This window comes from Haemaphysalis longicornis, unplaced genomic scaffold (assembly GCF_048455015.1).
Source record: "Haemaphysalis longicornis isolate Haplotype H1 unplaced genomic scaffold, Haemaphysalis longicornis Haplotype H1 scaffold_2, whole genome shotgun sequence".
Taxonomy (NCBI): Eukaryota; Metazoa; Arthropoda; class Arachnida; order Ixodida; family Ixodidae; genus Haemaphysalis; species Haemaphysalis longicornis.
Window position 1 is genome coordinate 135,413,613 of NW_027526295.1, and position 57,148 is coordinate 135,470,760.

General features: G+C 47.7%; 2 protein-coding genes and 1 long non-coding RNA gene across 3 annotated transcripts; 1 reads left to right on the forward strand and 2 right to left on the reverse strand.

Annotated features, from left to right (window-relative positions):
* Positions 1 to 599: 599 nt before the first annotated feature.
* LOC144168303 (uncharacterized) lies at positions 600 to 17,481 on the reverse strand. Its single transcript, XM_077697314.1, has 2 exons — positions 17,371 to 17,481; positions 600 to 1,269 (listed from the first exon to the last, which is right to left on the reverse strand). The coding sequence occupies exons 1-2, from the start codon at positions 17,479 to 17,481 to the stop codon at positions 844 to 846; spliced, it is 537 nt and encodes a 178-aa protein (XP_077553440.1). The 3' UTR covers positions 600 to 843.
* Positions 17,482 to 32,171: 14,690 nt separating this feature from the next.
* LOC144167405 (uncharacterized) lies at positions 32,172 to 33,569 on the reverse strand. Its single transcript, XM_077696677.1, has one exon. The coding sequence runs from the start codon at positions 33,339 to 33,341 to the stop codon at positions 32,580 to 32,582; it is 762 nt and encodes a 253-aa protein (XP_077552803.1). The 5' UTR covers positions 33,342 to 33,569; the 3' UTR covers positions 32,172 to 32,579.
* A 16,585-nt stretch (positions 33,570 to 50,154) lies between these two features.
* Positions 50,155 to 55,407, forward strand: LOC144169250 (uncharacterized). The gene is made up of 3 exons (XR_013322401.1): positions 50,155 to 50,298; positions 53,059 to 53,178; positions 55,329 to 55,407. It is a non-coding gene; the product is annotated as an uncharacterized LOC144169250 (long non-coding RNA).
* Positions 55,408 to 57,148: the final 1,741 nt, after the last annotated feature.

The window sequence follows — 57,148 nt, forward strand, 5'->3', positions numbered from 1 at the left end:
TACAGAATACGAAATGATTGTTTGCCGTTTTACAAAGAAGATATTAGGAAATGATGAAAACAAAAAGCGTAACGCACTTGTTCCAAACTGTTCAACCGCGTCGGCACGCTCTTACACATTCAAGCTGCTCTGGTTAGAAAAAGATGTTTCCCAAGTCATTATTTCGGTGGTGTATTTAGAGATCATTGTTTCGGTAGTGTATTGGGTGGTGTATTCGGTGGTGTAAATAGAGCTGTAAAATCAGCAGTCCCTCCCTTTCATCTCTCCTTTGGCGCTTCCCTGCGCCAAAGAAAAATTCGGCACGTCTCCAAATATAACCACATTTCACTGCACGTTATGTCGTACGTCCTACGCTACCCTCATCAAATGGACATTGCTAGAAAGTTTATCATTCGCTTAGAAGCGTCAACTAGCGGACTGACCACAAGCTGTGCGCAAAATGTTTTTCGGAGTGTATTTGTTAAGACATACGTGCATAATCTGCAAATTATACCCCACTAGTACACAAATACTACATTTACTTCCGTACGGCCATCGGTGTCGAAGGTTTGCGAGAGCTGCGTATTTTAATGTTTTTGCTTCAGGATCCCTGGTGGAAACCGATACAAAATGATATTTTCTTAAAAACGAGTTCTCTTGGGCGAATACTGTTTAAACACGTTTTATGCAGCAATACCACTCGGGCTACTATAAAGGCATGCGTAAACGCACTGTGAGCTCAGTATTTTCGTACAACATTGCCCTGTCCTGTTCCCTACTCATGGGCACGCACAACTGAAGCGATTAAATTGCATAGCTGCTATCCTGTGATTGTTACGCAGGATCAATTACACGCGAAAAACATCACGTTGCCAGCTGTTCCAGGGAAGACGACATACGCCTTGCCAGATGATCCCACGTACTGCGGGCCACCTGTTTAACTTTGGCTACAAAGGCGTCCCACTGTTCCTGAATCTGGTCCGCGAAGCTTTCCTCCTCGTGGCTTCGTGGCGCCGCGTACGTTGCCCTTGTGAGCTGCTGCATCAGGTTCCGGCGCGCCTTCTCGCTCATACTGTGAAGCACCAGGCAAATCCGGTCCACAGTAGCGTCTGTGCCGTTCACCAGCATAAACTCAGCGCTATCGGCCTGCAGGGCGAGGTTCTTTGTTTCGTCGGTGGCCCGCTGGCGCGCTTGCGGCAGTGTCTGCATCTTGGGCAGCTCGAGGTGTTGTGGCAGAAGCTGACGACGGTCAGCGATGGGTGCTCCAGGAAGCGCATCGCTCGGGATAGCCTAACGAGAGGGGGCAGATTAAAACGAGAATATATACAGAGCGTAAGATACCTTGTAGTCCCATACAGGCTACAGGAGCGGGAGAACACTACTAAAAGCAAACGGGGACAAGTTGGGAACTCTTGCAACAAAAGTATAAAACTTCGAATCTTTTACATAGAGCGGTCAAAAACATGCTACGCGGTTGAAAACTGAAAGCACAACCTTCATATATGTGGCGATTATGATATTTCTATGAATCCTTTTTGCCAAGCGTTCTCAAACCCACGCTGTTCTACAACGTGCCCTGCACACACGCTTCGGGAGCGCGTTCCCTACCAAGATGGCTCGCTGTATACTGCGAGGGAAGTGTTCTCGCCTGAAACAATTCACCCAGACCACTAGCGCCATCAGTGGGGAAGAGTCGTGGAGGTCTGAGGAGAGGACATGGTATACCCGCTTCATAGGGGGAGTGTGAGCAGATAGAGTTGTCTCATAAGTTCCGGTGTGGGTCGCGTACACGTAGCTGTAGAGGGTCGAACACATGAACGGAAAAGCAGGAGTCGCCGCACGCGTCTCCTCTTTAAGACCCGGTTTGGCTGAACGACTACCTGCCGCGTCGGCCACTCACGCGCCCATTCAACCTGCTAGATATTTTAACGCGTATCGTCGAAAACCGGATTGCTAGGACAGACATGCGTCGCCCACTTAATCGAGCCTGCCTGTGCGGCGCACCGCGGCGCGTTAGTCTGGTGGTCAGTCGAACCATCTCAATCCCTGCAGTGCAGTTCAGTGCGCCGCTTCAATGTTACGGTTGCGACGTACGACTATTTGTATGCAGTACCTTGTATTTTCCTTGGAATACACGCAGCCCCTAATGTGAACATTCTAATGTTCTGCTCCGTGTTCTCCGGAAACTATGCACGCGCTGCCGAAAGCGCTTGCATAAACTGTTTGTGAGCGCTGATGGCTGCACAAGATGAAGTGCGGATGACAAATGACAAAATTGCGACGCGGGCGGGCAACAATCGGAACGACAGTTAGTCATTGCCACTACTAAAGCGATTAACCAATACACTGAGTAACTGAATAAACCACTCAGACGCTTAGAGCCAAAGCATGGTTGCAAATTGTTATAGTTACGTAGGGGAAAGACAGTGTTGCTAGCTCGTTATTCTCAACAAATGCGTGATTACAGGACCAACAATGACTATAACCCATTTTTACTGATTCAATGAAAAATGTCCAACCCATTTTTTAAGGTATTGTGCAGAAGGATATGCATTAGGCGTATCCAAACGGACATGGTCAACCTTTGCTGAGACAATCCTCTCCTACCTCGCAGGTATCCACAGAAGTGGAGGGATATGAGTTATAGTACTAATTAAATTTTTGCTCAAAACTCAAACAAAACGTGTACCGCAGTGCCAGAAGTACAACTACAACCATGTAGTATTATAGCCACTTTTTGCTGCCAAATATATGCGCTATTCAGTAGGACAGACACCCACCTCGTGATTTCCACGATAACGGCATGCATAGAGGCCAGTTGGTGAACCCTGTGAAGCAATTTTGCTCTCGTGCTTGATCCACTAAATTTTACGGGGTTTTAAAGCGCACAAAGATCGAAATTGGTTTATTTTCTCGACAGAGGTATATATGAAATATATCAAGCCGTCGCTGGGCCAGTGGTTTCTTGCCATATGAAGTAACAAGGTCGCAGTTCTTTATTGTGCAGAGCCTCAAATAACCTTAATAAAACTAAGAAATGCATAGCGTCATCCTTGTATGAATAGCTGTTCAAGATAACGCACGTATGTTAAGAACAATGAATGGCTTCGTAGAGGTACTAACCTTTCTATGAGGCATTGAGTTTGTGCCACTCGCCAGGAAGAGCAGTAGAAGGAGCAGAAAAAATTCCATATCTACAGGCACAGTTCAGCTGGTTATGAACGGTTTCGAAGAATACTTTGGCTGAAATAGAGAAAGTGAGTGGTCGTAGACAACACGGGTTAAACGCTCCGTTCATAAAAATACACTGCAACGCCTTTTTTTGAAATACTAAATTCTTGCAGAACGTCTTCATCCAACACATCTAGTACTTAGATTAGGGGGTCGCAAAATATTTCAGCCAAAAATACCTGCTCTATGACCATCAGGCAAATTAAAAGCTTTCCCAAAAGTATTTTCTCTCGCTGGAATTACAGCTGGAATTACGCCAGTACACCGGTGTAGCGGCTAGTGGCTGAGTTTGCTTTAGCTGTGTCAATGAACGCTTTCGGTAGCCACTTTCAAAGGAAATCGATTGATTGATTGTAGGGTCTAAGCGCCGACACAACGCAGGCGATGAGGCGCGCAGTAGGGGAGGGTTCCGCAGTAATTTTAAACTCCTGAAGATTTAAAACGTGCGCCGACATCTCGTACACACGGGCGTTTTTGCTTTTCGCTTCCATCATAAAAGCGGCCGCCGCGGCCGGGTATCGAACCCGCGACCTCGTGGTTGGCAGCACAACGCCTTGGCCACTGAGCCACCGCTGCGGGTTTTCAAATCAATTCCACAAAATCAAAGGAGGAATGGAAGGCGTATTTGCTCGACGAGCCCATCATGCAGTTCTGCACTGTGCTTGCGATAACTATAGTGTTTGCATTGCTTCAGGTCGCAGCGGAAACAGTGAAAGTGTTTATCCCGAAGCATTGCAGAGTCCATTTAAGGCAAGAAAAGAGCGTCAACAAGAAATAATAAGCTCTGGAGCGCTCAACAAAACTCAACAAAACAGTGGTCATTCAACGAAATATATGATAAAATTCAATTTTGATTCCAATTTAACTTATTTTTTACAGACAATGTTTACAGTTACAGTGCATTCAAAATTCTTAGGTATCTCTCGTCGGGAGAATTTGTTTCTGCGAGCGACACTTCTCGTGGTTTTTGCCGTATTTAATGAGCTAACGGGGATTGTACGATAAGACCGTCTGATAGAAGAGTGTTTTAACATTTTCCACTCCCCAGAACTGCAAAAGAGCCCGTTTTGGCAATACAATTATCTTGCGAGAACCCATTTGAACTGCACATTAACTCATTTGAGCTGTTCCGCGCAGGTAAATAAAACAGTTCGTGATTCAATGTTCAGCGTTGTGCAAAACGTTTCCAAGGGAATCGGTTACAATACCGATGACGTTCTATACACAAGGTAATACCTTACAAACTCGCCCTGGAATTGCATGCAGATGTGGGAATACTACCGGACGAGCTCAAGTTCCTGTTGCTTAACCCATTGCATTAGTTTGTACCACGCCTTAGCCTAATATCTACGTCAAGTGCAGTGAACTGCGGATAAAGGCATGTTTTTAAATCGTATGAAATAAAAGCACGGTCTAAAAAGGTTTTACAAAAATACGCGTTTTTGCAAAGATGAATCACTTGCACACATTTCCATATTCTAATTACTATTTGCCTACCGTTGCGCGCGACCTTGCCAGCCGTAGCTTAAAACGCTTAGTTTCCAGCTAATCTCCAATGTTTTTTCAACTGCGTTATAAATGTTTTCAAATAAAATCACATTACCGGTGAAATTGAATCGGTATGCGGGATAAAATATTTCGTTCTAATTCTTCCTATGTCGTGTAAACACTTGGGTTTAGTTTTTGGAGCCAAAACAATCTCTCGGCCCGCCGCCTCCTCTGACCATGAAGATGACAAGGCAGTAGTGCGAAACGAGATATCGTGCATTTAATGGTGCATAGAATGTATGATAAGAAAACTTACCTCTGTTGCGCGCGTCGACCAGATAGACCAGATTTGGCAGTAACGCCGGCTTCAACTGGTTTGTAGGAACAAGCTGCCGGCGAGCGGCGTCAAATTTGTGGTCCCCAGTCAGGCAGGTCAACGTGACCGGGCGGGAAAGGGCAAGGGTCGGAGCAGCAAGCACGACCCGACCGCGGTCGCTGTCCAAGCGCAGTTCCTGCGGCGCCCGCAGCTCTCAGCCGGGTAGTTCCGCCCCATTGACTTCCGGCCGGCCGTGTCGAGCGCTCCATCCGGTAAAAAGCTTGTGTTGTCCATCACGCATCAATTATGCAAAGGATCGTGTGGAATTTTTCGCGCTTCCGGCAGTGGTAAGCAGTGACATTACGGAAGCACCGCCGTTCCGCAACTCTAACCTACTCTAACGTATCCTATTGCGCAGCTGCCGGTTCACCGGTCCCTTGTTTGTCAATAAACGGCACCTTGGTGTGAGAGGCGCTGCAGCGCCGCCACAGCCGCATAGGAAAAGTAGCATCATTAGTTACAGCAAGTTCCCATGCACATGGTTCTTTTTTTATTCGTGCTGTAAATCGATGAAAATGGTTCTGAATAACTGATTGTTAGTTTTAACGCGCCGACACTGCTCAGGCAGTGAGCGGTGGAAGGTTCCGGTTTTATTTTGACTATCTGGGGATCTTCAATGTGCGCCAAAGTCTCGAACACACGGGCATTTTTTTGTTTTTCGCCTCCACCAGAAAACGGCTGCCGCGGCCGGGAATCGAATCCCCCGTCCTTGGTATCTGCAGCACAAATAAAATTCGTTGTTTCTCAGGCTTTTACTTTTTGCTATCTATATAAACATTATCCGGCCGTCCTGTGCGTTTGGATCGTGTACTACTAAAAACTCGTAGCCTTTGCGCAGTGGTGGCTTGCCCTCCAAAATTAAGGTTGTTGACAAATAAAAGGCACATGCATCGTCATGTTGCCTAAGTGGGAGGAACGGCCCCTGTAGTGTGAAGATAATTGTAAACCTTATGAACGTTACTTTGCAACCTTCCAGCTGAAATTGGTGCTCATCTCTAGCAGAAAGCTTCAACACAACTAAGCTGTTCTGCTGCACGGCCAACTCCAAGATTTGGCAGAGTTAAGAAATAAAGGGTCAAATTCATTTTCTCGTTTGAAACATGCGAGACTGGAGCCCCTCAGCGTCCACTTATGAAGCCCCAACTGCACCAAGTGTGCTTCTATTCATAACAATTAATGATGGCGGGTGGGATATTGATGTTTTGTTACTTTTTGTAAGGTCTGAAGGGCAGCAGAAAGTTTATTTTGTGTTGCAGATGGCGCAGGAAATTCCAACCGCAGCGCAAGAATACATCCTGCCGTGCTACAGACCCCAACCGAAGCACTGCTGACGCACATACTCTAAGGTATAAATAAGAAAGGGCAAGTCAACTACCTTACTGATAAACATTGAAGAAATTCTTGCCACGGACAGAAACCCAGATGCCGATACGGGATAAACTTTTTGCGAATTAGAGGTAGCGCTTCAAGGCTTACGGGTTAAAATGCAGCCTTTGGAGGGTCTTCGTACGAGCATAGCAGTACGCCAACAGGTTTCGCAATATGTCCTGCGACGCTGGAATGTACTCCGGAAAATTTATCGCTTGTACGCCGATCCTTTCAGCATGAACGGAAACTAGGTTGTAAATATTCCCGAAAGAATTGTAATTACCGATCACCTTAGGTGGTCGGTAATTAAATCGTTTAATTTCCTCCCACCACGGACGACAGAAGTGTAATTGGCTACTGGGTACGCGTTGTACAGCGGAGCATTGTACAGAGCAGGTGTGAGCTTATGCGACGGATTTGTATTTTGCGACGGGAAATAGTGTAAAGGAGTCCTGAAATACCTTCCGCCGATGCATGGATGTACATGTAACAAAATAAAACAATGTATTGGCAACCTCCTCCCGCCAGAATTTTGTTAAAGCGATGAGTATTAGCTGAGAAATCGGAAATCAAAAACCGCGAATTATCGTTGGCCGCGTTTCCTCCTCCTTTCAACATACTCTCCGCTGTTGATGGTGTGCGAGCCTTCCCTCAAATGATGCTGCGCTCGTCAGCGGTGACGTACTTCCGCTATTGCGCTGCTCGTACTGCCGTCTGCTACGGGCAAGCTTTGTTGACACCATGAGTCCCGCACTCCGCTCAAGGCTGGAAAAGTGAACGAAACATCTGGCCGCATGTGTGCGGCGGCCTGGCCTTGCCCTTTCGCGGTGTACGTTGCTGCAGTTGCAATCGGCGGCGAACTCGCAGCCGCACGGGGAGGATCGTGCGCTCGTTCCCTTTGATGCACCGCGCACTGTTTATCCAAAAAGCGCCGTATCAGATGTGGCCCCACTGGTGCCGGGTCCTATTTTGCGGCGGTGGTAATTCCTGCCGGCGGCATGTAAAAAAGACATTTTAAACCGATACAGGACCCGTGCACAAAACGCTTCAATCATGTGACCTGTTCAGCTTGGGTCGACGCGTGGTGGAGAGCAGCAACGTTGGCAAAATATGCTCCGCCGCGGCTCTGAGCTTTCTAGCGCTGGAGCGAGCGCCATTTCTTTGACAATCTCAAACATCGGTTGCCTTGGCAACAAGGCACAAACCACTCTAGAAGTCAGTTACGGTTCCGTGATCCCGGTTCAGCTCGGGGCCCCACCTCGCGACATGTGGGCACTGCAGGCGTACCACTCACTCCCATTGGAAAGTGCGAGATGCGTTTGGCATTACAGGAGGCGATGGTGTGTGTGTTGTGGACGCCTTTGTTCCGCGATGAAATGCGACGTTGTGCTTCTGCGGGTGGATAGTGCTTCCCATTCTCTGGATTATCTTTCTCGAGCGACGTACGACTCAACCTCGCATGGGGTATGTGCAGTGTCCGTGGCTACAAGCCATCTCGGCTTGTGCGCGAGAGTTAAGTGACTTGCTGTTCGTCCCCGCAAACCGCGCGCGAGGTGAATGCGTAATTTACGACGGGTAGGAGGAGGAAACCCATCGTCTGTCAATCGCGGCTCAGGCTTGCAACGCATGTTGTGACGTTGTGTTTGTTCGAAACGCATCTCTGGGTTGTTTTGAAGTTGAATAAAATGTGTGTCAAACCCGGGCATTCGGTTCAGGCCGTTCTCTGCGATTGCACGAAAGAAGTGCCACGGGGCTTCAACGCTTTCTTTATGGAACGTACTGAGGTAAGAGACTATCCATGTCGTGTTATGGCCGTGTTGCATTCAATACAAACGGTTAAGCGTTTCTTTAGACTTGTTTCGTTTGTCGTAAAATGTCCAAGCACTCCAGCACTCTGCTGGCAGATCAGCCGGCGAGCCCCCGCTGAGCAGACTACTCATCTGGTTGCCGGAAGTGCGTGAAAAAGCCGCCCAATAGCAGGATGTCTAGCTCATGACGAACATCTGGGAATCGATGATGTAGACATGTGAAGATGGCGGCGTCCAAAAACACGAAGGGAAGGGTGAGAAAAAAGCGACAAACTTTGCAACAAAAGTGCGAGCTTTCCGCTGCGCGTAAAAGAGTAATTCCTGGCACAGACGACGTTGACGACCCAATTTAACGATTGCGCTAGTTCATTTATTGTGCACAAAACGCCTTTCAGGGCCCTTTTAAGGGAAAGCCTTCAAGGGAAATATTGCTAAAGCCTTTCTTGCTACAAAATCTTGAAATGCTCGTGCCCTGTTATATACGTAAAAACAAGCGGCAGTACCCACTGATAGGTAGTGGGATACTGTACTGAGGACCTCAATAGGTATAACCCCTGTTCTTTTACTTGTTACTTGTCACGATTAGCTAGTTTACCGTGGAGGTGCACACAATTAGGAACTACCGCCGGCTGTCAATACATTGGGTGTGTGGTGATTGGAAACGACTGAATGTAGTTTATTATTGAACTATGCTGAAACAAATCGTACGGATATAGTGTGCTCAAACCGCTGCTTACTCACACCGGTAATGTGAAAGGGCCACGCTCCAACACAAAATGTGGGCTTGTTCAGGAGACCTATTTCATCCGATTGATTTCCCACACCGGCGGACGAAGGCGTTGAGCCCCTCGGACGGCAACTTCAGAAGGAACTTGTTACACGAGCGGTTGGAGTAGTCGCAACCTTTTGGCCGGAGCATACCGCACCCTGATGTTTTGGGTTAATAAATGTTATTTCTTTCTACTACTCATGAAAAGTGTAATCTTCGTACGTGTGATGGATAACAATTACTCACTGTTTCATGATAACTGGCATGGTTTCCTATGGGAGTCATGTTGATCTACTAATTCCTAAGAGATGTCACACGCTACTCAAAGCAGCGAAAATTCATCTTAATTTCACTTTCTGGGGGGTGTTTTTAGGAAATCCCCTTCGGCTCTTTTCATCTTTGTCAGGACAAGGTAGTGACGTTAATTCCCCGAGATTTGCACGGGTAGCATTTGTAAAGAAAAACAAATTGGATATATCAACGGGCTCAATAGTAATAAAAATGTGCGAAAACACGTAATTTTTCATAAAATTCTGGTTCTACCCATCAAGTAAGCGCTATGATACATCTAGTAAAAGAGTTTTTGGACATCTGTATAACTTAGCTGTTTCAACAAAACCTATTCGATATCTTAGTGGGCGTGGAGCAAAAAAATATCGTGGAAACGTTTTTCAACCCCTTTTATTTTCTCAGGGGGGTAACGTTCAGAACATTTAGCCGTATTAGGCTCCTATATCGTACCGGAAATATACTCCCAAAGTGTGAAGTCCATTTGCTGGAGAAGCGGCTTGTCTATGCGTTCACATCGCCCGAAGGCCTTTGCGGCACGTCGGGGTTGCAATAAAAGAAAAAGTAATAATTTCGTCATGTCTTCGGCGTCGCTGGGCGGAATATTTAAACTCGGTTTGGGGAACTTCTATGAGTAGCGGTTGCCCGCGAAAACCACTTGGGTATATACTTAAGAGAGATCCTTGCTCAGAAGCATAAACAAAAATCCCAATTTGCTCCAAAATGCGATTCCCACCATTTTGTTGGCTTGTGCAACACAGAAAAACCACAATTTGGTGAGTTTACCGGCTGAATAAGTCAGCAAAAAGTACTTCGATGTCTGAACAAATACGCAGAATGTTCCCTAATGTGGGGAAGCGCAATTTGCCACGCTGCCTAAGTTATGGGTATAATTTTCCTAAATCCCAACAAAGTGAGAACCTGCGCCACGATAGAAACGTGCTTTCAAAATTTCAAGTTTTCAGTTGTGGCAGTTTTGTCTGGGCGTTAAAATCCACCAGTCAGCCAGTCAGTGCATCACACACACAAACACATATATATATATGAAAAAAAGGGGGACACACGTCGAAAGAGGAATGGTTTTTAACGTTTCGGCCGGAGGACCGGCCTTCGTCGGAATCATTCTGACTGAGAATTGGAGTCTGTGTATCTATGTATATATATATATACGATCTCCTGAACAGAATACTGATCTGGTGCGATGAGCACTACGCTACCGGCGGGGCTATTTTCCTCTCCTCTTTCTGGGGCATAATAATAAGGTATTTTTGTTTCCTGCACTTCGGGGTGCTAGCCAGCCCTCTCGGACTACTCGGGGTGAAGGGTACCTTCTTTTTAACCCCCGAGACGTTACTGGAGTGTCGTCGACATTTCGAGAGGGGACGAGAAGCGTTGAACCCTTTTAAGCTCCCTATGGCACCAAGACTGCCATGACAGAGGCCCTCGCTATGCATATCGCGAATCAGAATAGGAAATGAAGGGCTCGTTGAAAATAAGACAGAAATAAGGGTTGGCAGTCAAGAAAACCACAGAAATCAACTGGGAGACTGTTGTAGCTCATTGAAACAGATAAAGAATGTGGAAAAAAAGAAATAGGAGAAAAATTGGGATCCGTACCCACGACCTCAAGAACACCGGTCTGGTGCAATGACCGCTATGCTACCGGTGGGCTATTTTCCCCTCGACTTTCTGGGGAGGGCAAAATCGCCCCGCCCGAAGCGTAGTGGTCGTCGAACCATACCGGTATTCTGGAGGTCGTGGGTTCGGATCCCACGCGGCGGGCATTTTTTTCTCCACTTTGTTTCTTTCTTTCCAAATTCTTTATCTGTTTCAATGACCTACTAAAGCCTCCCTTTTGCTTTCCGAGGTTTTATTGACTGTCAACCCTTATTTCGGTCTTATTTTCAACGAGCCCCTCATTTCCTATTCTGATTCGCAACATATATATATATATATATATAAATATATATATATATATATATATATATATATATATATATATATATATATATATATATATATATGAAGAAAGGGAGTCCTCTCCCTGAAACGTCAGTAAACTTTTATTTTTGTTTTCAATGTCTTTCTCCTGTGTCTCTGTCTCTACTAACGTTATTTTTTCGCGCTCTGTGTGAGTTTTTGATTCCAGACTATATATATATATATATATATATATATATATATATATATATATATATATATATATATATACTTTGGATGATGTGGCGGCCTCAGACCTCTGCCAACGTTTCGACAAGGGGACTGGTCTTTTTCAAGGCGTTGCAATAGACAAATCTCCTTGTCGAAACGTTGGCAGAGGTCTGAGGCCGCTACCTTTCTCAAAGTATTTTTTCTATGTGGTGACCACGTTCAAAGACCCCTCGTTCCCTATATATATATATATATATATATATATATATATATATATATATATATATATATATATATATATATATATATATATATATTGTAATGAAGATATCATGGCCACTTCCTTAAATGGGTGTGTGCCGTGCACGTCTCGCGTCAGACGATGTATGTACTTGGATATGGGACAATCCACCACAAGTGGGTATGTGCTTGAATCTGGGCTAGACAGCCCCATCGAGAGCGCTGTGCGCGAGACTGGTGCCCCGACCCGAGAGCTCGCTTGGACGCGTTTGGACTCCGCGATAATCAGGCCTTGCTTTGCCTTCCTGCCAATAAACCCCACTATATTTTGGTGGAGGTCGTACACCTTATAAGGTCCCCAACCTGGAATTACGCAGCAAGCGAGTGCTTACACCAGCAGCTGGACGAATCGACGAGGAAATGGCGTCGCCGCAGCCCGCGCCCATCATGTGCTCCGGTGTTCTGCCCCAACGCGAACCTCCCCACTTCAGCGGCAAGGACGATACCGACGCAGAGGACTGGTTGTCCTCCTACGAGAGGGTGAGCGTTCATAATAAATGGGATGACGCCATGAAGCTCAACAACGTCGACTTGTATCTGGACGAATTAGCCCGAATGTGGTTCCGTAACCATACAACCGTTGCGCGAACTTGGTCGGAGTTCAAGGCCCGATTCTTGGCGGCGTTCGCTCGACCCGCTGTCCGCAAGCTTCACGCTGAGCAACGCCTACGCACGCGAGCCCAGCAAGAAAATGAGACATACACAAGCTATATAGAAGACGTCGTGGACCTGTGCAGGCGAGTGAATCCTGAGATGCCCGAGTGCGATAAAATCAAGCACATTTTAAAGGGCATTGAGGACTATGCCTTCCAGATGCTGCTGGGAAAGAACCCGCAGACTGTGAGCGAGGTTACAAATTTGTGCCTCAGCTACGACGAACTGCGAAAGCAGCGCGTTTTCACACGCCAGCGTCCGTCGCCGAATGATGGCTTATCTCGAGGGTCGCTATCGTCTTTAACCTGGCCTCCCGACCTTTCGTGCCTTTTGCCCCACATTGAGCAGTTCGTACGCGAAGAAGTTACGCGGCAGCTGTCCCTGCTCCCCTGTGCTTCTGAGCCTGCGTGTCCTTTGCCTGCGAATGTGCGCCGCCTAGTCCGAGAGCAGGTTGCTGAGACGCTCCCTTCAATCGGCCAACCGACGCCTGTGCCCGCGCCTGTGACTTCCGCCGCAGCAGCCCCGTTTGCTTCGCCTTCCACGGTGTCCTTCGCGCCATCTGTAGCGGCATCGCTCGAACCCCAGGTGGCAGTGCCCCTTGCGCCACCGGTGGCCTCACCTCTTGCCTCTCCTGGGACGATACCGTTAAGTTATGCTGCAATCGTCCGACAGCTGCAACCAGGCGTTTTCCAGCCTTACTACCGCACGACAGATCTGCGGACGATGGCGTATAACCGACTGCCACCTCAAACACAAAACCCCTGGCGCACTCCCGACAACCGCCCCATTTGCTACGCATGTTGCACTCCAGGACACGTGGCCCGTATGTGCCGCCGGCGGCCATCGTTTTCTAACGACGTCCCACATCGAGCGCCCAACTATGGACCCCAGCAGTACTTCGCTCGAGTTGACACCGGCGCGACACCGAGTTCATACCCTGCGGACCAACCGCCCTTTTCACGCCGCCGCTCCTCGTCCCCGCGTACCCGTTCCCTTTCCCCCATGCGCCCTCGCCAGAATCCACCCGCCGAGGGAAACTGACGGCTGCAGTTCCCGAGGCAAGAACTGCAACGACGTCTAAATGCCGAAGTCCTCGTTCCTCACCCGCCAATGTTATTGAACTGACTGTTGAAGGTGTAGCCGCATTAGCGCTTGTCGATACTGGTGCCGCTGTGTCCGTCTTAAGTGAACGCCTCTGCCGCTCATTGCGAAAAGTGACGACGCCACTCTCCGACCTTACTCTCCGAACCGCAAGCGCGCAAGAGGTGAAACCGTTGGCAATGTGCACCGCTCGTGTAGCTATCCAAAACATCACGTACATCATCGAGTTCATTGTCCTTCCCTCGTGTTCTCACGACATCATCCTCGGATGGGACTTCTTATCCCGTCATCACGCCATCATTGATTGTGCTCGTGCTCAGGTCGAACTATTTCCGTCATGCGAACCGCCATCGAATGACCTGCCCGCCAGGTTAATCGTGACGGACGACACGTCCCTTCCGCCCAATTCCTCCGTGCTTGTGCCTGTTTCTTGTGACGTCAAGCCTGATTCAACTGTTGTTTTCACGCCATCGAGTGTTTTTTCGTCTCGGAAATGCCTGCCTTTGCCCGCTGCTGTCCTCGACGTCCAATGTGGGTCCAGTGTGATGCTTGTCGGCAACCCGTCGTCTTGCCCTTCAACATTATATCGTGGGGAATGTCTCGGGTACGTGGAAGCCCTCGACCCCATTCTGGTCATGGCCGTCCCGGAGGAATCATCCGCGTTTTCGGTGAATGTCCTGAGCCCTCATCCCAGCAAGGCAACTCCCGATGTTTTTCAACGATCCATCGATGGAGATCTCACCCCAGCACAACGCGACCAACTTCTTGCCGTTCTCGATCGCTTCCGTGAATCTTTCGACAGTCATCAGACCGCCTTGGGCCGCACGTCGACTGTTGCCCACGAAATAGATACCGGATCCCACGCCCCTCTGCGGCAGCGACCTTATCGAGTGTCACCTTCCGAACGACGCGTGATTGACGAACACGTCGCTGACATGCTCACGCGCAACGTAATTAGACCCTCTTCAAGCCCCTGGGCTTCGCCCGTATATATATATATATATATATATATATATATATATATCAGGGTGTTGAACCGGAACTGAATCGACAAAACAGGGATAACGGTTTGGTAGCGTCATTAGAGACTTCTTTCTTTCGCGCGGAATCCAATTCGCCATCTCTCGCTCCCTTTTATCCTTTCAATGAATCAAAACTTTCTGAACGCGCTCCTCACGGTCACAACATGGTGACAAGTTTAATACTTGATTGACTGTGAGGTTTGTTAATGCGCCGACGCAACGCAGGCGTGGAGGTGCAGCGCAGTGGAGGGCTCAAGATTAATTTTGACCACCCGGGGATCTTTATCACGCGCCGAAATCTCGAACACACATGGGCGTTTTCACTTTTCGCCTGCATCAGAAAAGCGGCCGCCGGCACGGGAAATCGAACCAGCGTCCTTCGTCTCAGCAGCACAACGCCATAGCCACGACATGGTGAACCGACTGCACACCAGTTTAGCAAGCAAGGCACCTAGTTGCAATGATATGTTGTTCATGTTTGACAAAGCAGGGTGCAAGGCTAGAACGAAGACATGTAACCCTTGGCAGCATGCGCGATGTTAGAAGCACCGAATTCGCCCTTCCCGTAGTAGATGGTGCGCCGGTCACCACGCCCACCACAAAGGACCTTTTAAGGCTCAAAACGTTTGTCGCTCTCTCTCTCTCCCTCATTGGGACAGTGCAAGTGCAATCCGTCCATGAAATTGTTGCACTGTGTACCAGCCAAGGTCCAAGCCCTACATTTGCCTATGCCTATTTGCAGCAGGTAAAGAATGTTCAAAGTTTGGCGTTTAGGTACAGGCATAATCGCAAGTATTACAACAGCGCCACAAACAGGACGCAGGAAGAAAGGGGCGCACATATGTTTGTTTCTGGTCGGAGACATCGGCTTTATACAAGCGATGCGAACTTCAGAAAACGAGAAAGAGGGGAAAATAGGGTGAAGGGGCCGGAGAAATAAAATACTTAAACGTACCATATGGGGATAAGAGAAGATTGATTGAATATGAGGTTTAAAGGAGCCATGAAGAGAAAACACAAGTTTGATTCATTCGAAAGATTGCCTCGTTAGAACCATAACGACACCACTTATAACGCAAACTTCGCTCAAATAAGCTACATAATTAGGAAAAAAGGAAATGACCATGCGACCCACCCGCTCATTTTCCGCAACAGAACCTGTGATGTCACTTGGGAATGCTCTGCGATTGGCGGAGGCCGGCAAAAGCAAACGCATGTTAGGCAGGGCTTACAGTTTGTATAGCGAGCTAAATGCCCGTGAAACATACTGCACATTCTATTTATGACAAAGAACGGTGGAGTAAACGGTTGAAGGTCCGAACGAACTCACAAGCGTGCGCGCCAATGCATACGAAACTAGCGCCGGCCGAGCTGGACATCTCACCGTTGCGCAGACGAATTTTCGGGTTCGAGGCTCTTCGGGGCCAACGAACCGTTCCAGCACGCACAGCCGCGACATTTCTTCGTATCGTAATCCCTTCACAGGAGGTTGGCCGTCATATCGCCAACCAGCAAAGGTAAAAATAGAAACGAGGGGAGTAAGGAACAGCAAGAAGCGACGAGATAGTGCCAGTCGTCGCGTAAGTTTCGAATGGTTGCTGCTGTCGTTACGAGCTCGTTTCGAGTTTACAACCACTGAAAACTTCAGTTTGTTCGAGTACTTTCGAACGGCTTTCCGCGTCCGCATCGCTCCCCCTACACTATATAAATACTTGCCGGCGCCAGATTTCGATCCTACGACTCTGCGGCCGGAACGCAAGGTGCACGGTACTCTACCAACTGAGCCACAAAGCCGACACAGAACGGAAGGTTACGAACGTGCCTTATATCCTTGACTCATTCAACCGTCGGCCAGAGGTGCGCCCTCTCCCCGGCGTCCTCCTCGCCTTCTCTCCGCTCGCAACGCCCTCTCTCGCCGCGTTCGGTTCGGGCGCACAACAGGTGGGGACGTGCGCAACACCCTCTCTCGCCGCGTTAGGTTCGCGCGCAAGAACAGGTGGGGCGCTCGCATCGCGCTCTCTCGCCGCGGTCGGTTCGCGCTTAAACCACATATGTCGTTCGCGCGCGCTGCGGTCGCTAACATCTGTGGCGTTATCGTGACGTCAGCATCACGCGTTCGCGTGGTGGCGATTTCGGCGCTATAACACTCTCTCGCGAGGGGCATTGGATTGGATTCGATTGGATTGGCTTGGATTAGCTTGGATTTGGATTGGAATGGATTAAAGTGGATTGTGTTGGATTGTGTTGCGTCATAGCCGCGCCACGTTGCGTCATAGCCGCTCCACGTTGCGTCATAGCCGCGGCAGGGGGTTCACGGCACGTTTTACCATCGACTTCATCGACAATGTCTACGCTGGGAGACAACAATTACAACAACAACCAATACGTAATCCATACGACTTGCAGGCGCGCCCCCCCGCAGAAATGCTCTGCATTTGATCGTGCCCCTCGCGAGGGGGATGTTTTCAACTTACGAGCCGACGCGACCATGGCCGGCCGAGGAGTAAGGTCGCCGGGAGGGAGAGAGAGAGAGAGAGAGAGAGAGAGAGAGAGAGAGAGAGAGAAATTTTTTTGTGTCTTCTCTGGGCGCGTAGAGCGACCACGGGATGCGAAAAGCGCTTGCGTGACGTCAGGGACTTGCGCATTAGGGTTGGGTTGGGTTAGGTTAGGTTAGGTTAGGTTAGGTAAGTTTACGTTAGGTTAGGTTAGGTTAGATTTGGTTGGGTTAGGTTAGGTTAGGTCAGGTATGGTGGAGTTGGATTGGGTTGGGTTGGATTGGGTTGGATTGGGTTGGAGCGTGCCCATAACTTTTCTTCATAGTATAAGGTTTTTCACTCTGCGCTCCTCCACAGCTCTGAAGTTCTCGGCAATAGCGGCGCTGGCTTTGCTTCGGTACGAGCTGAACTCAAAGACCACGAAGCCACCTTCCTTGTCCGAGGTACACATCTTAACTCCTTTAGTTCGTAGTTCACGTATGGTAGGTCCGAAGCCCCTTTCCGGGCGCTCTTGGATCTTTTAACGACAGCAGCGCCCCTACCTCTCAACGTTTACGCTGCTAGTTTTTGTTCTTCCGCTTGCAGCGCCACTAGTGGTGTTCAATAGCGGTTTTCTCGATTGCTCGCGTTATGCGCCGGACGTACTAGATTAACTGTCGGTCAGACTGAGGGGAACCGTTACAAGTTTGGTTGTGTCGTGAAACTGCGGATTTCTGCATATCCTCGGGCTGTATTTACTGTTCGACGAAGTGAAGTTTTGCCAGGAAGCGCAAAAAAGGTCGGTGCTGCTTATTTTAATAGGCGCTGTTTTCGAGATCAGTGGAGCTAAAATAGAAGTGTGCGCATTTGTGCACCTTTCTTTCTTAGGGATTACCGTTGTCAACACTCAAGAGGAACAAAATATTCTCGTACCCTTCACCTATAGTTCATACCACAAGCTGCACGCAGCACTGTGGAAGCTACATTGTTCTCCAATAGAGCGCCCACTGAGGGCACTTATAAGTCACCATGAAGGAAAGCGAGAATAGGCGCCGGGGCCTTGCGGTTCCACCTGCGAAGAGGGGAGACTGAAAGGCCCTTTGAAAACTCCCTTTGCGGTGAGTTAGGCACCCTCAGTGGGTGCTCTATTGGGGAGCAATCTAGCCTCCACAGTGCTGCATGCAGCTTGTGGTATGAACTATAGATTCTGTGTTCCCTTTATGGCGTGTACTAAAAAGGCTTCGCTAGTCATACCCTATCACAGGGAGCCGAAATAGCGAGGTTATTTAAAATGGCCGCCGTCTCGATCGACTCCCGCGTGTGGGTGCTATGTGGAGTCGACATACTAAGTATCTGTTTCATGGACCGGCTCTATGACGCCATTGTACACGTCACGGAATGTTCAATTTTAGCGGGAGATTTAATATTTTGGCTTAAATTGCCTTATTTCTCAGTGAATAAAGCACCATTTGCTTCCGGGAAAGCGCTTGGGGTACTATGAAACACCTAATCTTTCGAATAAAACAAACTTTTGTTTTCTCTTCATGGCTCCTTTAACGTGCCGACGCTACACACGTTATGAGGCGCGCCGCAGTGGAAGGCTCCGGACGAATTTCGACCACCTGGGGATCTTTACCTTGAGCCGAAACCTCGAGCACACGGGCGTTTTCGCGTTTCGTCTCTATCAGAAAAGCGGCCGCCGCTGCCGGGAATCGAAACCGCGTTTTTAGGCTTAGCAGCACGACATCTTAGCCACTGATCCACCGCGGCGGGTAAGGTTAGCGAAGATACGTGTCTATTCGAAATCCTAGAGATTGTGTTCTTTCGAATTGACAGGTGTGCTCAGCGTTGGGCACTGTACGTATGGTTTCGCTGATTTCCACTGGCGTTTTTGGTAGTCTCTTGTAAAGGTAAAGCTGCTCTTCACAGGCGAATAGAACGCCATGTTGTGTGCGCGGGCGTGTGTTTGCGCGCTATACGTGGAAGTTTTTTTTTGTTTATTGTTTTGCAATGGGGATGCAGGCAGCATTCCCTCTTGACTGTCGAAGTAACCCCGATAACGAAGTGGCCGCAGCCCATGGTCAGCGGTATTCTTCCGCCGCGTCTTCTTACATGTTTGGCCAATTAAGGAACCTAAATGAACCATGAAAACGGAGCCCTACCTTGCGTTATTTAAAAGGTCGCCCTTTCGTGAGTCATTAAGGACGTTGTTTCATAAGAAGGGGTGAAAACCACCGGAAAAACTTTCAAATTTTCTGCCACTCAGCATCAGCAGTGACGTAACAAGGACGTACTTCAAGCAAAATGGGCAATGTCTTAAGTTCTTATTAGCATCGAAGCAGTACGATAACACAAAGGAAGGGGCACCAATAAATAACACACTCATGTCTCTTGGCGGTGGGTTTGTGTAGTCTCTAGGACGACAGTAGGGGTGGCGAAAATAGGCTGGTACATTTTCTGTTACACCTGGCCTAGATTTTCAAATTTGACAGTAGTATTGCAGCTCATTTAAAAAAAAAACTAGTTTGAATGACGACAAAAATACTTTGATGAATTTATGATGATGAATGATGAATTTAAAGTATACAAAACTGATTTTCGCCCCTTGCTAATATTTCAGTTCTGATCTCGTCCGCGAACCGGTTCGGGGATCGAATTAGTCGAAGTGGAGCTGAACCGGAGCAAAATAAATTTACCTGATTCTGAACCGATTCCGTACCTGTATCGTTTCGGTTCGACAGGCTAATATATATTGTCACGAAGACAAGGACGATGCAGTTGTGTTGAATGAGAAACACGTTTATTGGAGCGAACTTGTGCTCCCCTAACAACTCAAAAGAATACAGAGGCGGCGAAGCAGCGGTCAGCAAAGTGACTTGCACAGGCGAGTGTCGTCGAATCGAATGCCCCGGCGTCCGCACTGCAGGCTTTTTATCTTTTGGCGCGCGTGGTCATCGAAACGTCGATTCGCATCGAGAACATAGTAGATCCAAGAAGATTATTCTGGGCTGTTCACGTTAGATCGGAATGCTCTCCCTATCACAACAGATAACACATGCGGCACAGAAAGAAAGAATGGAACACGCGCTTCCCTTGGCGCAGACATAACACAGACCGGCGCAGCCGGGCGATAAAAGCAAAACACAAATAAACAAACCACATGTATGGTTCGCGGCATTACCCCCCCCCCCTTTAAGAGTGCATCGACCCGATGCTAACATAAGCGACAGTCCGAACAAATGAAAATAAAAGTTCGTCATCGTCCGTAGAAAGGTTTTAAGCGAACCACGTGGACGACTTCAGGCCGCGTGCGTCGTCGTGATGTGCCGGAGTCACCATCGGGGATCACTTCGTAGGTAAGTTGGCCAACACGTCGTAGAATCTGGTAGGGTCCGAAATACCGTCGCGGGAGCTTCTCACTGAGTCCGCGTCGTCGTATGGGAGTCCAAACCCACACACGATCCCCTGGTTGGTACTCGGCGTCTCGGCGTCGGAGGTTGTAGCGGCCCGCATCCACCAGCTGCTGGTCCGTTATACGAACTCGAGCGAGCTGGCGGGCCTCCTCCGCACGTTGAAGATATCCGTGGACGTCGGCGTTGAGGTCGTCGTCTTCTACGTGCGGAAGCATGGCGTCGAGCATCGTAGTCGGCCTTCTACCGTAGACAAGCTCGAACGGCGTCAGCTGTGTCGTCTCCTGGATAGCTGTGTTGTACGCAAAGGTGACATACGGAAGCACTTCGTCCCAAGTCTTATGTTCAACGTCAACGTACATTGACAGCATATCTGCGATTGTCTTGTTCAGACGTTCTGTTAGTCCGTTCGTTTGGGGGTGGTACGCCGTCGTTCTTCGGTGATCCGTGTTGCTGTAGCGTAATACTCCTTGCATCAGCTCCGCAGTAAATGCCGTTCCGCGGTCTGTGATTAGGACTTCCGGGGCTCCATGTCGCAGCACAACTTGGCTTATAAAGAACTTCGCCACTTCTTGTGCAGTCCCCCTCGGAAGAGCGGCGGAAGTCCTAATCACAGACCGCGGAACGGCATTTACTGCGGAGCTGATTCAAGGAGTATTACGCTACAGCAACACGGATCACCGAAGAACGACGGCTGCGGCGTCGTGGAGTGATTGGAGGAAAATGTTATCGACTTGGTCTGCAGATCAATTATTGCGCCGTTGTCCGTCAAAAAGTCCATTCCGAGAATCACGTCGCGGGAGCAGTTAGGCAGAACGACGAACGCCGCAGGGTACGTTGTGCCGTCTATGGTGACGCGCGATGTGCACGTTCCACTTGGCGTCACGAGGTGGCCTCCTGCTGGGCGTATGTGCGGACCGTCCCATCTGGTCATAACTTTCTTCAGTTTAGACGCAAATGGTCCGCTCATTACCGAATAGTCAGCTCCCGTGTCTACGAGGGCGACTACGTCAAAGCCGTCGATGGACACCTTGACGTCAGATGCAGTCGTCCTCGAGTTCCGGGTTCGTCGGGGCGTCGTATCTCTGCTTGTACGTGTTGATGGTCGTGCACTGTGCATCGTCGTTGTCGTCGTCTTCTCAACGGACGTCTCGGTCAGGTCGGGTACGTGTCGCGCCGTGTAGCGGTCGTCGTGTTCGGGAGTCTCGTCAGGGTTAGGTCGGGTCGTCGGGATGAGGGCATGTCGTGAATCACTGTCTTGAGCACGTCCTTGCGTCGTTGGAAGGTTTCTAGTTTTTCGCCGTAGAGCAACTTCACCTCCAGAAGTTGCCGCCTTTAGTTTCCCCCGCGTGGGCTGGGGGACCTTCCACGGGCGAAGTCAGCGTTGCTACGGCGGTTCGGCGATTGGTAGGGGTAGGGCGACGGCGAACGGTTGAAACGCGCTGGGCCACGGCTGGTTTCAGATAGATACTCGTCGATCTCACGTGGTCGTTGGCCAGGGAGAGGGCGAGGTGCGTCGACGGAGAAACCACGCAGTCCGAGTCTCTTGTATGGGCAGCGACGGTAAATGTGGTCGGCCTCTCCGCAGTGGTAGCACAGAGGACGGTTATCGGGAGTTCGCCATACGTCCGTCTTCCTCGGCGTCTGGTTTCGGGCTACCGGGGGTCGGGCGGGTGACAGTGGGTGGCGGTACGACGGGGCCTCTTGACGGCGTGTTGGAGCAGGGCGGGGTCGACGAACAGCCGCGGAGTATGTCATAGCTTGTGGCTCTCGGGGTACCTCGGATGGCGTAGAAGTTCCCAACGCTTGTTGCAATTCTTCTCTAATCACGTCGGTGAGGGAAGCGACTTGGGGCTGCGGCGGCGTTGGGAGAAGTTTCCGCATCTCCTCTCTCACTATTGCGCGGATAGTCTCGCTTAGGCTGTCGGCCGGGATCCGCGTGCTGCCAAAGTCGTTCGCATTGGCCGCGCCAACAAAGTTGCGGTCATACTGCTTAGCACGCATTTCGAGGGCTTTCTCAATGGTGCTGGCTTCGGTCACGAATTCGGCGACGGTTTTGGGCGGATTTCGGACAAGTCCAGCAAACAGTTCTTCCTTCACTCCGCGCATTAAGAAGCGCAACTTCTTTTCTTCCGTCATTTCGGGGTCCGCGCGGCGAAATGGCTGCTTCATCTCCTCAACGAAGATCACGACACCTTCGTTGAGGTGTTGCGTGCGCGTTTCCAACAAAAGGGCGGCTCTTTCTTTCCGCACGACGGTAGTGAAGGTCTTAGTAAACTCGCTTTTGAACTGAGCCCAGTTTGTCAAGGAGCTCTCGTGGTTCTCGAACCAAGTGCGAGCCGAATCTTCCAAGTAAAAGAAAACGTGCCGGAACGTTTCTGCGTCGTCCCACCTGTTGAATTTCCGGACGCGCTCCAGTTTCTCCAACCATTCTTCTGGTTCTTCTGCGGGGGCTCCTCGGAACGATGGCGGTTCCCGGGGCTGCTTCAGGACGATTGGCGACGTTGTTTCTTGCACCATGGTGTTGGTTGCAGCGTTCCTTTTCTTGGGCCCTTCTGGCATCAAACCGAACTCGGGCGGTAAATCTTGCAGGCGGGGGCTGGCTCTTGTTGGACTGGCTTGGCGGCTTTTCGAGGTTGTAGTGGGCATGAAGGGTGCGTACCCAGCACCTCCCACCAGATGTCACGAAGACAAGGACGATGCAGTTGTGTTGAATGAGAAACACGTTTATTGGAGTGAACTTGTGCTCCCCTAACAACTCAAAAGAATACAGAGGCGGCGAAGCAGCGGTCAGCAAAGTGACTTGCACAGGCGAGTGTCGTCGAATCGAATGCCCCGGCGTCCGCACTGCAGGCTTTTTATCTTTTGGCGCGCGTGGTTCTCGAAACGTCGATTCGCATCGAGAACATAGTAGATCCAAGAAGATTATTCTGGGCTGTTCACGTTAGATCGGAATGCTCTCCCTATCACAACAGATAACACATGCGGCACAGAAAGAAAGAATGGAACACGCGCTTCCCTTGGCGCAGAGATAACACAGACCGGCGCAGCCGGTCGGTAAAAGCAAAACACAAATAAACAAACCCAATGTATGGTTCGCGGCAATATATATATATATATATATATATATATATATATATATATATATATATATATATATATATACTAGCGGTAGTACCCGGCGCTGCCCGGGCGGGCCAATATATTAAAGGAGCCATGAAGACAAAATACAAGTTGGGTTTATTAGAAAGACTGCTTAGTCCCGATAACAATGATACCAATATCATCGCAATCTTCCAACAAATAGCGGAGATATTAAAGAAAACGTGTGAAGCAGTCGCGACCCCCTAGCCGATTTCCCGCAACTTTTCTATGACGTCACGGAACCTTGTTTGTGCGACTGGCGGCCGCCTAACTGACCTGTCGCACCGACACATGACTGGACGTCTGTAATGGGGCCTCTAGTTCCATTTGACCACATCACTTGAATGCTAACGTGCAGTTAACGCACTGAAAATTATGTTTTATTGCTGGCCCATATGACGTCACTCGTGCTCATAACACGTCACTGTGGCGCAAAATTTGAAAGTTTTTAAATACTTCTGGTTTTTTTTTTTCGTTAAAAAAACATCTTTTGTGGCTGTAATGGAGCTGAGTGAGATACTGAATCCTAGTTCTTTTAAATTAAACGAAGTTGTATTTTCTCTTCATGGCTCCTTTAAGGACAGCAACTGGTATTTGTCAGTCGCCATATTAGGCTACTTCATTAGGAAGTGGTACACACTCGGGAGCGCCTCTCTGCTGTCAGTACATAGGCTCCTACTGCAGGCGCGTCGTGGTAATGTGAAACGACTGGTACTTGTGTTTTACTCCAACTCTCGCTAAACAAATTGCACCAAGATGGCGCGTTTGAGCGAATGAGTCAGTGAGTGAAAAAGGATTTATTGAGCCGGCGAAGTGGGAGTGGTTCCCAATTTCAGAAAGCCATGTGATGAGTGGGCAGCCTTCAGTCTGGAGGAAGTATTGTCTGGACATCCAGATCGCTGTTAGTCACCAGGTTCTCCCACAGCTCAAGGTTTGGAAAAGTGGATGGAAGAAGGAGGAGCTTGGTTTGCGTGCACTCTTAATATGATAAATGGAAGAGCGCCAGGTTGCAAACACAACTTGAATTCGGCAGGAGATTGCGCTGGGAAAACATGAAGGAGGCCGGTTGGCAGCATACGAAAAAATCAACTTACAAAAAAAAATACATGTACCCTCGGGGATTCGAACTTGCGACTTTCCAACCAAATTCCAGCGCGATCCATCCTGCGGGAGACGCGTAGTTGCAGAAGGTGTCAACAGATGGCGACCGCTAAGCGAACGCGGGAAAACCAACTGAACTTTACGTCCAAAAGGATGCAGAATAAAAAATCTCGCTGGTCTTCTTATCCGCATGTTAGGACAAAATCCTGAAAGTGGTGTTTGGGCAATTAAATGGGCAGCATTTTCAAGAAAAAACGAATGGGAGATATGAACTGGCTGGGTGGTTATTTAAAAAAGTGTAAAAGCACAGTGTTTTCCCTAAATCCCGCTTGCCTCTTTTGGGAGGGTGTCATTGGAAAATGATGTATAACAGTGTTCAGATACGTGAGTAAGTTGCCTATAACAACAAAAACCAGTTCGATATCTCAGATGGCGGCCGGTAAAAAAATTAATATCTGAAATATATTTTACCGCTTTTCACTCTGTCCATGGTGGAATTTTTAAAAATTTCAGAAATATTGACCTCCAACACAGTAACCAGAATGTGTCCTTGCAATGTGTGGCCGTTTGAAAGAGCAGTTTGGCTAGACGTGTACATAACCTGTCAGGCCTTTTTGGCTCATGAGCCGTGTCATTTGTAAAAAACAATTTGACCCTTTTAGCAACGTTGCAGAGCGAAATCCTTAAAAGCGGTTCTTTGCCTTTGTATGAGTAACATATTCTAGCAAAAATCAGTTGGATTACTGAATCGGTGAAAGATTTATTTGAGAATCTTTAGGAACACCATTTTATTTCCGGAATGCGGAATTACCTCGCTGGTGTAGGTTAGGGCGAAATCCAAAAACTGCTTTTTAGGTATTCTTAAGGGCTACTAATATCAGCAAAAAGCGCTTGGATATGTGAATGGGTGACCGAGAAAATCACGAATTCGCGAAACCACAATTTCGCCCTTTTCTTCGGTTAAGAGGACAATTCCTGGAAAACCCGCCTTAGCGAGCACCTACTCAATGACGCAAATAAACTCGTGAAATTTCAAAACTCTAGACCTAACAGTTTTGGCTGGGCGTTGATGAGTCAGTCAGTCAGTCAGTCAGTCAGTCGGGCACTTCTCTTTATAGGTAGCGATGACACCGGCTCCTACTGGAGGCGCGTAGTTGCAAAAGATGCCTACAGATGGCGAGCGCTATGCGAACGCGGGAAAACTCAAGTGGATTTTACGTGCAAAGGCATGCAAATTGAAAAATCTCGCTGTCCTTTTTGTCCGCATGTTAAGACAAAATCCTCAAATTAGTTTTTGGGCAATAAAATGGGCAGCATTTTCAAGAAAAAACGAATCATAGATATCAACTGGCTGGGTGGTTATTTGCGAATATGTAACAACACAGTCCTTTCCAGAAATCCTACTTGCCTCTATTGGGAGGGTGTAATTGAAACGTGGTGTAGAACAGTGTTGAGATACGTGAGTAAGTTGCCTATCTCAACCAGAACCAGTTCCATATCTCCAATGGCGGGCGGTAAAAAAATTAATATCTGAAAAACTATTTTACCATTTTCCACTCTCCCCACGGTGTAATTTTTAAATTTTTCAGCAATACTGACCTGCAACACCGTAATCAGAATGAGCCCTTGAAATCTGTAGCCGTTTGACAGAGCAGTTTGGCTAGACGTGTACATAACCTGTTAGCCCTTTTTGGTTCATCAGCCGTGTCATTTGTAAAAAACAATTTGGCCCTTTAAGCGGCGTCGCAGAGCGAAACCCTTATAACTGGTTATGTGCATTTGTATGAGTAACATATGCTAGCAAAAAACAATTGGATAATAAAATCGGCGAAATATTTATTTGAGAATCTTTAGGAACACCATTTTATATTATTTGCGGAATGCGAACTCACCTCGCTAGTGTAGGTTAGGGCGAAATCCAAAAACTACTTCTTAGATATTCTTAAGGGCTACATATAAAAGCAAAAAGTGCTTCGATATGTGAATGGATGACGGAGAAAATCACGAATTCGCGAAACCAGAGTTTCGCCCTTTTACGCGGTTAGGAGTGCAATTTCTGAAAAACCCGCCTTAGTGAGCACCTACTCACTGACGCGAACAAACTCTCAAACTTTCAAGACTCTAGAACTAACAGTTTTGGCTGGGCGTTGATGAGTCAGTCTGTCGGGCACTTCTCTTTATAGGTAGAGATATATATATATAATATTCATCATCATCACCAGCCTATCTACGCCCACTGAAGGGCAAAGGCCTCTCCCATTATTCTCCAATTACCTCGGTCCTGTGCCAACTGTGACCAATTTATCCCCGCAAACTTCTTGATCTCATCTGCCCATCTAACTTTCTGCCGCCCCCTGCAACGGTTGCCTTCTCTAGGGATCCACTCTGTTACCCTTAATGACCAGCGGTTATCTTGCCTTCGCATTATATGCATAGGTCGGCAAAACAGAAAGAACTCACTCAAACTCAAACACATTTTTTTTTATTTACGTTGTACTCAATCAAACTCAGACTCAAAAAGTTCGTCTTTTCACAAAATCACTCGTACTCACTCATCAAATACTCATTTGTAATCGTACTCATGAGTACTCAATGAGTACTACTGCTCATGAGTACTACTCATGAGTACTACTCATTCTGCACTCACGAGTACTACTCATTCTGCACTCATGAGTACTACTCATTCTGCACTCATGAGTACTCAATCAGTACTCATGAGTAGAGACCGGAACTTTAGGCAAAATGCCTATTTTTTATTCCAGTCCGTATCGAGCCTATTTAACATATAAGCATGAACTAAAGGAAGGGGAACATTTTAAGCAATAGTTGATTGTGCCTATACGTGCCTATTTTGAGGTTCGTGCCTATACAAGCTTTTAAGCGCCTATAAATGCCTTTTTTGTGCTGTCGAGTACAGACTTTGCCTCAATCAGTCGTATATCTCGATGGAAAAAAAGGAAATCTATTGTTGGACTGATGGGAATGCATGAGCATCTTGTCTCTCTCCATTGCTAACTTGAGGCCTCGCCCGATGCTCATTCCTTTCTCTTCAGACATCCGCCACGCAGAGTTTCTTTCACCCCACTCAGTAAAGCGTATAACCACAAAAATATCATCATCTTCTTCCTACACTATGCCAACCATGCTTAGCGTTCTAATAATCTCAGCGGTCTCGTTTTCTCGCTCTAGCAGCGGCTTTGGCTGCCTGTCTTTCCTTTTGTAGTCTGCCAGTATCGCCATTAGCCGCAGTATTTTTCATTTCTTCCTCGTTTGCCACCCTAAACTGGCTGCGTGCTCGATAATTATACAACGCGGGAAATCAGTGGCAGGAGTCACAGAGACCCGCCGAGACTCCCCGTGACTGACGGGCACGTCTGCAGAGGCAGCTGCCGCTCAGTCGCACTCCTGTTAAAGTATTCTTAGCACCGTCGCTCTCGTCACTCACGCAGCCGGCGATCTCTAAGCGCTATCTCACTTTACCGTTTTTGGGTTTATGTCGCTGGCTGTTTGACAGAGTGACGCGTAGCGACGGAAATATTACCCGAAATGCCCTATATATTGTTCGCGCAATAATACAGTGCTAACAGTGGCATAAATTGTTTTGTCACAGACAGGAGAACACGTGTTTTGAGGAATGGTCTCGTCGAATTTAGTCTGCAAGGCATGCAAGGTGAAAATAAAGAGTACGCGTTGTCCCCCAACCAGTCGGCGTGCAGCGAGTATAGAAAACAGTATGTTTGTGAATGGGGGTATGAAGTAATGAAAATGACGAGGCGCGCTGGCGTTGGAAATGGGTTCGCACTGGCTTGTTTGGAAGAAAACAAGAGAGCAATTGAAAACGTTGTATTTAGCATTTTTAAGGGTTTTTATTGAATGCTAGCGGCATAAAAAGATTCTTGCGGGTTCCGTCGGCGCGTCGTCTGCTAGCGCCCCCAACGATAGCGCGCAAGCGCCAGCCTGCGAGGGAGCCGGCCAATGGAAGCCCTACCTCTCAAGGCCAGGACGGTACTGCGGGAAAGCACAGCTACTCTCTCGGCAAGATGCGCAACATTGACTTTCACGCCTTTCCTTCTGCTTAAAAAATTGCAAATAAATCTGAACCCTTTCCCACTTATTTACCTCGGACGGGATTTTGAAAAGCCTTTCTAAACAATGCAAAACAATTACAAATTGCTCGCGAATCCCTCCCCCCCCCCCCCCAAAAAAAAAGGTCGGATTTGTTTGGTGTCGAGAATATTGCAGCGCAGATTGCACGCGGGCGAGACTAGAGCGTGCCCTAGAGAGGCAGCGCGAGGCTAGCTTGTGGCAAGATTAAGAGAAAACCTATTGACCCTATCACTACAGCCAGCACGTCAGCGTAGTTGGCGTTTCTGCTCTCTCCGTAATCCGTCCGAAGCCTGCCGACGAATGCCGAAGATTAAGACGCCGAAAAGTGTCCTTATCCGGCAATGGACCAGTGGATCGCAGTGCTACACCGTCGACGGAAAAACAGTATTCTGCCAACCCTGCGGAAAGCAGGTGAGAATACAATACTTTCCACTTGATCTTAATTAACGATATCATGCACTTGAAGTGAACACTGGACCAACCGTAAACGTGACGCCTCCAACAGTGCTTACGCTAAATTTATTCTGAATGCTCAGAACTTGCCAATAATGTGCGTTTTAAGAACTTTTTACGGTAACTGCTATTCATTGTTGTGCAATGTTTGCAACCTAATTCGGGAACTGGCTTCCTTATTGAAAATTTCCGGCACAGTGTTGGTCGGATTGTTGTATAAGCATCATGATTTTAAAAACGGTTACCTGCTATTGCGCAGCTGGCCAACTTCGCCATTCCTTCAATCAATCAATCAATCAAGAGCTTTATTATCACAAGACAGGAAAAAGGTTTACAGACTATTTGGACCGATAGCCAGGAGGCTAGTTTCCGGTCCAATACAAAAATACACATACAAATGAGTCGCAGGTATCCACCAAGTTTCGAAGATAAAGAAAATGAACAAAACAGGCAAAGAATAAATGAAACACAAAACAGTATAAACATCCACCATAATCACAATCGCATCATTAAACTACATTCTGTTTATCCAAATAAAACATCTTGCAAGACAATTTGAAGTTCCTCGCAGTTTTCACTTGAATAGGTACATCGTTCCACACTTTGGCACCGTAGAATTCAATAAGCCTTTCGCCATAAACGTTATGACACATTGGCAAGTTGAAGTTGGCGTTGGATGCTTGCCTAGTGCTCCGAACAGGGATAGAAAAACGTGCTAAGGGTACAGGAAAGTTATGGTTTATAATTGTGTTTACTAAAAGAGATATTTTGTATTCCCGAATAGTTGAAAAAGAAAGTACACGAAATTCCTTAAAAATTGTATTGACAGGACGGTTGAATGCAGAAAATGATATTATTCTTAGTGCTCGTCGTTGTAATCGATATAACGGCGTAAAATGTGTTTCATAGGTAAGCCCCCAGGCTTCCGTACAATAAATAATGTGGCACTGAAATAAAGTGAAGTATAAAGATCGTAACATACTACATGGGAAGAAAGACCGCGCTTTGGTTAACGTGAAACAACTAAACGCAAGTTTTTTACACACCTTTTGTATTTGTTCTTTCCAATGTAGGTGTGAATCAAAGACAACACCCAGATATTTGAAGGAAGTTACATTCTCAATTGGTTTGTCGTTTATATACACACTAAAAGAACTATTATCAATTACTTTTCTCCTCGAGTGAAAGATGACACATTTAGTTTTGTCGGTGTTTATGGTTAACTTACTTTTCAAAAACCATGAGTAGATACTGTCCATTTCAGCTAGTATGGTATCTTGCATTTCAGATAGAGAATCACCGCAAAATACAATTGCGGTGTCATCCGCATACATTAGTATATTGGAGTTCTGTATTGCGAGTGGAAGATCATTTACATACAAGGAAAATAAAATAGGACCTAAAACTGATCCTTGCGGAACACCACATGTTAAGTCACTGTATGAAGAATGGTGATTATCGATTACCACTTTCTGTTTTCTAGATGAAAGATAGCTCGCAAAGAATTTAAGGGAGTTGCCAATTATACCATATTTTTCCAGTTTATTTATTAGAATTGAATGATTAACCGAGTCAAAAGCTTTCTTAATGTCCAAAAATACTCCTATTGCCAACTGATTTTTGTGAAGAGCGCTATTTATAACTTGAGCAAGTGTTACAACGGCCGAGGACGTAGTCCTGTTGGGAACAAACCCATGCTGCTGCGGGCAAATTACGTGATTTTCCTGGAGATATTTTTTAAGCTGTATAGATATTAATTTCTCGAAAATGGTATTAATTACGCTTAACACAGATATTGGTCTGTAACTATTTGGATTGTTGGGATCTCCAGTCTTATAAACTGGAACAACTCGTGCAATTTTAAGTACATTTGGATAAGAACCGGAGTTAATTGCATGATTAATTATATGATGAAGGGGAACCGACAGAATGTCAATGTTTTGTTTCACTACTTTCGCTTGTATTGCGTCATAACCGACAGCTTTATTCTCCGATAGCTGGTTTACGATATTTATTATATCTCCCTGCGTTACTGTATTAATATTGAAAACATTATTGGTCGTTGGAAAATCTTCAGCTTCGTCTGCGATAGGTCCGTTGCTAGCAATTTTACCTATGTTGGTGAAATAGGCATTGAAATAATTACAGACATCAGTAGAGGGGTTGTCGGGTACAACAGTATCTTTCCGGCTCGTTCCGATAACATCATTTACAATTCTCCAGACCTTCCTATTATCACCCCCTTGACGAGCGATAAGATCTGTGTAATATTGTTTTTTTGACTTCCTCATCATTGCGACCGACTTATTCCGGTAATACTTAAATTGACTATGGTAGTAGTCATTTGTTTTATTATTCTTCCATCTTCGGTAATATGAATCCTTTTTTTTGAGCACATCAAGTATAGCAGTACTCAACCAAGGACAAATTGCTTGTTGGTAATTATGTCGGGAACACTGACGCGTTGATTGTTCAATTGCCCTTGTAATGCTTTGCACAAAGGTTTCACATTCAATCTGTACGTCCTCATCATACATGTCTTCAAAAGAGACAGAATTCAGTAACGTTCTTACGAGATCATAATCTACTCGAGTTTTCCGTTTCACGGGAACATCAGACACGGAATTCTGGTATTTTGGGGGCAAAAACACAAACGTTGGGCAGTGGTCAGCGATAGCAACATCCCATACACCAGCAGATACATTCATATCAATGTTGCATAGTATGTGATCAATTAAAGTGGCCGAGTTATTGGTTATTCGTGTAGGTTCTGCGATAACATTTTGGACGTGAAATGAAGGTAGCAAATATGTATAATCGGGGCAATCATCCTTTGACAAATCAATATTAAAATCACCACAAATAATTAAAGAATCATTCGATGTTGTAGTAGATAACAAAATACTTTCCATGGCCGAAATGAAATCACTTTTGCTTGAGTTTGGAGGACGGTAGATAACACCGACAGTGATACCGCCTTTGATGCGAACAAAAAGGGATTCAATTGCGTCTTTAGTAAACGTGCATTCGTTGAGATAGTAGCTATCTACATTCCGTCTTAGAAACAGCGCTACGCCCCCTCCACGTGCCGAACATTTTCTAGGTTGGGAATGCATATAGTAACCGGGAATTTCTGCTGTCTCGCCCTCTCTAAGCCAAGTTTCCGTAACCGCGATTATATCGAAGCTGAACGTAAATTTAGACACATAAGCAATCAACGTGTCCAAATTCTTTCGTATGCTACGTACGTTACAGTGCAAAACGGTCAGATAACCATGCTCAAGTCGCATATGTTCAATTTGAGCTGTGGTGTAAGCCATATTCCGACTTTCACTTCGTATCAGTTGAATGGTTCTTATACCACTTGAGCAAGATCATCCATGCATGAAATGTGAACGGCCCTGGAGTTATCCGTTCTGCGCATCAGGATTTTTCCATCTGCCACCCACGTGAACTTCCAATTTTTATCGCGTTTCGCCTTCAGAGCACACCCTAGAAGAATCTTTTTTGCAGGACAGAGATGCTCATTTATATATATTGGTTCTGTTCCAGGGAGACCCAAGTTGGATGTGTTCAACCGTAATTTTTTTGCTTCCTTTAGTATTTTGTCCCTTGCTGTACGTGATGTAAATTTGACAATGATGTTGGATTTAGTTTTATCTTTGGTAGGCACACGATGAACAACATCAATATCCGATTCTTTGACCGGAACCTTGAGACAGGCGGAGATGGCTGTAGTTGTGGCCAGAAGATCCTCATTCTGAACTTCCGGTATTCCCTTTATCTCCAGGTTTTCCCGGCGGCTGTATTGCTGCAGATCAATGAGCTCCTTCTTCGTTTCGTTCAGCTCTTTCATGAGGCGGCTGGTTTCTATCCTCACCGCCTGCTGTTCTGCCCTAGCATCAGCAAGTTCTTTCCTGACGTCTGTAATTTCGGTTTTGAATTCCTCAAACATCTTGTTGATGAAATCCATGCCTTTTTTCACAGCGCCAAGTTCAGTTTCAAAAACCTTAGTAAGATCTGCTTTTAATTCGCCCTGACCTTTTTGAAACTTCTCAGCCATGTCCGCGAGTGCCTTACAAAGCTCTTTAATCGTGGAGGGTTGTCTGTCGCCCATTTCTAGCACACACTTGGAGCAGTCCAGTAGCCAATGTATAACTTAATGGCTGCGATAGCCTTTGCACGTACCTGCGAAAAAAATGCAGTGGTTTTAGTAGCGATTCCGCCCAGCGGCTGCCTGGACTGCTCCGATGTGATGGCCCTTCCTGGTCAGCAAGCCCTTATGTAGCCGTTCATGCCGTGACGTCCGTGTCTCTCTGGCTGCGCAGGCGCTGTCGTCGCTCGGATGCCGATTTCTCTGCCGCCGGCACGTTTGCGATGCTACGATGAAGGGGCCATGACTGTTCAAAGGCTGTGCCGCTGAAGATTCCGGCTGCGAAAAAAATGCAGTGGTTTTAGTAGCGATTCCGCCCAGCGGCTGCCTGGACTGCTCCGATGTGATGGCCCTTCCTGGTCAGCAAGCCCTTATGTAGCCGTTCATGCCGTGACGTCCGTGTCTCTCTGGCTGCGCAGGCGCTGTCGTCGCTCGGATGCCGATTTCTCTGCCGCCGGCACGTTTGCGATGCTACGATGAAGGGGCCATGACTTTTCAAAGGCTGTGCCGCTGAAGATTCCGGCTGCGAAAAAAATGCAGTGGTTTTAGTAGCGATTCCGCCCAGCGGCTGCCTGGACTGCTCCGATGTCCAGCTATTGTCAGGTTTACAACTCTACATGACTAAAAGCAAAAGTACACTAGCAACGTTTCACGTGCCTTACGCAATATCTTAGTTTTCGTTACTGTTTTCTTCGCGCAGGTACCCTGTGAAAAAAAGTTCCACTTGCAGCAGCATGAAAGAACAGCACTGCATCAAGCCAATGCTCTGCGCAACCAGCCGTCGACATCAAGACAATCGTTCCTGGCTGAAAGTATTGCTCAAGGAAAAAAAAGTGAATTCAGCGCTGACCTGTGCGAAGCATTAGTCGCTGCTAACATCCCTTGGGCGAAAATCGAAAACAGGACTTTCAAGAATTTCTTGCAAAAGTACTGCAAACAAAAGGTACCATCAGAGTCGACTCTTCGCAAGGAGTACCTGCGACCACTGTACGAGAAGACGCTACAAGAAATTAGAAGAGAAATCGGTGAATTCCACATTTGGATTTCTGTGGACGAGACGACAGATGTCACCGGACGAGTACTCGGTCACTTTGTAGTCGGAAAGCTTGACGCAGAAGAGAAAACAACACCCTTCCTGGTTTGCTCAAAAGAGCTAGAAAAAACTAGCGGAGAGACCATCGCCCGCTTCGTGAACTCGTTATTGAAGCTTCTGTACCCCTCCGGAGCCCACGACGACCGAGTACTGCTGCTCTACACAGATGCAGCAGCTTATATGCTTAAGGCTGGTGCACTTCTCAAGGTTTTTTACCCAGAACTATTGCACGTCACTTGTCTTGCTCACGGGATTCATCGGGTGTGTGAAGAGCTACGAAAGTCGTTCAGTTCGGTCAACGAACTGATAGCTGTAGGGAAGGCGGTGTTCCTCAAGGCTCCTTCCCGCGTTCGTGCTTTCAGGGAGCAGCTGCCGGGTGTACCTCTTCCACCGGAGCCTGTTGTTACCCGCTGGGGAACTTGGCTGACGGCAGTGGAATACTACAACCAACACTTAAACGGTGTCAAGGCTGTTGTAAGCAGCTTTGCTGAAGATGAGAGTGTCGCCGTGAGAAGGGCCCAGAAGGTTCTACATGATGTTACACTTGCATGTGACTTGGCCTATTTGTGTGCCCATTTCACGTTCTTGGCAACAACAATACAGAAACTTGAAAGTTCGGGCACAACGATGACTGAAAATATTCAGCTGATTTTGGACGCACAGGAAAGGTTCGCTAGTGCTCCCAGGGGACCGGTTGCTGACAGAGCTATAGAGAAGCTTAAGTCTGTGTTGGACAGAAATCCCGGATTTTCGACGCTGACGGAACTGTCTGAGGTTTTGAGCGGCGGACATACCGCGATTCCAGATGGAATCAAAACATCCAACGTGCCAAAGTACAAGTACGCTCCGCTAACCTCAGTGGATGTGGAGCGTTCTTTCTCTGCGTACAAGACGATATTGACTGACAGAAGGCACAACTTCAAGCCCGAAAACCTGGAGATGGTGCTTGTTTGCCACTGCTTCCACAGCCTTTCGCACAGTGTTGCGTCACCCTAGATATCTTGAAATCGTCACCCTTGAGTGTTTTATGAAGAAAATAAAATTGCATTTTCAAAATACCGATGTTTGTAGCCTGTGTTTACTCTAAACCGAAAAATTGCACTGAAATACGCCGCCTGAGTAAATATTATTCGAGCCTATATATGCCTATATGGTAGTACTTAGTGCCTATATATGCCTAAATTTCAATTTTGAGCGCCTTCAATAGGCGCCTAAAACCCGTTTTTTTAGTGCCTAAACTTCCGGTCTCTACTCATGAGTACTCAATTTGTATTACTCACGAATAATCAACTTATCTGCACTGTTAGCTAGGTCGTAGCTCGAATGAAAGACTAAGTAGAAAAAATAAATTGTTTTATTGATTAGAAAAACACAGGTTACATATAAATTAGGACAGAGGAAGAAAACGTCTGATGCGGTGTACTGTCGTTGGGCGACTTACTGTGCGAAGGCAAGTACACTGTTGAGAAAGCGAAACGGAACGTAAGCACTCGCGTTGCGCCTGGCGTCTCGTCTTGTTCTCAGGCCGGGTCGGGCTCAGGGGAGCTCGGGGCTTGTCGGTGCGGCCGTGGCCGTAAACTGCGTTTTTCTGCGTGTCTTCGGGTGGCAGCTTTTGTCGTCCGTTTTCGTTTCCGAGCGCGCTGATACGTATCCTAATCATGCTCTGAATCCGAAATGCGCCTGCCCCCAGGCACAATTAAGCGTTCGCGTAGATTGACGTCCGTTCGTATCCAGATCACTGTCCGCTTGTTGCTCGATGCTGGCGTTTGCTTTTTGTTGTTCCAGATACTAGAAACTTTGTTAAGAGGGTGTTCGTCTCGTTGAGTTTCGGTGAATTTCAAATCTGCTTGATTTAATTGTGTGTGCCGTGGGATTCACTTCGTCAGACCTGAACTTGACAGTGTTTACGGCGTTGCGTTGGTTTCGCCGCTTCCGTCGGCGATTGTGTTCGTGTAGCTCGTCGCGTGCTTGATGCATGTGGGGGCGTAGACGTCTGGTTTGTCCGGTGGCGAGCTGCGCTGTGTAGGGATGGTATAGTTCGGCGCGTTGAGGACGTTGCTTGAATTGACGTGTGCGTTCCGTATGGTGCGGGAGCCGTTTGGCTTTTTGTTTAGTGTGTGGTAGTGGGGCGTTTTCGTAGGGTCGCATGGCTGATCGGTCAAAGTCGTTGCGGCTCCGTGCTCGGAGTCGCCGTGGTTGTTTCGGAAGTGAAACCGTTGTGGTGGGGAAGCGGGCGTAGTTCGTGCCGTCCGTTCGGTCCCACATTCCTCGGCGTCGCAAGCGTGACTTCATGGTCATGGCATTCGTTGCTTCGTCTGGATCGGGTTCATTCGTTGCCGTTCTTGCCGTGTCCGTGTCGTCACTCAAAACCTCGTCTTTTGCCCGTTGTTTTGAGAATGCTATAATCGCTATCTCTCCCATACAAGCAGGCTCCGTTTATCGTGAGTCCGCTTGCTCGCGGTTGCGTCCTCTTGTACGAAATGGTGTTTGTGGTGTGAGTCTCGATCGGAGTGCGGGTGCCGGTGATCTTGTTAATTCTGGCTCGGACATGCCGCATGCGCTGGCCGTGTCGTTGCTCGTTGACGGACCTACTTGCACGAGTGTCATGTCGTTCGTCCGCTGGACTCGGGAGGGAGCAGCGGGTGTAGGAGAGCTCGTACTTTCCAGTAGGGTTGAACCGCGTGCGCTGGGTCTTTTGTTGCTTGTGGCCAGGTGATTTCTGCGGTTGTAACATTCGCTGGCCAAGTCCGGATAGCACCTGCAGTGGGAGCGGAGGATGTCGCGAACAGCAGTTTCCTCCGTGTGTGCTGGCTTGGTGGCGTTCCGTGCGTTGTGCATTTCGTTCTCCGTGGTCAGCTCCACTGGTTCAAGTTGGATGTCGTTCGTCACTTCTGGTGCGTTTCGTGCGCTGTGCGTCTCGTTTTATCTAGGAAACTCCCCTATAATTGGGGTGCGGTCGTTCGCCACGTATGGTGCATTTCGGGCGACGTCCGTCTTGCTCGCTTGTCGTGGCCATATCCACCAATCCGAATGCGATGTCGTTGGTTGCGTGGACCCGCGCCGGGACAGCACGTGCGGAAAATGTTCGTACCGGCTCCGTTGCGTTCCGTGCTCTCAGCGTTCCGTTCGTGTTCGTCTGTACCGGAAGAGCAGGTGACAGGAACGTTGCGCGTCTCGTTGCTCGTTGCTGGAAGGACCTGCGCGTGGGCGATGTAGCTCGTGGGCGATGTAGCAGAGCAACGTGTGTTCGTGATCTCGCCAGAAATGCACTGACCTACGATGCGTCTCCGTAATCGTGGCGATTACCTGGGAAAGGTCCGGTGAGCACGCAATCACAATTTTGCATGCGTCGTCTCGTTCATGTGCGTGTCGTCGTGCATTCTGCCTGTGCCCGGATCTCGTGCAGTCCAGGCACCGTGGAAAACGTGCGGCCGACTTGCGCCAGTTGTCTCAGAAAACTTTCTTGTTCATCGCGCAGCCTTCTGCTCTCAAACAGCGCCGCTTGCAGGGTCCTCTGCTGTTTGTTGTTGGAGGCAGCCTGAAGTAGCGTTGGCACATTCGTTCCTTTAGAGAGATGGCGATGTTCTTCGTTGTCCTCTAGAAGGCGCAAGATGATGTCGTCCTTACGGCAAGAGCAGGGTAGCCCTCGTAATCGTAGTGCGCTCACGAACTGCTGTTTCTTCGTAGAGCATAGGACGTAGCGTTCCGTTGAAGTCAGCACTGTGTCGACCACCGATGGCGCGGAGTGCATCGGTGCCCCATGTCTGCGTGCTGCACTCTCGTAGTCGTTGTGCGGTCCGTAAAGGTTGTTCGTCCGTTCGTCCTCCGCTCGGCCTTAAATCATGATCCTGTCGACTGCAACATCTTAGCTACGTCGTGGCTTGAATGAAAGACTCAACAGAAAAAAATAAAATGTTTAACTAATTAGAAATACTGAGATTACATATACATCGGGACAGACGAGCCCGAGAAGAAAACGTCTTACACGGTGCATTGTCGTAGGGCTTCTCACAGCGCGAAGGCACGTACACGGGAGAGAGAGAAACGGGACGTACGCACTCGCGTTTTGAATCGTGGGCTGAATCGCGGGGCAGTTGGCCAGTTAGAGAGGGCGCATTATGTACATGAAGCTACTTAACGGCGACCCCAGTAGCTCCAATGTGTACAGCGGGGCGTGATATTAAGTTGCAATGATGAATTATCTTTATGGCGGACACAGACAGACAGACTGACAGGCCAATATTGGGCCTCCTCGATTATCAGTCCCGGATCGTCCGCGGACTGCCCGAGACGCGATCCGGCGCTCGATTTTCTCATGTATTCCTATGGGAGCTCCGGTCCGGACGCAGTCCTCGGAATGCCCGCGGACCGTCCAGGACTGGTAAATCGAGGAGGCCCATTGTCGCGCTCAAGTGGTCAAAGAAAGACTATCGTCTTTAAAACCATCTGGAAAGAGACGCTGCAGCCGCTTTTCCGAATTCTGCGAACATTGAGCAACCGTATCCCTCGCAACCGCCGCCAGCCCGCAAAGTAAGAGATAAACAGGAAGACGAAAACCGGCTAGCACGCGAAAAGCCAAAGAGGGAGGTCCCGCCGCGAAAAAGGGACAGGACGGGCGCTACGCGTCGTTGTGTCTATTTCCGTTAACAGCTAGGCCAAAACCCACACGGGTCTGATCTTGCTCACTAATTTTTCTATGCGTGTGTGTGTGGTTAACCAGAGCGCCCGATACAAATTTGCTGCATCTGGCGACGCGCCGAGGGAGAGAGAGAGAGAGAGAGAGAAAAGACTTTATTCAAAGCGTCCGGCACGGGGGGAGCAAATCCGGCCACGCAGGGCTCGGTGCTCCCCCGTCTTACACTACGTATACAGTCCTATAGGCGTGTGTCGGGCCTAGATCCCGAGGCTAACCCCGGCCCCGCTCGGACTACTCGGGCTCCCTCTATGGGTTCCCTTTCGCCTCTGCAGGGCCAGAGCTGCCTCGAGCTGCTAGACGGCCCATCTGTGGTCCTTCGGCTCCGCAGAGCCCACACACTGTCTCACACGCGGCGGGTACGCACCGTCCTCAACACTGTCACAGCCCCACATGATGTGGGCCAAGGTAGCCGTCGCCCGCGCACACATGCTGCACACCTCACTCTCGAAGAGTTCCGGGCACACGTGGCGCGCGAGCGCCGGGGTCTGGGCCCGAGTCGCGCCTCGGTCAGCCAGCCCGCGGCAGACGTGCCGCAACTGGCGGCACACGGCGCCGCCGAGTCTACTCTCCTTTTCCCATCGAGACGGCCGCACCAAATCATGCTTGGGACGATCGGCCCGCAAAAGACACGCAGCGACGAGTAGACTCTGGAGACGGCGCCGCTGAGTCGCCTCCCCTTTCGCATTCGTGGGTCGGCTGACGCAATCACTTCGCCTGCATTCGCAGGATTCACTGCGGCCAGTGATAGTCCTGATTGGAAAGATTCGAACTGCACGCGGCTGCGGCGGAACCCCGGGGGTATAAAGCCAGCCCTGAAGCAGCGGCTGTGCGGCGCCATTTCATCGGAGGCACTGAGTTGAGAAGTGCCTTTGTGCGAGCCATGTTACGCTCTTGCTAACTTTGTATATATTGTATATGAATGCAGCTTAAAATCACCGTCGGCTCGACAACTTCATGGCTCTCCTCTGCGCCGCGTCGATGGCGGACTGAGCAGGGCAAGGTCGCAACATCCATGCATCTGTATTGTTAACCTGTGGCTTCTGTATCTATGTTGTACAACGCGCCCCTTATGTAACACCCCCCTGTGGGGTCTTTAAGGAAATAAAGTGAAGTGAATCGAACAGTGGTGACTGAGCTAGAATGGCCCAGTCCCGACAGTGTGTGTGTGTGTGTGCGTTCGGGGGGGGGGGGGGGCATGGAGAGGGTATCGGTCGCAGTCGAGGGCCGCAGGGCACCCAGTTGCTGCCGGTACTTGGCAGCCGTTACAGCTGCGTAGAACTGCTCTGTCGTGCTTTGTGTACTCGAGAACAAAGTTTGTAGACGCGTTCTTCGGAGGCGTGATAGCTTGCACTGACGTCACTGTATTGCCGTGTTGGTGGGTTGGTTGCACAGTGGAAATATGCAGCTGTTATCTCGAGCAACGCGGATGAAGCTGACAGCGATCGATCAAAAAGTGCGGTGACGTCGTTATGTGCAATCCACATGTTTTACGAGACGTTCCAAGATGCGAGCTTAAGCGACCATCCCGGCGTCTAGCGTTCGCGTTCATCAATTCAAAACAATTCCTTGACGAGGCCTCTCACAGTACGAGCTTAAACTCGGCGGTATAGTTGCTAGCGAGGGGGGGTCGCCACGCCTGTAAACAGTAGGGAAGGTAGGAGAATAACAACCACCGAAATTCACCATCATCGTCAGCGCCCTCATTACTCGGTGGCATAAACGAGAAGCGGCGAATCGGGTTGCCACTCGAAAGTAAAGCCATTCGAAAGCAAAATGCTCCTCCAGGGCAAGATGATAGAGCTCTTCGACAAAATATGCGAGGCTAAACAAGGCGCCGCACGCGTTGAACTGGGTATTATGATGTCCGATTCACAACTCACAAACGTGCTTAGGTGTACTCGGATATTTTATTTCCATTGCTGGGGCAAATTCCTCCGCCGCGCCTGCACGCCGTAGTGCACGGTGGGGCTATATGCTCACTTGTAAATGGCACTACACGAGACCATATTACTAGCGAACCTGAGCAAAATGTTTCAAAACGGGAACCTAATAAAACCATATGGGCGCACGTACATCAGCCAAACTGTCGCTTGAATAAGCACAGCGAACGTTACAAACCACGCAGTCGGTTTGACATGATTTACGTAAATTAAGTAAATTAACTGCGACTGTTGAAATGAGCGGTTCGGCTCACGAAACGACTACACAGCGTGACATGCGTCTACGGAAACTTCTGAAGACCGAAAAAGAGGTACTTCAGTACGCCTAGTTCGTGCGTTGTTAGCAGCCTCCACCGCCTCTCCCCTAAAACAATTGGAAGGGAGCAAGCGCAATGAAGCCGCCACGCGTTCACAGGCCGCGTCAACAAAAATAACTGCGGCAGTCAACAAGTCCCATCAGAGAAGAGCAAGTGCGGCCGCATTTCCCGCCGGGCCCTCTCCCCGTCCTTTTTCCCTCTTCACCGTGACCCCTTTTCGAGCGACCGCCGAAAAACGCTTACAGCGCCAAACAGGGACCGGGGAAGGAGGGAGGTGCAGTTTTCGTTGTGTAATTTTACCATCCTTGACAGTTAAGCTGCAAGCGGCACCGCTAAATGTTTGCGACTCGTACACGCGCGTCCGGACTCGAGCTCGTGATAAAACTTGTTTGCACCACTGTACTCAGGAGTGCATATACTCATGAATACACAGTACTCATGAGTACACAGTATTCATGAGTATTGTACTCATGAGTGCTGTGTACTCATGAGTACACAGCACTCATGAGTAGGTGTATATATTTGTGTTTTGACGATTAAACGTTTCAGTTGCTAGTAGCGCTTCGTCCCGTTGTCTTTCTTGTCCAAGTTTTGTTTTTGCGCTGTTTCCCATCATGAGTACTGTATACTCATGAGTACTGTATACTCATGAGTACAGTGTACTCATGAGTACTGTGTATTCATGAGTACTGTGTACTCACGAGTACTCATACTCATTAGTACTCAAACTCATGAGTACTCATACTCATGAGTAGTGTACTCATGAGTACTGTACTCACGAGTAGTGGACTTACCCCTGTACTCACTCGTCATCGTACTCACTGTTTTTTTCTGGGTGTGTGATCACTCATCATCGTACTCACTCGTGAGTTTGAGTACAAATGAGTACAAATGAGTGTACTCACGAGTGAGTTCGCCGACCTATGATTATATGCCCTGCCCACGTCCATTTCTTTTTCTTAATTTCTACTAATATGTCTTTAACACCAGTTTGCTCCCTGACCCACTCCGCTCTCTTCTTGTCCCTTAATGTTACACCTATCATTTTCCGCTCCATTGCCCGCTGAGTCGATCTCAATTTAAGTTGAACCCTCTTAGTGAGCCTCCAAGTTTCTGCCCCGTAGGTGAGTACCGGTAAGATGCAGCTGTCATACACTTTCTTCTTCAGCGACAATGGTAGGCTGCTATTCATTATCTGAGAATGTCTGCCATATGCACCCCACCCCATTCTGATCCTTCTAATTATCTCCGCCTCATGGTTGGGATGTGGGTCACAACGTGGCCTAAGTATATATATTCGCTTACCACTTCCACTGCCTCGTTATCTATCTCAAACTGCTGTGCTGTCCCGAGGTTATTGATCATTACTTTAGTTTTCTGCATTATAATTTTCAGGCCCACGGTTCTACTCTGTTCGCCCAGTGCGGAAAGCATGCTTTGCAATTCGTCCCCCGAGTTACTTAGCAGGGCAACGTCATCAGCAAATCTGAGGTTACTGAGGTTATATAGCGAATCAGAATAGGAAATGAGGGGCTCGATGAAATAACACAGCAATAAGAGTTGGCAGTCAAGAAAACCTCGGAAAGCAAAGGGAAGGATGTGCTAGGTCATTGAAACAGATAAAGAATTTGGAAAGAAAGTGGAGAAAAAATTCCCGCCAGGTTGGATCCCAACCCACGACCTCCAGAATACCGTTCTGGTGGGATGACCACTACCCTACCGGTGGGGCGATTTTCCCCTTCACTTTCTGGGACATTTGTGTTAAGGTATTTTTGTTTATTGTGCTTGGGGGTGGTAGCCAGCGCCACTCGCACAACTAGGGGTGAAGGGGACCTCCTTGTTAACCCCCGGGCCGTGACTCGAGTGTCTACGAAATGTCAAAAGTGGTCGACGAGCGTTGAACCCTCTTAAAGCTTCCTATGGCACCAAGACTGCCAGAACAGAGGCCCTCACTATGCATGTAGCGAATCAAAATAGGAAATGAGGGGCTCGTTGAAATAAAAACAGAAATAAGAGTTGGCAGTCAAGAGAACCTCGGAAACAAGGGGAGGATGGGATAGGTCATTAAAACATATAAATAATTTTGAAAGAAAGATAGAAAGTGGAGAAAAAATGCCCGCCAGTTGGGATCCGAACCCACAAACTCCAGAATACCCGTCTGGTGCGATGACCACTACGCTACCGGGGGGGGGGGGGGGGGGGGGGGGGAGCGGGGGCATTATCCCTTCCACTTTCTGGGGTATGTTAAGGTATTTTTGTTTCCCATGCTTGGGGGTGGTAGCCAGCGCCACTCAGACTACTCGGGGTGAAGGGAACCTTCTTGTTAACCCCCGGGCCGTGGCTCGAGTGTCTACGACATGTCAAGAGTGGTCGACCAGCGTTGAACCCTCTTAAGCTTCCTATGGCACCAAGACTGCCAGAACAGAGGCCCTCGCTATGCATGTAGTGAATCAGAATAGGAAATAAGGGCCTCATTGAAATAACACAGAAATAAGAGTTGGCAGTCAAGCAAACTTCGGAAAGCAAAGGGGAGGATGTGGTAGGTCATTGAAACAGATAAAAAATTTTGAAGGAAAGAAAGAAAGAAAGTGGAGAAAAAAAGTGTAGAAAATGCCAGGAACATTTTCTCTTAACTCTCTCTCTCTCTCTCTCCTTCTCTCTCTCTCTCTCTCTCTCTCTCTCTCTCTATATATATATATATATATATATATATATATATATATATATATATATATATATATATATATATATATATATAAAAACAACTGGCATGCTGGCGATGGGGCCGAAGGCGTGGTGAACACAAAGTAAGAAACCTCGGTAACAGCAACAACGGAGGGTTTATTTCGACGTTTCGACTTCGAAACAAGTCTTCTACAGGAATGATGGCTTCGGTCGTTTCGGAAGAGAGCATATATGTTGAAAGTGGAAAGCGGGTTTACGAATGGCCAACGATACCACACACAAACATACGTGAACAACACAAACACGAAGCGGGAATCTTCCTTATTGGAAGAATGAACAAAAAATGAACAACGAAGAGAGAGACGCCAAGATAGTTGGAGAGAAAAAAAAAAGAAAAAAAAGGAAGAAAGGGAGATGAAAGAGCACTGAACAGGAATTCGAGTGGTGGCGGAAACGCGAAAAGCTCAACAGCGTCCGAAAGTGGGGTTGTAGAACAAAGGAGAGAAGGCAGTATATCTTCCGCCGCTAGCCGTCACCATGCTAACGCCCAGACGCTCCGAGGGATCGCGTTTCCGTTCATTGAAAGCGAGTGTCCCGCCATATGATCGGAAAGTGCAAACAAGGCATTTTACAGCCCGTTTATGGGCCCGTTCCCGGAGCTGAGACAATTAAAGGACGTTTTGTGTTCGTGCAGAAGGAAACGGTCCGCCACCATTCCACCTTTCCCTCGCCGGACGGACGCCTTCCGAGAACGGGGCGCTAGGCCGAGTTTTCAGGTCTTTGTTAAGAGCTGCCACTTTGCAGTTCAGCGACAACCCGTGCGTCGTCGGTGTCTCCCCTCCGCTTAGTGGGGGATGGGGGGGAAAACAGCCAAACCAGAACGCAAGCTGCTCAACGGGATGGGGGGGCGAAACGGAGAAAATAAACCCCGATGGTTCGGTAGCCGGGCTTAGAAGACGACTGTAGGTGCAAGGGAGGGAAAAATAGATTTGCAAGCAGTCAAAAATGTAACCAGTCCGCGGGGGCGAATAGTGATAACAGCGGCAAAGATATGTGCGCTCGAGTAATAACGCAGACCCCAAAATTGTATTGCTTATCTTCCGGGTTATGCGCCATATCCAAACGTTTAAATCCCCCAACCAATTTTCGAACACGTGTTTTGGGGAGAAGGTAAACAGAAGTTATTGCTGAAACAGCACCGACACTAAGCAACGTTACTTAATTGTAAGATTGTGACGGAGATTTAGAAATAGAAAAGGTTTTCAAAGTTATAACACAAGATTTTAAAAGAGAGAATTAAGAAAAAAAAAGGATAGGAGTGAACACGAAGAGCGGAAAAGGAGAGAAGGAATAAAAATGAAAACAAAAACGGAAAGACATCAGCAATGTGGGAAAAATCCACTGAACAAACGCTCACGTGCATGTGATTTCGAGAGTCCGGTTCCGGCTACACCCACAGCGCCACTGATACGGTTAGGTAGATGACAATGTTTTAATCGCTGCAAGTGTGCCTGGGTCCTCATTTATACCTTTTTTGATTGTATTGAATCGGTATATGAGGTATGATTCACGTTGTTCTCGTTCCCGGTTTGAGAACGTTCCCGGTCTGAACCCCGTCTCTAAGAGCGTGACGCTTAGTTTGTCGAAAGAATGATCTGGAAGGCTGAGGTGTCTGGAGAGGGGCAGGGTCGGGCGCGTTTTGGCGTGCGCTTTGTGATTATTGAACCGGAGCCTGAAAGAGGTCCCTGTTTGCCCTATATATTGCATTCGACACACATTGCATTCAATCAAATAAATCACATTGGAAGTGTCGCACGTCATGTTCCCGCGAATTTTTAAAGAGTACTCTGAGTTGGAGCTTTGAGCAATGCTTGTCTGTTGCATTGCCTTGCAGACAAGGCACCGCGGTTTCAGGCATGGCCGGCATTCATTATGCGCGGACAATGAATTTGTCCTTGCGTTCACGAGTGTGTCTTTGAGGTTCCGGGATCGTCGGTAGACGACGCCTGGAACGGACGGAAACGCCCGTTTGAGGCGTTCACTTTGTCCGAGAATGTTGTAGGGCCGCTTCAAGATGTTTTTTACGTTAGGAAAGTTGGTGCTGTACGTTAAGCATAGGTCTGTTCGTTGTAAGTCGCGTTGTGGGGGACAGTTCGCAATTAGGTCCACGCGGTTGAGTGCTTCGGCCTTTTTTATGGCGTCATCAGTTACACGAGCTGGGTACCCCTGCCCCTCCAGCATGGTTTTTAAATTTTTGGCGTTGGTAGTGAAATCTTCCGATTTTGAGCAGATTCGTTTGAAACGGTGGGCCTGGCTATAAGGAATGCTATTCTTACAGTGACGTGGGTGATCGCTTTGGTAATGTAGATATTGCTGGCGATCTGTTGGCTTCCGATACAGCTTTGTCGTGAGTTCACCGTCTTCAATTGTCACGGTCACATCCAGGAAGTTTATGCTCTCTTGAGAGTAGGTGTGAGTAAAATTGATGTTCGGGTGTGCAGAATTGTAACAGTCGATGAAGTGGAGGAGCTCATCCTCATTGTAGGTCCAAATAAAAAAGATATCGTCAATGTACCTTTTGTACAGGAGGGGTTTTAAGTGGGATTCAGACAGGAATGTGGCCTCTAACTTCCCCATAAACAGATTGGCGTAGCTTGGTGCCATCTTGGTTCCCATGGCGGTTCCACTAACTTGCCGAAAGTACTCATTGTTAAATTCAAATGAATTTAGTTCTAAGACGAGGGCCGCTAACCTCGCAACTACATGGCAGTCTGGGGTATCTGGCTGTTTATGGAGCGCATACATACGGGTTAGTGCGGCTATCCCTTCGTCATGGGGGATGTTAGTGTAAAGGGAAGATACGTCAAGGGTTACTAGGTACGAGTCCTTTGGTACACGAAGATCCGAAATAACTTTGAGGAAATCCGTGGTGTCTTTTATGTACGAGTCCAGGACGCTGGGAATGTGCCTTATTAGTTTGTCCACAAACCCCGATATGGGTTCGGTGATTGTGCCAATGCCGGATATGATTGGGCGCCCTGGGTTGCCAGTTTTATGGATCTTAGGAAGCATGTAAAATCGGCCCGGACGGGGTTGCACTGGTCGCATTAAACTGTGCTCACTGGAGGTTATTTTTCCCCCGTCCAAGAGATATTTTAATACCGAAGTTACGATTTTGGTGTGCTCAATCGTGGGGTCCTCCGCAAGGCGCTCATAAAAGTTTGAATCATCAAGTTGCCGGTGCCCTTCTCGAATGTAATCCACAGTATTCATGATTACAATCGCTCCTCCTTTATCGGCAGGCTTAATTGTTATGTCAGTTCTATTTTCCAAACCCTTCAAGCACGCTTTTTCAGACTTTGTTAAATTTTGACGTTTACCTTTGTGAATTTCATATTCCCGCATGACATCTTTTTGCACAGCGGCGATGTACAGATTCAGGCACTCGTCACGTTGAGTGCTTGGCGTCCAATCCCTATTTGGGCGTGTCTGCGCATCTTGAACGTTAGGAGGCTTATCTAAAAAGTATTCTCTTAGTCTTAAATTTCTTGCAAAGTTATCTAGGTCTTGAAGTAACTGGAATTCATTAAAGCAGCCGGTTGTGGGGCAGAAGTTCAGCCGCTTCGAGAGTAGTTTTGTTTCATCAGGTGACAGGGCAGTACTAGATAAGTTTACGATAGCGGTGCCGCGTGGTTCTGTAGTAGGTTGGTTATTCACTATGCAAGAAAGTGGTTGAGGGTCGGGGCTATAGTTGAAAGGCGAAATTTCAGGCAAAGTAGGGTTGGGAACTCTATCTCGTCTTAGTTTGCGAATTTGTGTGTCTATGAGGTCACGATGTTTAGCTTTTTCGAACTCCGCTAAGGAGTTTTTTTCGTCTGGTGACAGGGGCCCGTTGGAGCGGATAAGAGCTATCGTTTGGGCAGTTAGCTGTTTCACCTGTTTTTCGCTATGATTGATGGCAATTTTTACAAGTTCGAGAGAAGCACTTAAGAGAACGTTCTGTCATGCTAGTCGGTCGTGATGATCAAGGTTCGTTATGGAAGGCGCGTGAGAGAGCGTGATACCTTTAGGGGTTACTCCAGCTTTTAGGTACACTTGAAGCGTTGATTTATGAAGATCATGTCTAATTCGTTTGTCAGAAAGTTTTCTTATTTTTAGGAATATGGCGCTGTGGAATGTAGGCCCAGAACCGGACTCACCATTTACATATCAGTCGGTCCTAATGCGGGGAGCAGGTGTGGGCGGCTGGCGTAGGTTATCGGTCGTCAATATGGAGCGGCGTTGTTGCACAGGTGTTCCGGGCGTCATGCTCTGGGCGATTGTCGGAAACTCCACGTCGATGTTTTCAGCCAGAACTCCCCTGTTGAAAATTCCATCAACCAACCATCAAGATTCATTGCTGGAAAGGTTGATTGCGTTTGATGGTCGCCTTGGAAAGCTTGATGTACGTAAGAAACTGTAATGGAAGCTGCTGGAAGGAGACGCTGGAAGGTGCTGGCAGGCATGATGGCATGCCTGCCAGCACCTTTCAGCACCTTCCAGCACCTTCCTCCATGCTGGCAGGCTTGCGGCGCAATGACGGCAGATGTTTGCGTGACGGCAAGCTTGACTGCTGAATTGACGATGGAAAGGCATTTTCTGAATGAATGACGGCAGAAAGCCAAAACTTATACGAGAGCGAAGCGCTTGTAATAACAGAAACATAGCTTTGGCATTGACCGTTGCGAGAAAATCACAAAAGCTGCCTTTTTGAAAAGGTGTTGCCGAAAACTTGGCACGCACGCTGCGCGATGACGGCAGATGTTCGCGTGACGCAAGCTTGACTGCTGTACTGATGATGGAAAGGCATTTTCCGAACGAATGCTGGCAGCAAGCCAAAATTCATTCGATAGCGAAGGACTGATATAATAACAGAAACATAGCGGTGGCATTGGGAATTTCCAGAAGAAAAAACAATAACTGCATTTTTGATAAGGTGCTGCTGAAAACTTGGCATATTAGAGAAAAGCTACTTAGATTAGCGCTTCTTGTTTTTAAGCCAGAACTTGGAGGGCTGGTATGAAACTGTATGCCCTTTATTCGCCGTTTTTGGTGTAAGGATGGCAGTGCGGACCCTTACGTTGAAAACATGGGCAGCTTTTTTTCGCTGCGACAGGGTCAAACCGTCAAACCGTACGTGTTCATTTTCGCTGCGCTGAGCCCGCGGACAGAACCGTCCGTGGCATGGCTTAAATTGTACGCGGCAGACTACGGGTCTAGCGCTTCGCCGATCCTCCTTAGTTGTAATCAGCTGCCTTGAGACAGATCTAAGCACGGTATTATTACACAACATAATTTTAATTCCGGGCGCGCATGCCATTTCCCTCTATGCCATTTCACTCATAGCTACGTTGGCTTTCGTCGGGGAGAACGGGGATGTGCGATATCTCTTTTAGGTTGAGATAGCTGGCTACACTTCTCAAGGTCAGCCTCGTTTCGGAGACTGGTGCGTGCCCAAGAAGCGGTATGACTGCCGGAATGGGTTATATACGAGAAGCAGTAAACATAACTCACAATATTTATGCATTCATGGGCGATTTACATTGACAAACCAACTAAATGGCACTTGTTCGGGCTTGAATTCCGATTGTAGCGGTGGTGCAGTGGTAACGCGCTCGTTTTTTGTTGCAAAGTTGGTGGTTCGATCCTCCGGTGGTCTGTTTCTTTTTTTTTTTTCTGACAGCACGATATGATTTTTTTGTAACGAAAAATGTGCCTGTTCTTGGTAGTTTTTAACCAAAAGTGATTTCCCCCAAAGTGATGTCGGAGGTTTATTCCACAACTCAATCGCTCATATACAGGATAGCCCAACAAACTCAACTTTTTGCTGGGTATGGTAACCTTATCTTTCTATTTACATTGCTTTATGTGTCTATGTTCAAGCCAGAATTTGTTTCGACGCATTTTGTTCACTTCGCGCCGTGTATGAACTGCGTTACGAAAACACCAAGGCACAGCCGAAACAGAAACCCCGGCCTCGGTACTCCACTGCTCCATCCAGCAACATCGCCACGCCATCACGCCGCCGCATTCCTTTCTTCCTGGCCGCCGAGACGGTGGAGTTGTACGCGCTTGTCGAGTGGCTTTGTTGTGGTTGTTTTGAAGACAGCGGATTATTGTTTCGACGAAGATATGTCGCCTGTGATTTAAGGTAAGTGACTAGTCAACTTTTTGCACTTTACTTGTGTATTTAACAGGGCAGGGCTCTTCCGTTCCGTGTTAGACGTTTGCGTCGTCGGTTAGCCCTAATGTTTTTTGACAGCGACTGATTTTGAGGGTTACGTAGATCTGCCTTTCGACCGCGGATATTGCGTGCGGGACTAGAAACAGTAGGGCTGTTCGATTTACAGTCCCGGACTCACCGCCGATTCCCTGAAAGCAGTCAGGCATTCGATTTTCTTTGTATCCTTATGGCTTCGGGGAATCATCGGACTCCGGCGGAATATCCGCGGTGAATTCGAGTCTGTAAATCGAAGAGCCCTATTGTTTGTGCCGTTTGTAGGCTTTTTGTTGAGCGAAGTAGGACCATACTGCTACGTTGGCTAAACGGTTTGGTGCTCGCAACAACCGATCGCCAATACGCGCGGTCGACCGCTCCAGGTTGAGTTCGCAAGTTTTTTTTTTTTGGTGGGTAGTTCTTTTTAAGGAATTGCAAATTGTTCTTCGCATCATTTTTCGTACCTGGACTGGAGTGGTACGCTTTAGGTAACTTTTAGCCGAGGCACATAGCAGTCTACACTACACTGCAGGGATTGTCATTTTTCAAAGCGGTCACTCAGAAAAGTGCACTGGTACAAACAAGGCTCTCTGCGTTCAGATTGAGGGTAGGATGGCTGAAATTGGCGTCACACTCGCAAGCCCCGCATGTGCAGTGAATGTTTGAGTGTTCCAATCGTTCGATAATCGCATATATGTTTGTGCATGTGCATCAGTAGCACCAAAAACGTTCATTCAACCCGAATTTGCTACCACGTCGAAACTACATGCGTATCGTGCGTCTGGTGCAGAGGTATAAGCAATGCTGGCCGCACGTGGGGAGCGTTTAAGCACTGCAACATTCACTACCGTCTCCGAATAATTCGCGGCCACGCGTGTTGCTCAGTTAAATTTTGTATTGGGCTCTCATTCTGTGGATATGTGCACCCCGCACAAGAGCAAATGCTTCAAAAAAAAAAAAAGTGGGTCTCCTCTGGACTGGTTAAGGCCGAAGGTCTCTTTCTAGTAGCTTGTGTACATAATTGCACAGCAAATAATACACTCTGTTAAAAACACGACTTGATGTAAATAAATATTGTTCTAGAAAATATGCCGCTAGAGAATAGATGAGAGAACAGTCTTTTCTAGATGGTTAGATCACACTGAAAGTTTTTTCTTAATTTTTCAGAAGAGGATAACCTCTTTCTCATCGCAATAATTTTTTAAGCACTGGCTATTGTCATTATTGGCAGTAATGCATTATTGTCATGTTTCAAATTTTGCGGCCTATACCAATGTGTATCATTTTTGAAAATCGTTTCAATGGGTTTGATGTCAATGTGAGCACAACCTTAAATCTGGTTCCCTATGCTTCCCTAAGACATCGCGGCCATTATTAAGGACTACTTAGATTCATGTTTTGAAGGAAAAAAATTGTTGCCATGATATTGACGGTACCAGCTGAAAGCATGCACCGACGCATCATGTGGGCTTCAAGCACTGCGTGGGAAGAAGAATTGAACCTGGTTTAAGCTGCAATCACCTAGAAGAGACTTTAGAAACAAAAAAAATTGCTTCACTTGTATTGTTGTTCAGCAGTTCATCACAGCCTTTCCAGCCTCCTTTGGCAGAATTGTTAGGCTGTGTATAGCGTTCCGTCTAGACGGAACGGCAACTGTCACTAAAGTTCCGTCCGGAGGAGACACAACTCGCGTTGAGAGCAGTCTTTCTTGATTTTTACCCATCCAGCAAAACAGCTACCGCTCACTGACTAGCCAGAATCACTGATAATTATTAATCATTATTAATAATTACAGATGATCGGACTAACTCTAGCTCAATCTGGACAGATCTCCAAGTCGCCACCCGACGCCCGCTTCACAATATTTCAGCGAGAGCAGTCGGTCTTGATTTTTACCTAACCGGCCAAACCGCTTCTGCTCACTGACTAGCCAGAGTCACTGTTAATTATTAATCACTGGTAATAATTAGAGGAGATTGGGTGTAACTGGCGATGGCTACGTCGGCCTTGGCTCCAGTGAGCGGGAGCGGCTCGGCCGCTTGAGTAAAAAACCAAGACCTACTGCTCTCATCGCGTGAATTGTAAAGCGGGCGGGAAGTTTTGCTATTACAAAACGCTAACCACGGCCACACACACACACAAAAAAAAAATGGTGCGAGAATCGAACCAGGGCCTACAACGTTCGTAGTCAGCCGCGGAACCACTACACCAAATCCCAGAATGAGAAATGGCGGCTAATTGGCTGGTTTTGATTTGGCATTCAGTCTGGACGGAACTTTAGCAGTTTTTAGCATTCCGGCTGGACGGAACGCTAGGCACTCCCTAATTGTTAAGGCAACGTTATCATCATTTAGGTCTGCGCTTTGTCACAGAATCGTGGAAGCAATTTGCCGTATAGCAATGAGAGAGCTCATCTCGGCACCTTTTTACGCATACATGAACTGGTCATAATGAACGGCATCTACTTCCAAAGAGAGAATTGAGTTAGAAGCTTGATCGTTGACATTGTCACTATGCTGTGATAGTCACTTCAGCCATCCTTACATCCAGGTAATGTGGTATTTTAACGTTCTCATATTTTCGCTTGGAGTGTGAAGAACACCTTGCTCGACAGCTTAATATCGCATTTAGAACTTTGAAGGATTAAGGCTAATGCAACTTGCTTGTTGTTTGCCACTCACTTCTATTTTGCAGGCTACTGACTGTTACACCTTGCAGTGGAGATCAGCTGGCATGCCCTACTTGGTGGATGGACCTATCTGGATGGACCTCTCATCAGATGTCACTGGCTGTTTTTCAGGTTGGTTACAATAGGTGAGCACCTAGTTCTATACAATTGTAGTGCAATGCTATGATGTGCACTGTGAAATTCAGTTACCAGAACTTGCCTAATTTGACCGAGAGTGCAGTGCTTTGGTCTTCCAATAGCACTGTATATATATGCTGGTCGGCATCTTCATTTCAGCAATTCATTGCTCTCCGAGTTTGGAAGCAGTGAATTTGGATGTATTGTATTTAACGTCTTTATGTATTGTTTAACATGAACCTTTGCTGCCATTGTACATTGGACTGCTGAAACACAAGCACGAAGGTGGGAGTTCTTAGTAAAAAAGAGAACTAGGATGCACATGATGCAACATTTAGAAGTGACACAGCTGCTTGATATCCCCCTTTTCGTGCAGCCCACCGAATGCTCCTCTCCGCCTGTGAGAACGATAGCTCTCTTTTCCTCCGCCGCGTCGCCTGTGGTGCACGCTATTGGTGATGCGGCGGCGTCAGTTGGGAAAGTGGCCACACAATCAGCCATCCGCGCTACAGTTGTTGGTTCGGCTGTTGTGTTATTGCGCTTCATGCTTCACTTGAGACACCTTGCTGAACAGGCTGCAATCACATATTTACGTGGAGTAGATGCATGGTCCTTAACATGGGATTGCACTATTCAGCTTGTTTTACTGGAATTTTCGATTCTGTAGCGTATTCGTGACCTTTGGGCTTTTTCTGAAGGAACTTGGGGCTGCTGATGACGACAGGCGAAAATATCAAGGTGGCGTGGGACAGCTTAATTTTTTCCAGGTTCGGCTCAATGTGTGATCAGCTTAGGAGCCAAACTGGGTTCACAAGTGACAACTTTTATTGGATCTTAAAGAGGGCCTTGAGAACAAAACAGTCCCTAACTTTCTGCATTCCATCAAACATCCCCCTCTGTCTCTCTAGAAAATTTGTTCTAAGGTTCTTAATGAGGTGGTTTGGTCAAATAAAAGGAACGATGGGTCATTTTGCTGCGCTGGATGTAGCAAAACATGCTGATGTTGTAGTGTGTTGTCAACCGACATGCCTAGGAACATGGCGCTGTTTGTCTGGTGTCTGTCTGTGACAATACGGATAATGAAGAACCCTACCTCTTACACAGTTGAGCACACTAAAATTCAGGTTACGGAGCCGGTCATGCTTCCTGTTCCCGGTAAAAAAATACCCTAAGGGGATAACGTCAGCCGTGGAAAGCCCCCGCAGGACAAACCAAAGGAGCCTGCAGGCTAATTCAGTGGCACCACCGGTTCAAGGTTCACAGCTTATATCAAGGCCGAAAATATGTCGACTTGGCAGCCATAAATTACTTTTTCCTGTATTGACATTTCGTCAGTAATCAGGCTGCAGTATGGTTCTTTTAGTGACCGCAAGCTTTGTCCCTCCACTTGAAGCCGTTCCTTTATTAGGTTTATTACTCGAGTCCCTTGCAGAAGGTCCGACAAGATTTTTAGTGTGCTTTGACACGGCAGCTTCAGCAGTTTTTTGCCCCTCACATGCTCGTATCCTTTACAAGAAGTCGCCTTCCACAACACTTTGCCGCAACGTGGGTTCCTGTCTAGTTAGCGCGCCTTATCACTATTGATAATCTGTTCCATGGCAAATTTGGCACACCCGTTCTCCTTCTTGTGCGGCTTCCGAAAGGGTCTTTAGTGCTTGCACAGCTCGGTTGTCCTCATAGTATTGAACTTTCTCTAAATTCATCAGAAATTTGCTGAAGTTTTTGCAAGCGTTCGTTTAGTCTGCACTTTCATCTCAAGACTGTGTGCGTTTCTTTTCGTCGCTTCAATGCATCCAACCAGGTTAATGTCATCTGGCCTTCTTCACTTTTCAATTTAACGTGTTCCTAACCTTCAACACACTCGCCTGAAGCTACATTTTTTTGCGCCTGGTATTCGCTGGCTGCGCTTTGAGCATAGAATTCTTCTAGACGAGGGTGTTTTGCTTCTTTCCCACCTGCTGCTAACGCATGTTCTCTTGAAATTCTCGGTTGCATGCATGCACGCTTGCATCTTACTAAAATCCTTTCCCAGGAAAGGCATTGCCACCATGCGATGCCTTTTAGAGCAGAGCCGGTCAAGAGCACCCTTCCATGACCTGAAGGGAGTCCTAGCAGGATGGTTTCCACTTAATTTGTTGAAAATGTTCTTTTTCTGCAGGCTTTCTATTTTTATGGCAAAGAGGAAGGGTAGAAGCAAGGGACCACATCGGAGTGACCATCTCAGAATGTTTAAGGAGGTATGTGAAATGTGAATATACATTTGTTTTAAGTTGATCTGGATGGTATAAGCTTTAGTGTGTAACTCAGTTTTTTTTTCTTTTCAGCTGCCCACCTGTTCCAAGATAGTCACCGTATTTGATATTTAATGATAATATATTCAACGTTAAAACCAAGTTTGTTTTGTGTAATATTTTTAAGCACCCCAGCACACACATCTAAGCTCTCATAAAATGGTTAAGTTTTCAGATCATTGTAGCAGGATAGCAGAAAAATGATCACGACATGAATGGACAGAGCAAAACGCATATACAAGCGTACTTATTTGCTGCAAATCTTATGTTATAAATTTATTCGCAAGAAATGAAACCAGTTTTTAATTAGCATTGCGTAGCATCTTTCCTTTTCATGTCTTCATCATTTTTTGCAATTTCGCATATCTGCCGTCATACTGTCACCCGAGCTGCCAGCATCGACGCTACCATTGCCATCAACTACCGACGCATGCCGTCATCCATCACCCTGCCAGCATGCAGTCATCTGCCATCATCCATCACCCTGCCATCATGCAGTTATCTGCCATCATGCCATCATTAATTCCATTACCATAATCCACCATGTTGATTTTTGATGGATTCCATCAACTCCACATTTTCAATAGGGTCCCGGAAAGGGCACTTGAACCGTGTTCACAATGGGGGGGTGGCGGCGGTCTTCGGGGTTCTCCGCTGTGGCGGCCGGGCTTGCTGCATTGATGTTCTCCTGGTTGGCATGATGATCGGTGATGCGTGGCTCACTTGATGCGGCGTCGCGAACCGGAACTCTGTTGGTCTGGGTTGCCGGTTGGTCATGCGAGGGACTGCTGGCAGTGGCCGCTTTTGATGACCACCCGGGTGCCGTCGTTGTTGCATCCCGTATCAGAAGACCCCTCAAAGTTTGCGCCATCACAGCGACTCCTAGGAAGCTGGGGTGAAGCCCGTCCGCAGCCAGGAAACGACGGGGCAGTACACGTAGTACAGGTTCCTGGCTATGAGGTTAGCTGTACGATAGAAAAGTCAAATTGCAAAATTTAACAAAATTTATTCTAACGTTTCGACCGGACACCGGTCTTCGTCTCCGGTCGAAACGTTACAATAAATGTTATGTTTTTCAGTTTGACTTGTCTATTGTATATATCGTCACGGACAAAGGAATGCAATTAACCAAAGGACGTTTCTTAGGGGCGAACATGCGCCCAAAAGAAGACAAAAAGAACCAGCGTGGCGTTCCCGTTGCGAAGCGCTGCCCAGCTGCGCCCGCGTGATCCTCCTCTTCTTTTTCTTACCCTATACACAGCGCGTACTCACACGACCTCCTTCACCTCAGAGTACTCGCGATCCCGCTGCGAAACTAGCAGAGTACGGGCTAGTGCGACTCGCATTGCGCCAGTGCATGTGGTAATACTCCCCTCTCCAAAAAGAGGCATCGCCTTGATGCCTCGAAACACAAAAGGCCATAATGGGACAGCACATTACTAAACACCGGCGGGGAACAACGTGACCGAAAACTGAAGAAAAAAAAAGTTTGAAGTCATTACTGTACACAACAGAAAAGTGGCAGTCCTATGCCAGGAAAAAAAAAGACGCATTGAATTGTTCAGGAGAAAAATAACCACACTGTAGTAAGGTACACATCAGCGGCTGCCGGGTGGACTAGCGCAAAAAGTACGGTTTCATTCGCACCACATGAACTATTTCACTTCGAGGTTGGCGCCTAGTTCGC

Excerpts from the sequence above, each read along its gene's own strand:
- LOC144168303 (XM_077697314.1), bottom strand. The coding sequence starts at position 17,481 with ATGTGTACCTCGGACAAGGAAGGTGGCTTCGTGGTCTTTGAGTTCAGC. Across the intron at positions 1,270-17,370 it reads GAGCTGTGGAGGAGCGCAGA|GCTATCCCGAGCGATGCGCT; the intron begins GTGAAAAACCTT and ends CCCTCTCGTTAG.
- LOC144167405 (XM_077696677.1), bottom strand. The coding sequence starts at position 33,341 with ATGGGCGACAGACAACCCTCCACGATTAAAGAGCTTTGTAAGGCACTC.